Below are 72,089 nucleotides of genomic sequence, written 5' to 3' on the forward strand. Positions count from 1 at the left end.
CATGAAGCATATGCGTGGCAGAGCCTGCTCACCCTCACAAGATGCAAGTAGCTCAAGCTTAACTCAGTAGGCATACAATTTTGATAGCATGTGTCAAAACATCTTTCTTATGCAAGTTACAATTTTTTAAAAGCTTATGGTAGGAATACTTTTTGATAGGAGAAAGTCCATTCCTAAAGCAACCTTGCTTTGCTGGTAAATCAGTGCTCCTGGCCATTAAAGCTTTATAGAGAACAGGTAACCAGACTTCATTTGATTTAAAATAAACATTGACCAATTAGTGCACTTTTCTCTAGACTCGTTCTTAGAAATAGGATTGATTTTTTTCCAACATTAACTGGTATGTGGCAGACACCCAGGATCCAGCAAGGGTGATGAAAAGCCTGGCAGACCTGAACCCGAGTAAAAATGATGTCTAAAAAAGGAAAGCAATAGAGCAAACATAATTGGCAAAAGGTGCAATAAGGACAACTTCTCTCTGGTTTAATAAGAAAGTGTGGTCATCTGTTCAATGACTTAGAAAATCCCAGACACAAACTTAGACGTATTGATCAACGGGTAGGCAGAAAAAGGAAATAGACCATCTAAGAAAGTGATTCCACTCCAAAATTCTACTTATCTGTGAAAAAAGAAAATATGTCAGAATCAAAAAAATTCACTAAAATTTGTTAGTAAAGAACAGATTTTTAGGCTAAGATACTTGCTGCCACACACCTCAATTTTCTTGAAACTTCTTGTAGTTACAAGTCTTTGAAGATTTTAAGAAACCTGGAGTTATCAATAAGTAAAATAAAGTGGGAAACATAAAGAATTACTACAATCTCAGATAATAAAGAAAAAATAATATTGTAGTCATATAATTATCATTGCTTCATGGTGAACAACATATTTACTCAGCTGTATGTTTGCATTTAAGACTATTGTTATCTCTGGTATGCAGGAAGAACAGAAAAAATAACTTTTATACAGTGTATAATTGACAGACCTACAGCAGAGCATAAAAGAAAAACACTTTTCAAATTACTTAGTAAGCAGTTTACAAATGTTTTCTCTTGAGTTCAATTCATCGGTACAAAAATGCATGAATTTTAACTGAGTCTTCATACCATATAACTCTTGACCAATATGAGACAAAACTTCAACATTTAAAGGAAATTGCAATGCATATCACTTCAATCTACCAAAGACATAAGTACAGAATTATGCCAAGAATTAAAAATTCAAAAAGTAATAGTTTTTAGGGAATAGTTTCATAGAGTAGATGTATTTATTTTACTATCCTGTTTCTTTATAATTTGGATGCTTCCGCATAGTTAGTACTAACATCAATTTTGAAAACATGAGACAAAACATCCTGACCACATTTTACAATGATGTTCAGTAATTCAATCCTGAGTTGAGAATAAAATTGTCTCAATGAACGATAGGTTGTTCAAGACTGAAGATACTCTTTAAAAGGAAAGGATACTAAAAGTACTTAATTTACCTTAGAATTTCAAGCAAATATAGGTGCTTTGCTGCATTGCCACTGAACAACAGTGTAGCTGTATTTGGAAGTTTTTGTGTGTTATTAAATGGATACGAATTGCTAAAGAGAAATTATGGAAGAATGCAGAAATTAACTTGAAGATTCAGTACATCGCTAGACCTAAGCCCCCAATTCTCCTAAAAACACACATGCCTCAATTCATGACCAAAGGCCAAAATGTACAAGAACTTCAGAAAAGGAGGCAATATTTTGGTTTAAAGTCACTTTGTGTCACTCCTTAGGTGTTTCCTTTTATGTCCCAATACCCATAAGCTTTGCTTTCTGATATTACAAAAAGTGCCCAGTTATACTGTGTTAAATTTCCTTTTCAAGGGACAGAAAGAAACGTGTGTTGCATCTCAAACACGTAACTATGTTGTGTATTAGAAAAGGCAGGCACTGCACTTTAAGCAAAATATAAGATCAATAATGGTCCGTAACTCTTGATAAAATCTTTCCCCAGTTTGGGAACGGATAGACTCCTGAGAAGTTTCTCTTTCCCTCAGTTTATAACCTGACTGATAGAACACAAGTATCTAACAACAGACAGTGGTGTTAGACATAGTTCAGGAAACACTGAGAAAGAATTTACGTTATTTTTAGAAAAGCAAAAATGCTCCATTTATCATACTTGTTTCAACTTCCAAAAAATTTATGTTTTCCGTGCAATGGTGAAATTCCCTTCTGTTGACTTGGCAAAGAAAGGGTACTTTGAGCAGATTTTGTACATCTGCTACATCAGGAAAAACACCTGCTGAAAAGTTTCAAGAGTTTCCTAGCACATAATTCTATAAAGTGATTCAGCATCTAAATGGCACATAAGGTCCCTTCCAGCCTATGCCATTCTATGATTCTATGATTCATTCTATGATCCTGTAAGTCAGAGTAAACTTGTTTAGTTTGCCTTTTCATGCAAAGATAAAGTCCTTTTAGTATATCAATGCACTGCAGAGGCAACTTAACCTGCCACTCAGTGATTAAAGTGCCAGATAGAGATAAATATTCTGGGGTATTAAGTAGTATTTTTATTCCCTTTGTTATCTGAAATGGCAAAATGAAGGCATAAAAGCATTAGAAGCAAACTATTTAGAGGAACATCTCCTTAGCACATCAGCAGACAGTAACACCGGGCAGGCAATTTATATTAAGTGGGAAAACAGCTACTAACTCTGCTAATGTCTTTGGTACATTGTCAGAAAAAGTGTAGGTTAAGTGTTTAACAGGGGCTAAATCCGGCTGGAGGCCGGTCACCAGTGGGGTTCCCCAGGGCTCAGTGCTGGGTCCAGTTCTGTTTAACATCTTTATCAATGACCTGGATGAGGGGATTGAATGTACCCTCAGTAAATTTGTGGACGACACCAAGCTGGGAGGCTGTGTCGATCTGCTCGAGGGTAGGGAGGCCCTTCAGAGGGGTTTGAACAGACTGGATCATTGGGCTGAGGCCAATGGCATGAACTTTAATAAGGCCAAGTGGAGAGTCCTTCACTTGGGGTATAAAAACCCCAAGCATCGCTACAGGCTCGGGGAGGAGTGGCTGGAGAGCTGCCTGGCGGAGAAGGACCTGGGGATGTTGGTTGACTATCAGCTTGATATGAGCCAGCAGTGTGCCCAGGTGGCCAAAAAGGCCAATGGGATATTGGCGTGTATCAAGAATAGTGTAACCAGCAGGAACAGGGAAGTGATCCTGCCCCTGTACTCATCACTGGTGAGGCCGCACCTGGAATATTGTGTCCAGTTTTGGGCCCCTCGCTTTAAGAGAGATATTGAGCTCCTGGAGCGAGTCCGAAGAAGGGCGACTAAACTGGTCAAGGGGCTGGAAAATAAAACTTATGCGGAGCGGCTAAGGGAGTTGGGGCTGTTTAGCCTGGAGAAGAGGAGGCTGAGGGGAGACCTGATTACAGCCTACAAATACTTGAGAAGGGATGGTGGGGAGGTGGGGGAAGGGCTCTTTACATTAGTGATGGGTGACAGAACAAGAGGAAATGGGTACAAGCTTAGTCAGGGGAGATTCAGGTTGGATGTTAGGAAGTATTTCTTCTCTGAAAGGGTTGTCAGCCACTGGAATAGGCTGCCCAGGGAGTCTGGATGTGTTTAAGAATAGGGTGGATGATCTACTTGAGGATATGGTTTAATGGGGATTAGGGACGGTTGGACTCGATGATCTCTGAGGTCTTTTCCAACCTAGAAAAGTTGGAGTCTATGAATCTATTTTGAATGTCACCGCCTAGAATACTGCAGCACCTGGCTCACACAAAGCAGTTCATGCGACATTTCTCATGACAAGATGAGTAGCTGTCGAAAGCTGACCATTTTAAACTAGCACCAGCGGTTTTCAGCATGTGCCTGCCTCTAACTTCATTTACCAGGCTTCTTCTCTACCACAGTATTCTGTATTTGCACTCCAATTTTCCTGTTACCAAATAAAGCCGTGTACTCCCTCAGAGCAGGAGACTTTCTCCAAGTTGTCTATGGACAAGACAGTTATCAGAACTTAAAGCATTTCAAAGTAGCTTAGAATTATTGCTTTCAACATTTTTTTAGCTCCCTACAAGTGCTCAGTTGCTTTTCTCAGAGCGTATTTCCTTTGCTACACAGCACACACATGCCTGTCTGGAGAAAATCTGTGTTTCTCTGGTCCTGGTAAAGGGGCTTGAAGCCCTAGCTAGGATCTAGGTCATCATTTTTAAAGGTGTTTTTCTTTTTAGTGGGTTTTGGGGTTTTTTTAAAGAGCTAATAGATTTTATTTGGAAAGGAAAGGTAATGGAGTAAACCAGTGTGCTACTTTTTCAGGTTTCCGAATGCCTTCCTCAACCTTCTGGACTGGAGGCCACTGATGTGAAGCTAGAGAGTGCCACCGCGTGGCTAGAGGCTCTCTTGGCTGGCAAACGCGATAGCTGGGCCCTGCAAAAAACGAAGTGTTAAGATTGAATGGATCAGGCTCTAAAAAAAACAGCATAAAGCGGGTTTAACTTCTCTGAGGAGGCCAAAGTTGAAAAAATGGGAACATGAGAAAGCAGTGGAGCTCTTACTCTAGTAAAAAAAATATAATAATGGATACCCAATGATCAAGAATCTTGTGTGCCAGTTTCCACTCCAGAAACTATTTTATGCAGAGATGCTTAGTGCAGGCCTTTTAGAGCATGGATGATGGAGCCTAGCCTTCCTTTACTCCGAAGTGAATTCCTTAGCCATGAGCAGACAGGCTGCACTCCCTCCTACACACACCCAGAGAGCATGCAGAGTTTGGCATGCCTTTTATCTGACCAGGAGAGATTGAGAAGACAGGCCCCTAAGCCTACTGAATAGGATACTCTGTATTTTCCCCTTCGGAAACGTGAATTTCTACAGGATGAGGAAAGCACAAGGATTGAGGTCGCCCCTTTCCCGTAATTAAGTATTCTTTACCATGAACTTTACCATTCTTTACTATTGTTTACCTTTACCTGATTCTTTACCATTCTTTACCTTTTACAAGGGCATGTAGTGATAGGACAAGGGGCAATGGCTTTAAACTGAAAAAGGGCAGATTTAGATTAGATATAAGGAAGAAATTTTTCACTCTGAGAGTGGTGAGGCACTGGAACAGGTTGCCAAGAGAAGTTGTAGATGCCCCATCCCTGGAAGTGTTCAAGGCCAGGTTGGATGAGGCTTTGGGCAACCTGGTGTAGTGGAGGGTTTCCCTGCCCATGGCAGAGGGGTTGGAACTAGATGATCTTTGAGGTCCCTTCCAACCCTAACCATTCTATGATTCTATAGCATCACTACTGTTCCCTTCCCTGTAATCCCATTTTAAAAACAAAGGAGTGATGCTTGGCAATGTATGTCATTCCTGGGTGAGAAACTACCATATCTGGCTCTATATCTGACAGGGTTCTAGACATGTAGCTGCTCATAGGCACCAGTTCGTGCCTTCCTGGTAGCAGAATCTTGTTATTTCAAATCAAGCAGAAATACCTACGGTGTGTCAGTGCCTGCAGAGCTTTTAACAGCTCAGCAGGGCTTTTTTGGCTCATTAAGAATATCAAATTTTTGCTACTGACTAGCTATATAACTAGTTCGAGTTAGAAGGTCTCTGCATCTACATCTGCTTCCTATCTCTTTTTTTCATTTATCATTCAAACATCCCATCCGTCACTGTCTTTCCTAACAAATAGACTCTGCAGAGGTATGCTTTTTGTAGCCTATCTAGGAGGCATCTAGACTCCATGCTGTTCTACCTTTTTGCTTCATTAAACTAGAAGAATGCGCTACGAGTTATCTAGCCAAAATTGATCATTTACATAACAGCTATGGAAAAACAGAGTTTTATAATCTCTCAAATAATCAGACTTCCATTTATAAAGACTTGCACCAGGAAGCACACTAGGTAAGATTCATCTCACCCATCTATAGAATTCTATAGTGTAGACAATTGACCATTCTCTGATGCTAAAGAGAGTAGGGCCATCTGACAGGTGTCTCCTGAATAAAGGATGAATCCTACCAGTCCTGATTGAAGGAAAGAGAACTTAACAGTAAAATCCTTTAGCCCAGATTCAGTTCCTACCAGAATTTGTAAACTCCAGCTTTGCTGTCCAAGTGCATTGCATTTGTCATCATAGAATCATAAAATAATGTTGTGCGTCCTAGAGAAAAAGATACAAAGGTCTAACAGGTTTTGAAGAAGTCTTTTAAAACCTAAAATGCCATTTATACATCTAATAGGAATGCAGTTCTTTGAAATCCTATGTCTATGACTCACTTCAACCACACTGAGTAGGAAAACACAGAATTCCTGTGTCATCAGAGCAAGGAGAGAATTCAGGTACTGCCTTTTCAAAAGCCGGATACATTTTTTTATCTGTTCAACTGGCTTGAAGGGAATGCTCACGAAATTCAGTGTGCTATACGCTTCCCAAGCACAATTTAACATTAAAGAGTGAGTTAATAAAGGACTGGATTGCTGTGAAAGCAAAAATTCTGTGGAATCAGGGCAACAAGATGAAGTAGCAATACAAGAAGGAAGATAGGTCTTATCAGCAGAACTGAATTCTAGATTCAGAAGTGCAGCTTCCCTCCCAGAACACAAAGAGACTGCCTGTCATTACAGCAATCAGAACCAGAAAGAAGTTATAAGTTTATCTAGTCTGAAAGACAAATGAAATGAAAAATAGACTGCCCAGCACTGAAAAGCAAGTTAATGAACAGAGAGCAACATCCACAGTTTTCCCATCTCTGCAGAGATCATACAGGACTTGTTTCCAAGTCAAGACAAGGAAGAGAATATGGGGTAATTAATTTCCTATGCTTAGTGGGGCTGAGTCTGAATCTGAGTATTCAGGGTAAGTTTGTAACACACCTTAACAGTAAAACTTTCAACATTAATGCTTGGTTCAAGTCTGATTGTGAGTGTCCAAAAAAAAATAAATCATGTGCAGAATTGCTTGGAGCAGTATACATATTTCTACAATGAAGACATTAGAGTTCTGATTCACTACCCAACATAAAGCTTTTTTATTTTTTAAAAACAAAGTGCTGAGATATATTTAATGATGCTGCATATTTGCAAGCAAGGCACTATTATGTTCATTATTTTTAGACATCTAATCCTCAGCATGAAACGGAAGATATAGGAGCACTTAATTTCTCTTTACTGTGTCAAAAGAGAAAACAAAATAAAAATGCTTACTGTGCAAGGAGCCTGCCAGAAATAGCAATTACAAAGTGTTTAAGCTCAAAGGTATCGAGCTGAAGCCCCATTTCACTTTCTGGACCTTTGAGCCAAGTGCAGGGCTGCAGAGAGTTACCTTGTCACTTAAGTAGCCAAATCTTCTCTTCAAGGTAATTGACAAGTCATGATTATCATGATAGTGACAACTATCTGTTATATAGACTAGTGCTTACAGTACTCATGGAGGAAGAAGATGCACTTCCCACCTCCCTGGAGGAGTATCCCAAGTGTCAGTCTATCTAGGTTATATAAGTGTCCTCTCTCACTCTAGGGAGAAAGAAGAGAAAAAGCTAATAAATTCACATGGTCAAAAAGTCAGGTACCTGAATGCGTATGTGGAAAGTGCTCAGAGCGCACTGTGAATGACAAATTTTAGGAAAAGAAAGATTCTTAGGCAAAGAACCAAAACAACGAGAGCACATCACTTTATGGACCAGGAAAAAAAAAAAAAACACCAAACCAAAACCCAAAAAACACAGCAAGCAAAAAAGTTGGGGTTTTTTACACCTTACCCCACGTTTGACAATATAAGCAAATAAAATATAATATGTAGCCAACAACTCTAGCTGGTTTCTGAGACTATGTGGGCATCTTCCAAAGACACTTCCATTCTTTGTAAAGTCTTTTAAATATAAAATAAACTAGCAGTTTCTGTATGAAGTTGTTAGAGAATGAAGAGGCATCATTTCAAAATGTATCTGGATATTTAATTGCAAGATTATCAGACTTTAGGACATAGACATTCTTTCTCAAAATATACAGCATGATCTAATATGTCATTTCTACCATATCCTTGGTATGAGAAAGTTTTGAAGCACAAAGATTTAGAATCATCAAAATTAACAGTCTAGAATTTTTGCAACTCAAGTGTGGTAGTACATTTTTCTGAACACAATGTAGTTACATGTAAGACGGTAGGAAATGCTGTAATAAATCACTTTGCACAATACTGACAGTTCCAAAAAGGGCCAGTTAAAAGAAACAGGTAATTTGTTTCTGAAAAGAGGGGAAGAGGGCCTTCACACGACCACTGAAATCCACAAAACTACAGCCTACATATTACTAGAGGCTTCAGTTCTGCAAACCAGTTAATTACATGTTCATAAGTGTTCTCAGGAATTAGAAGATAAATCTTAACTGGTGCCAGTAAGTCCTGCAGTAGATGAATTTGATAGGAAATAAGGGGTGATGTCTGGGGAACTGGATCAAACTAATTCTTAAATACCTGACCTAACATGCTTGTGCACATATTCTTATGACAGCAAGTAAATATAATGGAGCTAGGTCATACAAGGACTAGGTCATGCAGAGAAAGGCACAATTTGCATGGAGTGTTTTTTCTCTATAACACTTTATTAAATATTTTTCCTGTGTCTATGCCTTGATCATTTTCTGGTATCCAGCTAGGCAGAAACAGATAGCAAAGAAAAAAAGTTTAAAAAAAGACTGTTGGGTTTTGGGTTTAGTTCACAGGCTGATCCTTAAGCAATAAGTACAAGACTGTATATCTTGGAGACAACAAAATGTAGTTCACTGTCTATATAAAATGGTAATTTAGTCTGGGATGCTGAGCACTGGTTTACATTACATGCGTATTCAATGAATACATTCTGCATCTTTCTACAAAGCCAGTGCAGTATTTCTCCAAGTACTTCAGTAGTTGTTAGACTGCATTTCCCAAAGATGTTTATGAACTCTTATAACACTGATCAGGAGCTAGATTTATTCTCCTAATGTTCAGCTCTGTTGCAAAGGTTCTTGCCTTTTGATAGAAGAAAAGAGACATTTCCCGATCCACAAGGAAGTTATGGTAGATGATTGCAAGTCTTGTGTAAATCTTCAGTTGAGCTTTTTTATTGCCCAGGTCCATGGCAGCAGCAAGTGCCAAATGATAATAGCCTGCTGCATCAAACGGATCCTGAAATAAGAGACACAAAGATAATACCTCCTGTGGTACAACCAGTGTAAAAGGACACCCAAGCTCAGTTTATTAGGTATCAAACACGAATAATACAGATTCTGAACTTCAGTAGGTTTTCCCACTTTACTATTTACATTCTAAGTACATAAAAACAGAATGTGGTAAAACCTGATGTTATGAAACATTACTCAATGTAACGATTTTCTGCAGCAGTTTTTGGTATTGCTTACCTTAAGGTCATAGAATATTATGTCTCCTAAGATCAAGTATACCTTGACGTAATATAGTGTTTCCTCCTCAAACTCCAGAGGAGAGGAACAGAGGGACAAGGCCTTTAAATAAAAGTGTTCAGCTAGTTCACAGTGACCCAAACGATGATGGATGGCAGCCAGCCGATGGTATGCTATTCGTTCATTGAGCTGATTTCCTAATGAGACAATGTATGAGTCAAGATAAAACCAGAGAAACAAAGTAGTCAAATTGTCTCAAATCAGAATACCTCTAAGCTATTTTTTGTTTTACTTCTATACGGTATTTGCTGATCTTTTATTGAATAGAACTAACCTTGCTCAAGAGATAGATGGCCAAAAGCAGAAAAATCCCACAGAATTCCTGAATTTCCTAGTGTAGAATTTGACAATGTCTGGGATTTTCTTAGGAAATAACTACGTTTATATCTCTCAGGTATAGATATACACACCCTGCACATAGTTACAAAGAATACAAATAGATCCTTTTGAAAGTATAGGAGCTAATGGGATTAAAGACTCCCTTGCCTCTTCCAGTACATACTTTACACCAAAAGTTATGACAAAAAGATGATTTTCAGACGGATTAAAATGACCTGTCTATGCACGTATGGAGGGGTAAGAGGGTTCTTAATCAGTTGAACAGCTCTCAAATTTGAGGAATAGTCATTTTGGAAGCCAGCCCTATCATTTTTGACTACTTTTTCCTAGGTCTGTTCACCAGCAAGGCTATGAGCAAATCCAAAAGAAATATGACACTCAAAAGCCTCTTGGGACAATATTACTCATTAGTATTACAGCTTAGCTGTGAGAAGAATACTCAATTTGGACTTGCAATCCTAGGTTTAATTTTGTGCTCTACCAAAGATTTTCCATATGAGCTTGGAGTTAGAAGAGACAGCAATGAAGTTGCTCATTCTTGAATGGAAGCAAAAATAGCATTACCATTATGAAATTCTGACAAGAAACCTAACTGAATTCAAAGGAAGAAAGCTTTTTAGAATTCTGTCTTATTTTGGAGATAACAGTAATACTTAGCTGTAATTGAAATTGGTCTTACCTAAACTTACACTGAGCATAAGAGATACTCTTGCATATTCCAAACTTTCCTCGTAAGCATTCAGATTCACCAGCAATTCCGCCAGTTTATTGCATAATCTGAGTTCGGTGTTCTTGTTGCCAGTCTTAACAGCAAGTGGAAGAGCCCTGTCCTGAAATACATAACAACAGCTTAGGTACAGCTGAACCCCAAGATGTGCACTGACAGGCTTCCATTTATGTTATGTCAAGCAACTTCTGGTTTTATTTTGCCCTTTGCATAAGGCATATCTTACACACATGAATTGCAACAGGTGGTACCTATTAACACCATGACAAAGTGCTCAGCTGCAATAGGTTACAAACCATTTGCTGAGAGGATCAGCTTTTGGATCAGTATTTGTAGAACACCTGCTGTGATGGGAGGGTACATAACTATCAATGCAGTAGCAAAACTGCACAAACCCTGTAGAAAGTCACTGCTTTCTCCTTTTCCCAAGTACCATTGAAAAATATGTCTCCAGCAGCTTCAAACAATTCCATTCCTAAATTTGGATCTCCTGTGTGAAGAGCAGCATCCTGAGCAACCTAAAAAGAAAACAAGGAATGAGGAAAGAAAATAAAATCTTGGTTAGTTCTTGGTAAAAAATAAAATCATAGATATTAGCAACTGAAAAAAAAAAATCATGTTACGGCCTCTCATTGTAAGATAGGAAAGGCTATATTTTATGACATCATGCTCTGTCTTTTAGGTAGCCTGGTTTTGAGCAGGCCAGCAACAGATGCTGAAGAAGAAACATAAGGACCTGGGCACAAACAGTGTTATAGTCTCCCCTTTTCTGGCGATAGTATCCTGCTACCTTTTTCAGCACAGAGCACTCTAAAATCCAATAGTGCATTTGATAGCTGTAATGTATTAAATTTGAATTAAATCAAACTTATCATAGAAATTGCCAGTTAGATATTGCTACCAGTGCAGATTTAAAAGCCTGTAAAGTGAATTTTGTAAATAAATGCAGCTCTGCTATCCTGTTCTTCTGAAATAAAGACATGCCATGTTAGCAAAAAAGATTCCATGAAAGGCAGCATGCACCCTCCCCAAAGCAAGGATACCGGGATACTCAGTTACTGATAGGATAAGTAGTAATGAGAAAGGGGACTTTCACACGAAAGAAGATGAACCTTGCTTTGACTTTGTGATCTTTAGTTTTCAGATTGCATTCAGTTAATCCAAGTCCAGCTCTCTGCTTAAGCACAAAGGCAGCAATCCTTTTCAGGCCTATTTTGGCTTCAAGCACTTAAGGACTCTATGGCATCACAGTTTTGGAAGTTGCGTTTTACATGCAAGTTAAGATATGATGACTTGCAGAAATTACTGGCACAGCGGTCAACCTTTTAGTGGGCAGATTCCTGCTTTGAGACTTTCCTCACAGAGGCACTGGCTCTCTGCTTTAAACACCAGGTTCCATACATGCACAGTATGGAAATACACATGCATGTCCCTAAGTCACTCCTGCTCTTGAAGGAAGTAAACCAGATGGAGAAAATCATTCCACACACTGATTCGGCTTTTGTATCACCAGGTGACTGACCTGTACGCTATCAGTAAAATAATTCAGAAAAAGAAACAGGCCTACAACACAATCCCTTCCTATAAGCACATTTATTCAGTTTTCCTGGTAAGTATTCAAAAGTGTAACTTAACTGAAAAGAAAGATACCATTAAAGTAGCCCCACATATTTTGTCTCAGTACATTTTAAACATGAAAAAGTTTCTTATATTTTCCTGCTTCTTTGTAGAATTTTTTCAAAAACTCTTAACAGATGTATGATTATTTTATTTAGAAATCATGTTTTGATACCACTCACACACCAGCCAAAACTCAGATCTTACTATATCGTGTTCTTTATACATCCTGCACTACTACAAGGCAGCACTGTCCCTTACAATGAGAGAGAAGTATTTTTAACAAAAGCAAAATCTAATTCCCCAAATACTTCAGTGCATGGCTAGAAGCCATACAGACAAGAGAGTCAAGTCTGGGCTGCAGTGCAGCTCTGAGAGACTGCAGATCATCCATTTTCAGCAGCCACAAGGGCTAGATTCCCATTTCAGATCATCTTTCAGTCTGCGTTAGCACAGCAGTAGAAGCTGCAGCAGGTCCAAGTTGGTTGTGGAGGGTCTGAAGCATGCAAGCCACATGCCTCTGGTCTCACTATTGCAAAGGTGGCAGCAGCTCCAGCTGGCTCGGTGCCGAGCTGTGCTTTAGGTGCTTTGGAAATGCTTCCTGAGAAAGCTACTCTGTTTTCCTTGGGATCTAGCCCACAAGCCAGCATGCTAAGGTGATGATTATCTGTTATCCACCAGCAAGTAGCACACATACATAGTTTAATTGCTGTGGTGCTGTAGAGCTGGTAGACAGTGATGAAAGGCATAGAATTTACAACAGAGCAGGCACTGAGAAAGGTCACTGCCCAAAATCATTGCAGAGTCAAGCAACAGATTGAAATGCAACACCACTGGAAAATGCTGAGACTTTGAGCCATTAAACATTACATAAATGGTGTTACTATATGTTCAGAACATCAGTTAGCAAAATCTCTGGGATCTTTATATTGATTTACTCTCTTACTATGCCACCTGCACCATGTTAACAACACGTGCATGCCTGTAAGTGTTGACAACATACCTGAATATAAAGATCCACAAGCTCATTCTGCCTCAGAACGTAATATATCTTTCCAGCCCGTAGCCAAGCATATGCTTCTTTCTCTTTTTTCTGGAGATCTATAAATATTCCAAGGCTTCTTTTCGTACATTCCAGAGCTGACCTGTAAGCCCTAAAACAGGGGAAAACTGCTAATCACTGAGGGGTTCTTCAGAATTGGGAATGTTTTTCTTCATAATGAAAAATGTTTTATGTAAATGTAAAAACAATCTGTTTCCTCTATTCAATGCACAATTGTAATTTCTCAGCTATATTACACTAGTAACTAGCAAACTCAGTCTTTTTCCGCTTCCTTTTTTTTTGTTCAATCTGTTTCCTGTTAGATTGTTATCACATTATGTTATTTCAGGATAGTTTAGTTTAGATGTGTCCTTCTCCTACCTTGGGCTAGTGACAGGTAGAAAAATCTTTCCTCATCTTTAGCTCTTCTATCATTTATGGATTTTTCTGTCTTGTGATAGACTCCCATCATCTTGACCTGGTACATTTTCCTCCAAGCGCAAGACACAAACATACTAAAATATAACATGAACTGTGCAGTTACAGTGAATCCTTAACACAGTGCATCTTTAGAACAGCCTGCTGAGACTTCCAAAGAGATCCGAAGCAAATCTGAAAGCAATACACTCCCTAGTATTTCAAACTATCAAGATTTCAGTTCTGTCTCAACAAGGTGTCTCATCTGAGGGAAAAAAAAATAGTTTTACCACTTCTTGATTCTTAAAGAAATTGAAGAGACCTGTCACTCCTTTTATACTCATGAGAGAAAGTAACGATCCACTGAACAAGCCTGACAGTTCAGTCTTCTCTTATTTGCTAACAAGCTGCTAACACGAGGAAAGGCAAGACTGTAATTAAAGTAGTACAACTCAGCCCAGTTACTGAATGCTACTTCCATCTCTCCTTCAGAGTTTTTCTTTTTTACAGCAGACAAAAGCGTATAGCAATCCATAACCCAGCACAGCAGCTGGAATTGGTCAGGCTGTGTCCCCTGGTGTGACCACAGTAATTTATTATGGAGGTGGTGACACCAAGGACATCACTGTTTTCACTACTTCCTCATAGACACGTATCCTTATTACTTGGGACTGCTAACTCAAAGAATACTCTGATACTACGGTCTAATATCATATTGAGTATGTGTTATTATCTGGTAGTCTCTTAAGGTTACACAGCTATTATTATTTGGGAGCCAGGCTCCTAGGATACATAAATTCCATGTACTACATGCACACAAAGCAGCAGCTACTTCAACTAGCTAAATCCTTCTGGAAATTCCAGGTAGTTTGAAATCTTAACCAACTACTTTATCTTCAGTCTCTCCAAAGGATTTTCACCAGCTATCTCATTAAACAGAAGTGAACAAAGCAAGATAAATTAGGTGACATATTAGGAACATTAGATGCTTAGACTGCAGTCACTCAAAACTAAAATAAGCATCTACTGTCTTTCCATGACTGAGGATATTTTTTCCATCCTTACTGAGACATGCTTGAAAATATCTGGATCTAAAGTGACTCCCTGAAGTGAGGTACAGTAAGAAAAAAAAAAAAAGGCAAAAAAATAAAAATCAAAGCTGTCTTAAAAACACTTTTTAAATTGTCTAGAGAAACATGTAAGTTTCCTTGGTACCTGTTAGTTAATATAAATTGACCATGCAGTCTGTTTTTTCAATAAAGCAAAGCAAAAAAAATGGTATTCTGAAAACAAGGTCAGTCTCCAGCAGTTTTATACTGCTACTATGCAGTTTTGCAGATAAGTTTTGTGCTTATATAAGTTTTGAAAGAAAAAAAAAACCAAACCATTTCCTCAAAGAAAAACACTTACATAGAGACAATTTGATGTCTGACCTGTTTGAATGTCATTTAGTTTCTAACGGAAAAATTGTCATGTAAAAATCTATCACCGCAGACAAATCACCTGCCAGCAATAATCCTAGAGCTATAGCAGTCATCAAGAGTTGCATAACATAATACTTTTTAAATGTATTTACATAGATTTTAAAAATAATTTGGCTCTTGAAGTGGTGCTAATCCCTGCTGAACATCTTGTCTCCCTTGAGAGATGACAATTACTTTAAAAACCAAGAGAAGTCTCCAACTAGCACTGGACCCTTCAATTTTAATTAAGTGTATTGGCAAAGCAGAGTGGGGAAAAAAAAGAGTCAGTCATCTCCAGCTGTTGCAAAAATTGAGATCCTTTAGCATGACAGAAAAGTTACAATCAGAATAAAAGCAGTGTCATTCAGCAGGTCTTACCTTTCTGTTCCTAGAGACAAATAGAGTTGACTAATGGTTTCCAAAATTTGTCCCTCCAGAACTTTGTTGGACATCTTTCTAGCTAAAGATAGTTGATATTCATTGTAAATGACACACTGAGCCTCATTGGGAACAACTGTACTGTAGAACTGACACAGCAGTTTAATCGCTTGTAGTTGACCTAGGAGAATAGTTTGGAAATGCTAACATGAATCTCTATTTTAACATGACAGTTAAATTAGTTTTAAAATAGTTCATTCTTACTGTTTCACAAATTCAGCATAGTCAATAAATAACAATATAAAAGTCATAAGAAGATTCCACTGCCAATTTCTTCACCCCCGAAGTTAACAAAGAGGTTACTTCAATCTTGATCTCCGAAATAAAATAAATCAGTCGCAATACCTGTATAAGCTGCCTTAATCATGGTAGCAAGAAGAAAATAAAGCATGGGTCTTCTAAATACAACTATTTTATGCAAAAGTAATCCAGATTACTGATTGTTTTCATACCTTTAAACTCAAGGCTGGTGCTGTTTGTACTATCAATGATATCATAATTATTGTAAATATTATTGAATATAGAAATCTCCAGACTTTTTACTAATTAAGTTATTTAGTTTTTTCTTAACATTGCATCTTCTCTATCATTTTCGACAAACCTAAGTACCACCCGAAGAGCAAATCAATATGTATTTATTTCTCTACCATTATGGGATAGAGCAAAGATTTCAGTCACTGATAGCTATCATATAACTGGGCATAAAACATTGTTTCAGGAACAACTATAACATACCTATATAACAAACATTCCCAAACAGGGTACGTTTCCTAGCTTTGAGAGAAAAAAACACATACTTACTTTCCAGATGACTTGTCTCCATTGCAACTAAGAAAGCCCATTCATAATAAACCCTTCCTTTTTCTCTTTGAGTTCCACCAACATAGTAACATCCCAACTGAAGGAGGACTTGGATAAAGTCTTGGCCACAGTCCATACTTGGAAGTTTGGAGAATAGCTTCACTGCCTTGATATAATAATGTTCTGCCAGCTTGCTGGCTGCAGCATGCAGACAGAGTGCCCCAAAATTAGCCAGGGCTATAGCTTGATTATGGGTCATGTTGGTCTCTTCTGAAAGGCGCAGTGCTTTGTAGTAGCTCTTGGCAGCTTCTTTTGTATTGTTTGTTCGTTTCAAAGCAATAGCAAGCATATTATAAGCAATGCCTAGTTGTTGAGGATTGCTCCATGAAGAGTCTACAACAGCATTTAAAATGGCTAAAGCCACATCATATTGCCTGTAAAGAATGTACAACCAAGCAAGTGAAACCAAATAGTTAATAGTTTCCTCTGGCTTCGCAGAAACATCAGAGTGCAGTGCTTTCATCATGTAAAAGATGGCTTTTCCATACTGTTTGTGGTGGCTGTACAGTTTTGCTAAGCTAAGATAGATAGTGCTGCATAGTCCTTGCTCCTCATTAGTAAACACAGAGGAAAGTGCTTGTATGAGGTAAGGTGCAATTTGGGATGGGAGTATTTGTCTGAGTTTTCTCAGGCCATAGAGCTTGGGAGCATTTTTGATGACTAAATCAATCATTTTCAAGGAATCCATTAAAGTACTGGAGCTCTGGGAAGCAGCAACCTTTATGCAACTTAATACAATGTGTGGCAAACACTTTTCATTGTAGGACTCTGCTAGTTTGAAATAGCAGTTGTTTGATAAGTTGTTTTGTAAACCCAAGTCATTAAGCAACAGTTGAAATCTTTCCAAGAATGGTAGTGCCTCTTCATGCTGTTTGCATGCACTGTAATGTTTTGCCAGTAGAAAGCACACCCTTGCCTCTGCATGTTTGTTCTGGCTCAGAATTGTCCTCTTCAGAGCATACTTTAGAATATCTGACTCCAGGTCAGCACTGCAAATGTAGTTGGGAATTCCCATGAGAAGAGATGCAGCCTTGTCAAAAACATGAGCACATTTTTCTTTGTTCTTCTGTGTTAAGTAGACAACTGTTAGATTTGTATAAAGAGCAATTACAAAGTACAAATCACTAAACTCTCCAGCTACTGCTCCCAACGCTTCCTCAAAATACACTCGAGCTTGGGAAAACTTTAGCTTTTTAACACTGAGCCTGCCTAAGAGAAAGCATAGTCTTGCGAGTGCCCGGGACATGCCTGCTTTCTTTGCTGCTTGCCTTGCTAATCTAAAAAAGCTATCCAACTCTTCTTCTTCTGAAAACCCATAAAACATGCTATTGATAAATGGGTAAGAGAAATCATACAGGTTTTTGAAGTTTCTCTCATATTCTTTCCTATTTAAGAAGAGTAACAATGACTCAAACATGTCAGATGCTTGAACTTCATCTTGACATATATTGAAGCAAGGTCCTTCAGGTGGAGGAAAGATTTCTGGATTTGGAGAGCTCACAGAATTCTTTCCTTCAGTATTTGGCTCTTCTGCCTGAGTGGCCTCCAAATTCTTGAAGTTCTTCAGGAATTCTTCTATCTTGCCATTCTTGCTAGTGGATCCTGTGCTAGAACGTGAACATGGAATTTCTGAAATTCAAGAATAAATTACAGATCACTTCATATGTGCATGCACACAAAGATCTTTGATAGACAAACAAAAACATTTATCAGTAGAAGATGCTGCTAGGAAAACATTTTGTAAACATACTGTACTTTCTTAACTTGCCTAGGAGACAAGCCAAAGGTGGAGAAAGAGAGATCAAGAAGGATCAGGGAGGAACAAGTGTGAGAGACTGGAGGAGTGGGGATAAACAGGACTTGCCACATGTGAGCAGGTTGCTGATCAGTACACTTGCCTGGCTGGGCCCTGTGCCTGATCTGACACTAATCCCATTGAAGTCCAACGTTAATTCAGACTGGCTTGTGTATGAGTGTATATTCTCAGTTCTCTCTGTGTTTATGTCAGCAAGAAAGATCTGCCAATGAATTACAATTCAGACTAGCTGGTAAGCAGAAGGCCAGAATCTGGAAGGACCCAAGGTCTGAACTGGAGGCTGGATAAAGGGCCTCCAAGGTCAGGGGATGGGTACTGGATGAACTTAAGGTCTCAGGGAACTGTGAATTTGAGTATGCGTGTCAGTTGAGTAAGGGTACACCTCTGCCCTGATAGAAAGCTAAGGCAGGTTAGCCAGGGGCGCATGAGTGAGGCTGAGATATTTGAGTTGTTGAAGTCTCATGTGGGTGCTGTGAGGGTGCCTGCAAAGGTCCTGTTCTCCTGTCCATGTTATCTCTGTGTGGCCAGCCATGCCTGGGTAACATGTAGTAATACCAACCCTGGTACTCTGCTGGCACAGATTAACTTTCTCAAAATTCCCAAGTTTGTGTTGATTGACATGGTCATTGATCTAAATTATCCTACTACTGAAATTGTTGAATATCTTACAAATAAAATAGACATGCTGTCATTTCTTTAGTTCTCCCACTGTTATCCAGCCAAGGTAACAGGGCAGGGACTAGGGATGCAGTTTGCAGTCATAGTCAATGTAAAGCTTACAACTGCATACCAACAGGAGCTTATTGAAGTTGCAGATTTAGAGCTCAGTTCCCTTAGAATCTCATTTCTGAAACTGTTCAGCAAAACCGTAAATATAGAAATTGGTATTTAGAAAAAAGTAGTACAATACAAGTAATGATAGTGACAGCTTAGCAAATGTCAAAGGGAAACAATTTGCATCCTCATCAAAATATCTCACTTAGGAAATAATTATGGGATGAAGTTTTCTAGCAGATGAAAAATCTGCTGGAATTTAAAGTCAGGACATTCCAGGTGCCCCATAAACAGTATTTTGCTCTGTTAAACAATGGGGGGGGTTTGGGGAGTGGTGTGTGTGTATGTCACAGCAGTAAAAACAAGTCATATAGTTTGCAATTGGATAGCAAGGTCCAAGAAAGACATCTCCTATCAGTGAAAACCTACAATGTCTCACAGCAAAACCTAGTCAGAAGGGCTTGCAGCAAAATCTAGGAAAGCAAACAATGAAAGAATGTTAGAATATGAAGAGACATTAGAAAGAGAAAAGTTGGCAAAGATACCAAAAATACCACACGTTGCATTAATTTTATGTCAAAATTGTATGCATATGAAGTATTACCACATTCATGAGCTTTCTGAAATTCTGTTTCTTCTAATTGGTCTGTAAGAAAGAAAGAAGTCATATTAGTTAAGGTATCTTAACTAATGTGCTTTTTCAGTTTTAAATATCCTAAATAACTTTTTTTTAGTTCAGAATTTTTTACGTCAGAATTTTTTAGAATTGGATATGTCCTGGCAATTTAGAAGAGAATACATTTCTAGGTCTGACCCAAAGCTAACAGATACTAGGGACTGGCCGTCCTGCTGATACAATTCACTGCTTGTCTAGATGGTTACCATCATGCACCTGCCACTGCTCAGTAAGGTGGGGAGACATCTGCATATCACAGTTAGAATGAAAGCCAACCTGCATCGCTGCTGCATTAAAATACAAGAGGGCAGTGTAGATACAATCATTCCCCACAAGTCACCCCTACAATGAGGTAACAAAAAGCCCTTAATGTTACTGAAATAAGTTTTAGCATCACTTCCGGAGTGGAGAGGGCAATAATTATTTAGAGTAATTTGTGTAAATAAGAATGTCAGAATCCTGTGGCCATTCCAATAGATGCAGGGATTTTTCATCTGCATGCATTCTTTTCTTTTAAAAGATTTATTTTGAAATTCTGTAGACATTGCTACTATAGATCTAGTTTTAAATGTTTAACACAGCACATCTGCAGAACATTTAAGAATTACTATTTTGCGTAGAAGGTATTTCTCAAGGTATTTCAGTTGTCATGCTGCATTTCAGGATTATATTCACTGTTTTTCATACACTAGATGCAGTATAAGTGGTACTGAGTGTATGAAGGACATATTTAAAAGCAGGGGCTTACAGAACTGGATCTGTTTAAGCTGATGGGAAGCTATTTTACTAGCCTTGAAGAATGACCTCTCACTGATTGTTTACTTCTGATCTCCTTTCTTTAAATGCTTTCCTGACTTTGGTGCACAAATGCCACAGATGTTTACAATAGTCATAACTTAATACTTTAACTATGTAATTGAGGAAGTGCTCTTAAGTAAATACTTCTCAGTAGGTTGATGTAGGTGGAAGGAATCGAAAACCCATTTATTCAGATCACACACCAAAACATCAAGTGAATATTGAAAATGTTTGCTCTGGGTAAGTCAAGTTATGTTGACCAATCATGCAGTTTAAGATTAAAAAAAGTGATAAAGCTGGTACTCTTAGCTGGTGAAGATGTGAAAAGAACTTGGCACTTGTAAAGATTACAGAGGAGATGAGAGGTGGTAAAAATGTGCAACAGGCAAAAATAGCAGTGTGTCCATTAAGCCCATGAGATTGTTCTAGTACCTAAAAGAGGTCTGAACTTCTGTTCCTAGACTTTTCATTTGAGCAAAGCTGCTGAGATGTGGAGTCATTTTGCAACTCAAGTCTGAGATGCATTAGTTATTAGTTCACACAAACACTGATTTGCAGAATTAAACCAATGCAGTCGAGTCAAACCCACACACCATCTCCTTTGAAATTGGAGCCTACAAGCCTGTCTCTTAGGATGCCACCAATGGAGATAAAACTTTGTTAGATATTTAACAAGCATACACATCGCCACAGAACAGTCTGTGATGGGACAAGAAATTACTACTCCTGTTCAGTTCAGCAACACAATGCTACTCGGGATATGGAGAAGGCTGAGGTTCTCAATGACTTCTTTGCCTCAGTCTTCACTGGCAAGAGCTCCAGCTGCACAGCCCAAGTCACAGAAGGCAAAGGCAGGGACTGTGAGAATGAAGAACCGCTCACTGTAGGAGAAAATCAGGTTCAAGACCATCTAAAGAACCTGAAGGTGGACAAGTCCATGGGACCTGATGAGATGCATCCGCGAGTCCTGAGGGAACTGGCAGATGAAGTTGCTAAGCCACTATCCATCATATTTCAGAAGTCATGGCAGTCTGGTGAAGTTCGCACTGACTGGAAAAGGGGAAACATAGCCCCCATCTTTAAAAAGGGAAAAAAAGACGACCCAGGGAATTACAGGCCAGGCAGTCTCACCTCTGTGCCCGGCAAGATCATGGAGCAGATCTTCCTGGTGACTATGCTAAGGCACATAGAAAATTAAGGAGGTGATTGGTGACAGCCAACATGGCTTCACTAAGGGCAAATCCTGCCTGACTAATTTGGTGGCCTACTATGATGAGGCTACAGCATTGATGCATAAGGGAAGAGCAACTGACATCGTCTACTTGGACTTATCCAAAGCATTTGATACTGTCCCATATGACATCCTTGTCTCTAAACTGGAAAGACATGGTTTTGGTGGATGGACCACTCGGTGGATAAGGAATTGGCTGGATGGTCGCACTCAAAGAATTGTGGTCAATGGTTCAATGTCACTAGCCTCCACTTGGAAAAGTGGTGTTCCTCAGGGGTCAGTACTGGGGCTAGTGCTATTTAACATCTTTGTTGGTGACATGGAGAGGGGGATCGAGCGCACCCTCAGCAAGTTTGCAGATGACACCAAGTTGTGTGGTGTTGTGGACATGCTGGAGGGAAGGGATGCCATCCAGAGGGACCTTGACAGGCTGGAGAGGTGGGCCTGTGACAACCTCATGAAGTTCAACAAGACCAAGTGCAAGGTCCTGCACGTGGGTCAGGGCAATCCCAAACACAAGTACAGGCTGGGTGGAGAATGGATTGAGAGCAGCCCTAAGGAAGAGGACTTGGGAGTACTGGTGGATGAGAAGCTCAACATGAGCCAGCAATGTACGCTGGCAGCCCAGAAAGCCAAGCGTGTCCTGGGCTGCATCAAAAGGAGCGTGGCCAGCAGGTCGAGGGAGGTGATTCTGCCCCTCTACTCTGCTCTGGTGAGACCCCACCTGGAATACTGTGTTCAGCTCTGGAGTCCCCAGCACAAGAAGGACATGGAGCTGCTGGAGCAGGTCCAGAGGAGGGCCATGAAGATGATCCGAGGGCTGGAGCACCTCTCCTCTGAAGACAGGCTGAGATAGTTAGGGCTGTTCAGCCTGGAGAAGAGAAGGCTCTGGGGTGATCTTATTGCAGCCTTCCAGTACTTAAAGGGGGCCTACAGGAAAGCTGGAGAGGGACTTTTTACAAGGGCGTGTAGCGATAGGACAAGGGGCAATGGATTTAAACTGAAAAAGGGCAGATTTAGATTAGATATAAGGAAGAAATTTTTCACTGTGAGGGTGGTGAGGCACTGGAACAGGCTGCCCAGAGAAGTTGTAGATGCCCCATCCCTGGAAGTGTTCAAGGCCAGGCTGGATGAGGCTTTGGGCAACCTGGTGTAGTGGAGGGTGTCCCTGCCCATGGCAGGGGAGTTGGAACTAGATGATCTTTGAGGTCCCTTCCAACCCTAACCATTCTATGATTCTAATTATATTACACTACTTTACTCTAAACCTGCGAAGGTGACCTAAATTATCCCAATTATTTTACGTAAAGCATGAGCACTTGGAGAAATAACAGCTGTATCAGCGATGATGTAGCTAAAAGTATATTTTGTCTTTCTATAAATATGTTTTCCTATTTTCTGTATCTTTGAAAGTTAAATCAAGCACAAAGAGATGTATGTTTGCATTAGCTGTCAATAATTGTTATGCCACCTTTCCTAAGATGAATGAAAAGCCAGCAGTATTTGGGTGAACATACCGCCTCCTATAATGCAGCACTCTGGCATTTGAAAGCTTGAAGATCTGTTCAGCTCAATGACAGTTTTTAAAACCTTGCTGTTAAATTCACTCAAAAAAGGAAGATTTCTAAATGCTCTGCTGGGAGAAGTCTTGCATCAGCAGGAAAGTAGCAAAGATGATATAAAGGATTTTTACACGCCATATCAATGATCAAACTGAATACCAAGATATTTCAAAGTAGGTGTAAAGGCTGGAATCTCATTGAAATAGAAAAGAAAAAAAATCAGTTATAACAGGGATATAGGAACTGCCATGTATCTTTTGCAGTAAAAGATTAAAACTCTTACTTACCTATTCGATACACAGAGCAAACATCTGTGATGGAGGTTTGTTTCAACGAATCTATTGCTTCTTCTAAATTTTTTTCTTTTGAAAAAAAAGATAGCTCTTCTGCTTCAAGAAAATCCAGGTCTTGTGGTCTAACAAAGAAAGGAGCAACTTTGAAGGTGTCTGAAAGCAGATTTGGCTTGAGGAGCTCACTGCATCAGTCGAATTGGAGCTTTTTAGAAAAACTAATACAATCTTTACATTATAGGTCCTGTTGTGGTCAAAATTAGTATCAGTCATATCTATAAACATACCTAAAAACTGATAGCAGCTATGATTGCAGCTAACAGTTTCTGTCATGTCAGACTAAGTTTTGTCTCTGTCTATGTGATAGTATAGCATTTTACAAGGGAATTTATTAAAAGCACAAATATTTAAGGATATTGTGGAATTGGTTTTCTAGTATAAGCTTAAAGTTATACATTAAACGGACCTGTAAACAACATTTAAGAACTCCTTGTTTCAGCATGCAAACAATACAGACATATTAATAGGAGAGGCCTACTTACATGGTGCCAGTGCATGCTGAAATGCATGCTTTTTACAGGTTTCTTTCTGCATTATGAGAAATTATTTTTAAGAGGAGCCACATTTGAAATATGTTAAGGCCTGCAATTAAGGGTACTAGCAAAAACACAACCTTGATGCTTTAACATTGATCTTGAAAGACCAGTAAAAATGGAATTTTCTGCAATAGTAAAACTGCTTGGATCTTGTGATCCAAAGAATACACACTGAACCAAGTCTAACAACTACAGCAACCCCTTTTCCTAGTAAGAAACTTAGGTACAGGCTGATAACCTTTTTACAACACTTAGACTTCATATTCCATTTTTTTTTGCATTTGTTTTGACTAATACACACTGACAATTCTTATTTAAAAAAAGAACCAAGGAAAAATAACCAAACCTGAGTTTAACATTCAGCATTTTAAAGCTCAAGAGACTAATTCTCCTTTTGTTTATACGTTAAATATATTCCACTTACTTATTTTTAGATAAGTCTAGTTTAACGTGACTTGTCTTTACAAAACCTATTTGGCCAGTAAACACATGTCTTCCAAGAAACCATTCCATGCATTCAATGAAGTAGCCAAGGATCTCAATTTTGTCCCCTTCCTGGAAACTCATCTCTTCCAGCACAATACTCTCATAATTCACCACAGCTAGACAGGATCCCATTGCTGTGTAATAGATGATAAATAATATTTTCAGATAAAGTAATTTAACAATACAAATACACTTAATAGAATAGCATCTCAGGAGAAGAACATGTTTAGCAAAAGACTTTCCTGGAACTTGTGAGTTGCACATGTGATGTGGCAAGATTTAAACCATCCAAGCCTAATTGGTTTGCTTTGACCAATTAGAATTGTAACTAACAGCATAAAAATCCTCATTTCCCAGTCATTAGAAAGCAGAGCCTAAAATGTTTTCAAAATTCTAGCAAATTCCAAAGAAATGTGTTATGTTCCTACTTTCCCTCTTATAAAGGGCTCTGAACTTGATCCAGAGTAAAACCTTTTGAACTAACTAATAAAATCCCTATTGAGTAAATATGCAGTTATATACCATTAAGTACAACATTAAAACTGTTACATATGGTAGAAAATAAGCCCTATTTAGTCTCTAATCCCAGACCATCATTATAATTTTTATTTCTCTGGCAGTATTAGATACAGCAGTACACGTGAAAGATCTACAATAATTACCTTGGTGCATTTTCTTGCTTTAAAGTTTGTCATCAAATCTACAGAGGCATCAACTTAATTACTCTTACTCTTAATTACTTTTCACTAATTTATGCATCTACTTAATACAGTATTTAGGAGGAAAAAAGAGAAAGATAAGCCTTTAGGGTTTAACTCATCTTAAGCAGAGATTTATGCTTTCAGTAATTTTACTGCAATGTAATTTTGAAAGCTGTTTTCCCATCCTAATACAAAGGAAAAAAAAAATTGAATCCTTTAGAGTCTGTCCTAACAAAAGCATAGAATAAGTTTGAGGGGGTTTTAATGCTGATGTTTGAATGGAGTTTCTTACCAACTTTCCTGATAGATTTAGATTCGGTTTTGTATGTAAAATCAAAAGGATTAGAATACGCTTTAAGAAACCATCTGAAAGCAGAAGAAGAAATTGAAGTTAGAGTATAAAACACTTCACTAAATGTTATGACAATAACAGTGATATTTTAAATCCATTGAAAACAGATGCACCCCTCCCACAATTATCTTTCAATTTCAGCATTGTCCATACACCTCAGACGAGCTATTTTTTCAGTAATATTAGTAGTAAAAGAGGTGTTTCTTCAGTTGAACAAACTTAACTGAGAAAGTCATGCTATTTCTCCCTGCCCAAGGACAATAGAATAACTCCAGCTTTTTAACTACTAAGAGCATCAAGAAGGAATGATTTTCTGGACATTCCTGAAGTAAGTCTATTGATGTAATTTTGGCTTTATAGCAATTATGAGCTTGGTCATGAACTTGAAACAAACTGCATTTAAGGAGGGGAATGGCTCCTGTCAATAGTGTTGAGTAAAACCACTGTTAGCCTGTTATCATGCACATTTCCAAGCATCACACCTGTTACTGTCCATATTTCCAAGCATCCTGAAAAATGAAAACTCTCACTTTATGTTATTCTAGAAAGAATAGATTTTATTGCTTTTTCCTCAGTCTGAAATATCTAACTCACAAGATGGGAAGCCATCTTTAAATGCTGCTCTGCAGGCATCTGGATTAATTTCAGTTATGCGGTATGGAAGGAAATAGAGCATTTGTTCGCAGTGTTAGTGGAAGATGGGTGTTCCACAATGAGGTACCGTTGTAGAAACGCCTATGTCTAAGCAGACATGTACATATGAAACAGATGCATATGAAATAGGTAGTTAGAGTCAGGTACCTACTGGTGAAAAGGGATCAATGGCTCCAGAGAAGCATTAGACAGCACAGTCATGTCACCATCCACAGATCCACCTGTTACATCTTCAGTTAAAGCCCCAGTCTCAAAATAAGTGTTTATTTCATTGTCTGTAGCCATTATCTTTCTTACCAGATTGTCAGGACATGAAACAAAAAATGCCCCTAAAAAAAAAGCAGTGGAGCTGATGTAATTTTATGTAATGTTTTAGTGTCATACAAGCTTTAAAACACTTCAAGAGCATCAGCAATATTCAGTGAGAGACTCAAAATCTGAGATTTCACAAGAATCTATTGTCTTCAACAGGTAAAGCAGACATCCAATAGTGTCAATGCTTTAAACATATAGGAAAAGCTTGTATGTAACTTGTATGTTTCAATGCTTTGGCATATAAAGCAGCAATGCAGAAGATCAAATTCATATTGTGAGACAGTGAAACTGAAAAACCCTCAGAGACTCCCCTTTGTTTCTGACACACAAAGGCAATCACCTCAAGGAAGAGGTAAGAAGCTGTCTAGGGATTTTCTTACTTTTATCAGTCTTAATATGCCTGTCAGAGTTCAGTGAGCATCTGGATGATGCTCTTAGTCACATGATTGAATTTTAGGTAGTCCTGTGAGGAGCAAGGAGTTGGACTCGATTCTTATGGGCCCCTTCCAACTTCAGATATTCTGTAATTCTACTATTCAAATTTTCTTTCTGATCGTCAGGTATTCATACTTTTCTGTCTAGTTTCTCTTCCAGTAAAAAAAAAAATAATGCCAAGCTGAGGTGTTCAATGAAGTATAGAACCTTCTTCTGCTGCAACGTTTTGCATGTTCCTGTTGCAGTAATCAACGATCCATCTACCCCATCATTCTATCTCTGACAGTGGCAGCAGGTGATGCTACTTAGGAGAAGCACATTAGCCTGGCAACCATCTGTAATCCCTCTCCTGTACATCTCCAGGATCTACAATAATATTAAGCAAGTTGGAATGTACATCCCTCCCTAATCCTTTTGGTACCCATTTATGGACCAGTTGCACATGAATTTCTGTAATCCGCCTATTATCTCACTGAACCCAATCTGTATTCTTTTCTCTTCACTTTCTGCAGCATTGGGAGTGAATAGATTTAAATTTCAACTTCATTAAGTATTTGATTATGTCTTAATATTTGATTTTAGGATTTTAAAGAAAGGTGCTTCTCTAAATTTAGCCTTAGCATATAGTCTTCCTTACCTTCCTGTATTAGCAGGCTTCTATACATCAAATTTAATGATTTTTCATTTATACAGACTTCAATGCCTGTGTCTTCCTCCTCCTGAGAATAGAGCCAGAAAGATTGATCTAGGAATAAATTCTCCATGCAATGATTTATAAAACCTAGAAAAAAAAAACAACACAATTTGTTTTCTTTGCAATTTTACAGTATTATAAAAAAAAAATAACCTTTCAGAAAGTCAGAGACTGGGGTAGGCATTCAAATAACTCCATTATTACTTAGCTCACGATATGCAACTAATTTTACTACATAGTATTGACAAAACTATATCCATTAAGTCACATGCATTAAAGCTGCTTTTAATGCTTAGCTCTTACAAACTACACTGAAAAGGAACATAATTTAGGTGTAGTTTAGGGCTAATCCTGCTGAAAAAGCAGACCATATCCTCCCCTTATGAGGGTTCCCCGTAGTTCAGCTATATTTGAAAGGTTTGAAGTCTGAAAGAGGTCATCACTAGCAAGCTTTGAGCAACAGGTGCTTAGCACCACTCGATAACAGATGACTGGAAATAATCTCAAAAAATAATCTCTATAAATTTCTGTTGCCCGATTCAGCTGTGCCAATTTATGCAGATCCTGTGCCTGGGTATCAAATTGCTGGAATTTCTTTGGGACAGGGACAATGCTGCATACCAGTCATGTAAATCACAAGAGGGTAGTGCTTGATCTCAGAAACTGGGACTCGGTCTATTAGAATGTAGGGCTTTCAAAGCTATATGATCGTTACAGGGAGATCTGGATTGATGTATCCTAATCAGCATGGTATAAGTAACAGATTATTACTTAAAGGGCCAACATTCATACATCAGCAAAAGCTTTTTGCACAAAGTTGTGATGAAGAGAAAAGATGGGCAGAGCAGTGATTAAGGTGCTACTCTGCTCTTTGGAAGATGCTGAATCAACTCCCTGTTAGCCATAGCCTTGCCTAAGAAGAAACTTACTGTTTCAATCCAATTTTGCAGAGAATTTTTTGCTACTTCTCTAAGGAGCATTTTAAAATACAAAATAGCAAGTAAATAGCAAACATGAAATTAAAAATAATTCATTATTTTAAATTAGTCTGATGAAAACAGGCAAATTCAATAGTAATGCACACAAGCTCTCCACATATAGAAGAAAAAAATCAGGTGAACAAAATGGAGACAAAAGTCTGATTCAAATGCTAGTCTTCAGAAAAGACCTGTGAAGTTATAGGATATTAAAAATGGAACTCAAATCAATGGCCTATTGTTACAAAAGGCATGCTCAGATTCAGAAACAAAACTGAAGCACGCAAAGCATACGAAGCAATCTTTGTTTTACTTGGTATTTCCTCTGACACCTTACCAACTCTGTCCAGTTTGCTCACTACTATTCAGGAAAGATGTGGAACAACTAGAAGAGTCCCGTGGGAAGCATGAGCAGAGGTCTAGAAAATACTCTCTGTGAAGAAGGATTATAGAAATTAGGGTTGATTTTCCTAGTGAAAACAACGCTGAGTGAAAGTTCAGGTTATCAGTCCCCATATAGGTACTAGCATGGTGCAAAGAAAGAGGAATAACCTTGACACGTCTATAGTGAGCAGAAAAAGCTGTAAAGGCATTTAAGTTGCAGCACAGGTTAGACTTTAGGACAAAACCATCTGGATTGGAATAGACTGCTTAGAAAGAAGATATGATCTGATTCTGGAGTATCTAATTTAGGCATCTTCCAGGAACGATAGCTGTTACCTGCTTTGGGAAAAAGGCACGTTCTCATGGAGGCTGGAGAGTCTCTACAGCCCTATCACTAGTACCCAGTTCAGGAACACTACTTACTGCTATTAGAAGTTAATATAAAGAATCTCAAAATCCTGTTCAACAAATTCCCAGTCAATCAGAAATTGTGTGCGGAGGACTAAAAAAAGCATATTGAACTGTTGTATGATGAATCAGCTTTACCCAGTGAGTGGTAGGTTAGAAACTTCCATATTTCTTCAAAAGTTTTAAACGTCACCACTATTAGGTCTTGATCACTATGAATAGACAGCAGTCTGGCAGAGAGCTCCTAAAAAAATAAAACCTGATATTTTAGTTTCAATTATACTAGACTCGAGCACAATTTCTCACTACGTAACACTTATGCTAAAATGCTTCGTATTAAGAAGGATTAAAAAATCATCCAGAATTTTACATATATGAGATATCCGTTCTTTAACACTTACATACAACATACAGTGAATCAAGTTTTAATCTGATTTTTTTCTTACCAATTGAACCAACAGTTCCAGTGACATTAATCTACAAAGGAATTGAGAGCTCAGGACTGACCACACAGAGAGAAATTAAAGGTCCATCTGGTTCAGACATGTCTATGTATAGTCGCCAGTATTTTCTAAATAGAGTGTGAAAGCCAGGCAAGCATCTAGTGATACTTTCCAATACCCTCCTCTAGCATAGAGCAATTTACAGTTTGGGAACTGCCTTTGCCAGATGTGTGGGAATTAATATTAAATAGGGGAAAGGGTTCCTTTTTGTTGTTTTTTGTTTGTTCGTTTTGATTTGAGGTTTTTGTTTACTTAAAAATTTCTCTAGGTCACTTGAACCACTGTAATTTTTAGGATCCACAGCATCCTGTTGCAGATGTAGCCTAAAAGCTCTGTACACATGTGAAAACACACCTCTTTTGATGCATCTTTGAACCTGCTACCTGATTGCTTCAGTCTTATTCCAGAGGAGATGTTGAATAGTCATCCCGTAGTTCATTCTTTCCATAGTTAAGAAAATTACTGGAGTGTTATTTTTAAAAGATGCAGTAAGATCCTTTTCTCATTTGTACTGGTTCATGTTACTAGAGTGGCATTAAATTGTGCATTTAACAAAGATAAGCAATGACTGTTGTAAATGATAATGACGGATTTTATAAGACATTTCAGAAATGCTAAAAGGGACAACTACGTAAACCTTCAAAAAAGGGAAAGAAATATTCATTTTGATGGATTCTAGCCAAAGAGAGATAATATACAGTCTGGTTGCATTTCAGTTAGTAGCTTAAAAACAGTGGTCTCCAACGATGCTGGTGGGAAATACAAATAAGCGCGTCAATTTATGAGACAAGTATCTGAACCAATGTCTCAGAATAAATCAGATGCAAAGCTGACAGATATAATGCTACTGTATAATTTCCCAGTATTGTACCCTTGTTCCTGTCACATCAAAATTGAAATTCATCTTAAAACAATTTAAGGACTGATCAAGAAACTGATTCTAACTCGGGGCGGGGGGGGAAAGGGAATGGAGCTGATCCCCTGTTTTTATGACTTTTATGATTTTAAAAGATCTCTGAATTTATTCTGTTTAACTTCCATATTTTCAATTCACACAACATGAACAGATTAAAATAATAATTCCTTTTTGAAAACAAAAGTCCAACTTAAGCCTCTTCAACAGGCATGCCTCATCACTGCTGTGATCTTCTGCATGCCCCTTTCTACACTAGATTAAATATTAACAAGAGCCTGAAATCTATTAATAAATTGCCAACACATGCTAAAGTATCTCAGCCTCAAGGGCTTTATGCAATGCTGAATATCAAAACAACATTCTAAGGAAACTTATCGTTATAAATCTTGCTTCCTTCAAAGTTCTTTTCCCAGTCTGTTTCTAATAAGGCCACAAATTTAGTCTATTTGTGCGCTGTTTTCGTTCTCCTCCTGATCCCTTCTCCTTTTCTCCATCTTCCCCTAAACAAAAGCCAGAGCAGAGCAGGAGTACAGACTGTTTTCATAGCCACAAAATCAGCAGGCTGGTGATGGAGAGTTCACAACACATGAAAGGAAAGTAATGTAGAAGTACATGTGTCTGAGACTGTCTAAAGCCATAACTAATTAAGATTTCAGTGTTTGGCTTGTTAGTGAAGGAGGCTGGAACTCATAGCTCAGACAAAAGAGGGACACCAGAGGTCAAATGGCATCATCCTGCTTTTTCATCAAGAGAAGAGAGGAGACTTTAAATTATATTTGTAACAAAACTTATTAGTTGTAGAGGATGGGTTTCCTATATACAAACAAATTAAAGACAGTAATAAAAATATGCCAAAGCTTCTTGTGTGCTATTTAAAGCTATGGCCATCTAGCCCTAGGAAGTACAATATTTACGCTATTCTCCTTCAGATTTCCTCTTTGGCTTAGCAGTGGGCTTCCTAGGTAACCTGCGTGTCAAATGACTCCAAGCGACTGGAAACTGAAGTGAAGAGTCAATATGAGGGCAAATGAAAAAAAAAAAAAAAAAAAAATCAGAAACTCCATTCTGCTTTGATTAACATCAAAGGAAATAACTATTTAAAGTAAAACCCTTCAGTGCCTTATTTAGCTGGATTTATTTACTTTACATCAATTTGGTGTGCCAGTCTTTTTCCCAAGCAATTGACTTACACTGAAAACTGCCATCACCTCCTTGCTGTCATTTTCCAGAAGACGGAGCTGCCCTCTGAGCTGTCTTTGGAGTCCAGGATCAGGACATCCACTCTTTCGTCTTACCATCGTTAACTTCAGGGAGATATCTGGAGAAAGATATCCATTTACAGTGCTACAAGTTTTGTGAATCAGCTTTGGGGAACCACGAAATTCCTCAAAATCAGAGAACCCACATTAAGACTATTTTTTCAAGTTCAGAGACAGACACACAGAAATTTGACCTACTGCATATTTCTTTTTCATTTTTATTATCTAGTAAAGATAATAGCCTAGCATGAAACACAAGATTTTCAGTTGCATAATGAAGGCCACAGCTATACAAAGGAGAGGGACATGAAAGTCTGTAGAAATTGTGGGAGACAACTGACATACTTGGGAATGGAGAAGAGAGAAGAGGAAAAAAGCAAGCAGACTAATTTGTCAAATTAGACAGCTCTACAGCCATTGAGAACATGACCAGATTTCCAAATATCCCATGCTATTTCAAAAATCAAGACAAACAGATACTGGAATTGCGAAAAAAAAAAAAGGCAACAAAACCCATAGATAGTTCAGCATGTTACAACAACTCTTTATGTTAATCTTAAATTCATGATTATCTGAAATGTCACCACCCCACTTCAGAAGGCTCCTATGAATTGAATATTGAAAAAGCTGTTTGTCAGCTAAGCTGGTTGAGCAGTACCAACCAAGACAAATGGTCCAATCAAAAGCTCACTAACATGATTTCCCCAGTACATCCAAAGGAAGGTAGATACTGTTCTTAGATCTTGAGATCTGTTTACCAGAAGCTTTTACTACAGCTAAGGGTGCAGTTTCCGCTAGCTTCTCTGACATAAAGAGGAACCTTGATAAACCTGCTTTCATTCTGTATGTCTGTTAATTTAACTCAATAACAGTAAATCATATGTGTAAGTTTTCGGATACCCAGATGGGCACATATAAGGCAATAATATCCACTCAGGAAGAATTCCAATTGCAAGTGTTTAAACAGGTCACACTTCCAGCTATAAATGCAATTGTTGTACATCCTAAAATATTCCAGCTCCTCTTAGTTTCACCTTTTAATCAGGTAAAATAGATCTTTTTCACATTCTAGTCTTACATGCTGCATTTTAGTCTGTTTTCAGAGGGCTTCCTATGTATGCCTCTGGGATTTTTACGATGACTTGCACCTAAATTACTCATTACTTTAAGGTCAAGAAGGGTGACTTCAGAAATATAAAGCAGTGTTACTGAATTACAAGACCTCTCTGTTTAAGTTGTGGTCATATTGTCGATTGTTAGTACAGAGAATACAAACTAGTCTTTGAATGTTACTCAGATCACTGTTAGGTAACAGTATTGCTGACCTTTTCGTTTTACCTAAAGTCATAAAAGATACTGGCACAAGAGAAGACTACTACTTAAAAATTTAAATTTTTGTTTTACATAATCAAATTGACTCCAAGTTGAATTGTGTTTCTACAGTCACATATTTAAGTCTTGTATAAAGTTAGTATTACTGAAATAACAATTACATTGAATTAAAACAACTGAAATATGTCTGTTTCTGCCAAAAGAACTATTAATAATGCCTTATGGAAATGAGTCATGATCCAAAACCCTATTACACCTATGGTATTCTTCCTATCTGCTTCTGTGAGCTCTGATCCAGTTAAGAACCACCCAAATTCTGTTTGGAGTGAGCCAAACAGGTACATAAGCACAAATAATTTAACTACAAAGAACCATATGTCTGGGGGAGACTGTCTACCACTGATGTGATTTGCCAGGTCAAGCCAGAAAGCAGAGTGCATCCCAGTGTTGTTTTTTGATAGTTATTTCTCTTCCTCTACAAGCAAGAGAAGGGAAACATGGTTAGACTCTCAAGGCACAGAGCAGGCCATGAGCCCTCCAGAAGGGATGCATGCTGTACCTACTTACTGAGGAACTGCACTCAATTGCAACTCCATTAAAAATACAGCATTAAAAAAAAAAAAAAAATTAAGACTTGGAAAGGCCACAAACTTAAAAAATAAGACATTTGAAGAATTGAAACCTGTACATAAAATAAGCAATTAAAGTTTTACTTGCCTTTTTTTTTTTTTTTTTCTATTAGCCATTACAATATAGTCCATACACTGTTTCTGGCTTTTATAGCAGTTAATAAGTTATGTCTCTCTTTTTATGAGAAATTCACAATGAATCTTAGGTAGAAGTTGGACACTTCGCAGGTACCATGAAGTATGCTGTAAAATTACAGGAGTGATGACTGCAAATGTTGTTGATGTAGTTGTCTCAATGTAAAAATGTAAACAATGAGAAAAGCATCATATTTATAAGATGTGATGGAAGAAAATGTCTTACCAGTTGGAAAATTCTCTGCTTGGCTAGGAAGTGTCCTTGAATTGACATTCATGCATTTTTCACTTTGAGAACATTCTATTATGATAAATGAAAGGAATGGTTAAGTGCATTTTCTAAGTCCATATAAATCACACTGACGAAAAAAAACCAACCAGCAAACCAACCAAAATTCCCCTCACTTTCAAAGTGTTTGATACATTGTATAATTACTAAAAGAACTATATTTTTTTCCCCTTCCGGCTACGTAATTCCCAAAACCCACAAAAAGTATCTGAAGACGATTTCTCGCCTACTGGGGAGGAAGATAAATCTTGATTTCATCATTTTGATGCGAAGCTTCAGGATGATGGAGAAGTGGTAGAAAAATAGCTTCTCAGGAAACTGAAGTCCCATTTGGGAAGGGGCAATAGTCAGACTTCATTTTCCCTTCCCTTGTATCTATACTAAAAAGTGGCCTCCACTGAAGCTTCAGTGGTATAAATTGGCAACAATGTGAGTGCCTTGTACCAATTCATAGAGAGAAATAATCTCTCTTTGTTATTTTACAAGCTCAATACTTGGGAGAGGGTAATGTAAAAACAAGTTATTTGAAATTCTAGAAAAATAACACAAAATAAGTATATTTTATGTTAATAGTAATAATCTGCTTTTTTCTTTTTTGATCCATATGTATTTCAGTCCTTTTGGAAATGATACATTTTGATGCTAAAGAAACACCCACTCCAACCAATTCCATTTTCTCAATGTTCCCTTGACAAAAATCAGTGAAGACAAGGCTTGATACTTCTAAGAATAAAAGTGGGAGAAATAGATCTTTAATTTTTAAAAGAAAACATCTGAGGCAATTTTCGTGTATCCTGAGACATTTTCCTCTGCAGCTCTGCTTTTAAGAAAAGGCTTGTAATACAGTAGGACATAATAATTTCTAAGTCTTCTGCATTTTCCCTTGAGTGTATCTGTTGATGTTACATGAGCAAAATCACACACAAACAAGGATACATAAACAGAATTTTCCTCCTTCAGAAAACAGGCAGTAAGCAGTAAAAATATCATCTTTAAGCCAATTATTAGTGTATACTAGAATGAGAAATTTCAGTTCCCAAGCACTTTGATTTTGTTGGGTATTTGACAGGGGCATTGAATATTTTTTTTTTTTTAATCTGGACTCAACAATATTGTTTTTTAAAATAGAAATTTGATAGTAAGCTCACTGCAGTGCAGGCTGACTGTATTTAAGGAACTTTATAAATGTAAGTCCCCCACAATTTCTAGGACTATACTTAGTCATAGTTCTGCTTTTTCTTTTTTTAGTCAGAAATACAGACAGAGCCATTGTTGAAATTTTGACAACATATTACCGATTGCTTTGATTGTCTTTTAACAGTTGATATGGACAATTAATTAGCATATGGTTTTGGTATGTGAACTTGCTGTTACTATTATTTTGATATTACATTACCAGACATGGACTTCCCTTGAAAGGTATTTATTGAGACATGAATATCAAGCGGGTAATATTTTATTTAAAAATGAAACCTAATTTCTGTAACTTTCAGGAGAAAGCAAAATCTATGAGCAAGCATTTTATTACCCATGAGAGTTTAATTACAAGTAATAGCTTGCTATTAAATTTGCACAAAAGTTTAAGAGTTACTGTAAATACCTTTTAAACATTGAGACTGTTTAAAGTGCTATAATTAGATTCAGAGACTTAACATGAACTCCATGCTCCATTCCTAATTAATGAGATGACTTGCATACTTCTTGGCAAGCTGAAGAGAGACTTTTTACTGCCCTGGGATGCTTGTACCCTGTATGCTTTGATGTCAACAGAGTTGCAGTTGTGAACAGAGAGACATTGTCTAAGCCATAGAACATGTAATTTAAAATGAAACAGTTTTTCCATGATAGCTTGAAGTATTTTCACATTCAGAAAGCTCTTGGATCTACTATAAAGTAAGAGCCTGGCCAGTTTCTGAGACCCAGCCACCCATTCCACTCCACCCTTCCATCCAAAAAGTGTTTCCAACTTGCATGTTTTTACTGCATGAAGTATGTTTTCTTTTGCAGAAAAATAAAGATAGTATTACATTTTTGATGAAAAACAGAAATCTAGGAATTTTATTAAAATAGAAACACGCGGTCTAACTCACCTTTGCTTCTGAATCTTAGAGATTATAGCAAAAAGTGCTAGACAAAGAACTTATATTTCAGAATTATGGCCCTTGGGTTCTGATAATTTTAATCTCAGTTTATTTTAACTAACTGATAATCCATTTGTCTGCCCGAAGTGAATTTCGGTATAGATCATTTAATAGTCCAATCTATGCAGCATTGTCATGGCAGAAAGACGGCTGTTTGTTTTGTTGCATTTAATAGTTGCAGGTGTATTTAAAAAAAAGCTCAGCTGAAAAACACATGACAGTTCTCAGCTTGTGCACAGCAAGCAATGTTTAAAGAACTCGCCAATTTAAATGCAAGGAAAAGTCAAGAGGAGAGTGACCAGGACATATTAATTGAGGTCTTACCCATTTGTTCTTGCAATGTGTCCATCCTGACTCCATCCCTGACAGTGCTGATGGCAACATTGGCCTCCACATGTTTACAGTCCGACGTGCACCTTCTCTGCTCTGTTTCTTTCCTCTCCAAGTTCCTGTCTTGCTTTCCCTCTAGGCCAGGGATGGTGGCCTTAGTGCTGAGAACAGATGCGCTGCCTCCTGCTGCTGAACGCTCCATAATTCGTGATTCCTCACAGTGATGCAATTGACATTACCAACAATCTGAGGGAAAATTCAATAATATATTTTTTAAAACTGTCAGAATACATGCACATATTTAAGAGCTGTCTCACTCCTGCAGAAGTTATTTTTTCATTGTAATACACATTGAAGTGTTTGCTTTAGACTTCTTTGAGAGGAATTGTTGTGTAACACCCAAATTCATTCCAGAAAAAGCTCCTGCAATCAGGTGGCAAAACTGCTTCAGCAACAAAGCAATAGATTTGACTAATAGCAACAATCCAAAGCCTGAAGTGAAACGTACTTGTGCCCACTGCTAATTATTCATTCTTGGCCAGCTTTAATGCAGAGCCTACATCATCCACATTAACTGAGGCACTGCAGGAGAAAAACATCATTTTCTAAAGGTGATGAGAATGGAACAGGTACTGCATGCTTAATTCAAACAAGCAGGAAAGTTTTTATAAATCCAGCTTTTTTATAAATCAGCCAATACATCTGCAAAAGACATGGCCCATGTAGCCAGCACATGCTCCACTGATATTTAGACCCTTTTCCTCAGTGGGCTCTCACGTGCCTATTTCATGGATTTTATAAAGCCACTGAATAGATTTTGCTTTAGTCATGTCACTTGGACTTAATCCAAATTCTTATGTGCTTACTCCAGCCATGCTCATTAACAAGCTGCATTCATTAGGAGTATACAAACTTATAATCTTTATGAAATTTCTTCTCTTATTTTATTTCCAGCAGAAATTGGTTAAAACTGAAGCTGTTGATGGAAGATTACTTTTCCTCTGCCAAAACTTCAGCCTACTGCCTGGTCACCCGGTATCCCCTTATGAGTAGCATCCAGACTAGTCTGGAAATTTCTCCCTTCTCTGTTCCCCATGCAATGCAGTATCCCAAAGCACGTTGTTCTGGCTTGCTTCTTCACATAACGTGCCTGCCAATGCTTCTCATCATCCAGTCTTCCTGTCATCGATCCTTAAACCTGAGCAAATTGAGTGCCAACAGGAACAAGAGCAGCAGCTCCCAGCCATCTGCCATGGAGGGCAGGTACACAGCACAAGCGAGTGATTTCTCTACACAACTTTCACTCTCTTTTGCAGTTAGTGAGACCTTTAGCCCATGAAGCACTCGAATAAGCAGTAAACTATATATAGACAGAAGCATATTATGCAATTAGAAAAGAATTAATGAGGTATACATACAGGTGGTATTACCAGCTACGAGAATTAAACCATAACTATATCTACACGTACACATAAGTTAATGAAGTATGAAGAAATCTAGGCTGGATATTGTTTTAATGTTTTTATTGCCCCGCTTAGCCGTTTATTTGAAAGTGCCTAATTGGAGTGGTGAGGGCGATTTTCAAAAGATGCTTTGTAGTGTAGCAGTGCAGTTCTCCATATAAAGTTTGTGTATAACTTTATATATACCTATGAAACACAGATAGTAACTCTAATACAAGTGATTTTGATGTCTTTTCTCAGAAAAGAGTATTTCCACTAAGATATTTAGTTAACGTTGTAGTTCTGACTTCAGATCTCAATTTCTCTTACTAACTTCCCTGAAAAACTGCCTATCAGACTCAGCTTAGTTATAAACAATTGAAAATAAAGGCCTGCCAGAGACCAAACTCACTTTTCTAGAGATATGCTTTTCCATTTATATAGCTGATCTTTTCCTTAAAGTAATGACAGTAGCTAACACCATTCTTTTCAGTACTGTACCAGGATTATATGTAATGCATTGTAATTTTCACACTTAAGAACTAAACACTCTTCTGCATATATTTTGTAAATACTGGTATCTCCTGTTGATGTGAAATGTAAATATTGTGATATTAAGGATAATTAAATTCCAAATGTGGTTGCTTAAATTACATTGTTCTATGAATCCAAAGCCAGTTGTTTTTTAGATCAGAATTATCCCTAATACCAGAAAAGAAATTAAGTGTTCAGAATATTATTTTTTTTCCATCAGCTCTTACCTACAAGCAGAAACATCATCCTCAACAAACTTTAGGAAAACAAATATACTGTGACTTGGATTCTTAGAATTCAGTTGAGTTCGAGAAGAGGTATTAACTTTTCATGTCTTCTGCATCAGTGCATATTGATACAGGTAATGTATATAAAACAGGGTTGCGAATAAACCTATAAAGCATGGTGGTGGGAGAGCAAGTAGGACATCTGAATGAATCAAAATGGATATGATCTGTTTAAGAAGATTCAGTCATAGTATCCCAGAAACTAAGTCAAGGGAAAAAAAATTCAGAATTAGTGAAAGAAAAGCAAAAGTAGTATGTTCTTATCAATGTTTTCTCTTGGCTGTTCCAAGATATATAGAATGAAAATTAAAATTTTAAAAACATTTTTAACAGTCTCCTCTACAGATTCCGTTCCCATCTTTAATGTTTGCCTTAACTATCAAATGTCAACTCATGCAGCTCTGTATATGCACTGAGAACAAGATAGTAAACAACTTTCCTCTAGCTAGGCACCTAGTCTACCTAGGCCCTTTTGAACGTTTCTTCAGCATCTAAATGTATCCTAAGTGATACAAACTTGGTCCCAAACGACAAAGATTTCACAGAACTTCACATCTCTGTCCTTCTACTATTCACCTTTGAGTATCACATAAGTACCCCAAGGAGCAAAACTGTAACACTCAAGCAATGCTATGATCACCATATTTATTACACTGATGCTCTCGTGAATTATTGAACCATTTTAGTACAAATTAAAACAGATTCAGAGGCATCAAACCACAGAATAACATTCCACTACGAAACAGATTTAGAGAATATTCAACTTCAGTGCTTGAGTCATTCTCATCATTAGAGATTTTTCATAAACCTATAATACTAACTTACCATTATACTTACTAGCAACTAGCCATTTGTTGATAGCAACAAGTACAAGATGATGAAATGGATTAAAGATCTATCACCCACCTTGTAAAGCAAGTTTGTCTTCTATAACTGGTTCTTACAATCTACATTTACATGCACTGACAAAGCCTTTTATTTATAATTTAGACAAAATGATTTTATCTCATGCTCTTTAAGGCTTGACCAACAAATTCATATTTGGTGCGGGACATTGGCCATAAAACTTAATGACCTTCCCATTTTTCCAAACCAGGAGCCAACCTCTATTGAAAAGCCACGCAGGTAAGAGGTGGCACTCCCCTCTGATCTAGGAGAAGCCTCACTTTAAGGCAAGCACTTGCAGTGGGGATGAGCAGTGCAAGAGGGGAGACAGATGCTGGACGGCTCAACAACTCCTACAAGAGTGCCACCAGGTTCACTGGTGTCATCTCTCCCAATAGTCTGAGCTCCCTGGACATGCTGCCCTGCACAGAGCCATTGTTAGCACCTGTTCAGGCTTGTGAGGCTCAGACTTCCTCTTGCGTTCTCACAGGGCACAGCACGCTGGAAAGGTCTGTATTCAACAGCTGTTGACCATAAGGTGGAAATACAACACTTTTTTCCTACTGAAAGTTCAATAGAACTCTTATCATACTTTTCCCTCTGTTGCTGCTTCCTTTCCATTCAGTGCTCGTATTTCTGTTTTCAAAACACAGCTAACCAGAAGAAAAAAATCCAACATATAGCCTGACATTTTCCATTTCCCTAACTATGCAGGTTGAGTGCTGTTGTTTTTTTCCCCTGCCTTTTATTGTTGTTTTAAGAGGAGTTATAGATGACAGGAACACTTTCTCTCCCCTCAACTCCTTCCCATTCAAGGGGGCTGAAGAAGAAAACTAAAAACATCCACTGAACAGGTTCTGTCTCTCTTTAAATATGTATTTCTAAGTATGAGAATAGGACCTCATATATAAAAATGGGTTATATTTGAACTAATTGCCTAAAACCTGCATGCAATACCATATTTCTCCTTCATTCATCATCTTCCTCTAGGAGGCTCAGGACAACTTATTAACACCTAGCTTCAAGTTATCAGTGGCAACTATAATTATTCTACTTTTACAATGATGGAAATTGAAACAAAGTTTATTTGCGGTCATACAGGAATGCTACAGAAGTACTAGAGAAATAGCCAAAGAGCCCAGAGGTGAATGTAAAGCTGAATTAATTTATCCCAAGAGGATTATTCATACATAATGGAAACCTCCTGGATTGTACAAGGTTACTACCATTGCTCCTCTAGGCATCAATTCCTATCTCATCCAAAGAAAATGAGCACCAGCTACTGTTGGTTTCTCTCTTCATCTCACCTCACCTGAGTCCCCTTCTAAATTTAAAATCTCCAGACTCTTCTAATCACTGCTGCTGTACCCGAGACAACAGAATTATGGTAGCCCCCAAACTTTTATTCATCTCATGTAATGGGTTGCGTTGCTCCAGGACTCCAAACCGGGCAAGAGAGCTAGTGAAGCCTGCATTGCCTTCATTTAAAGGACATTTGACTATGTGCACACCCTTGATCTTCTGCTCTGCTTCATCTCCTCTACATCCCACATGTCATACAACACCTCAGTCTTGCAACAGTACTCCCCTAAGTTAATCTAGATCATTTCCCCAAACTGATGCAAGAGTAGTTATTTTATTATTCCTTCTCCTCAGTTTCAACTCACATTTGTTTCACATCTTCTGTATTAGGCTACAAACATCTTACAGCCAAGTCCATTATCAACTCTGTCTTCAGAGAGAATAAATTGCAGCCTTGATTTATAAGAAATTCAGTCACAGGCATGAATTAAAAAAAATACATACTATGTGCTGTAGAGGAAACACTTAATTTTTTTTCCTCCAGTGCTGCTATGTATCACATAGAAAAGTAAAGCAAATCTGTAATCAGGGTAAATGGACTTAGGAATCTGACTACTCTCCAAAAATGGAAGATTGACTCCTTTATCACTGAAGTAACTTTAGTTTAGTTAGCAATTCTTAGTAAACTATGTTGCAAGCAGTATCATTGTTCATGGCTGGTCTACAAACAAAAAAGCCCTAGTAAGCTTCAAAGATGCAATAGATACCTTTAGAATTTTTAACCCTCTCTTCTGAGTAATTTTCTTCATACCTCAGTAGTACTGAAATGTACTTTCCACCCTCAGTACAGCTCTGAAAGCACCATAGGTCCAAAATTTCCAAGTTTAGACAATGAAAATTGCAGACTAAAATCCACAGTTTCATATCTGCTTAAAAATAAGCATAAACTCTATGAGTGCTTTAAAAAAAATCAGATCACTGCGAGAAAACTATAAAAGGCATCTGTGAATCTGAATACTTCATTTTGAGTGCTAGATTTGACAGAGTTTGGCCTGTGGCAGCTCATGCAGAGCAATAAAGTAGGAGATATGCTTTTTGTACTGAACAGCAGCTCAGTTCACACAACACTTCCTAGAAGAGGGAACAGAGAGCAGCATAGGAACTCCCAGCATGTTCCCATAGCCATGGCAGATCACAGTTACACGTTTTCCAGTTATTTCATTATTGGCACACCACTACTGAAATTATGCCCCTCTGGGTGCAATTCTAACACCCTGACAATAAAATACAACAAGTACTTAAAATACAGCAAAAGATGGACACACAGATACAGAGCACAGGAATTTTCCTACCTTTTCCAAGTCCGATTTGCTATAACATACTGGTAAAGAGCAGACAGATCCGTGCCTTCCTCAACTCTGCTCAAAACTGACTCCAGCACAGCTCTTCCTGTTTGACCTTCTTATCTTTCCTGTTGATTGCACAGCCTGGCTTGGATGTGGCAAGTACAAAAAGTTGTCTATTAACTGATACTGTTAATTCAAAAGCTACTTTTTTTAGAAAAAAAAAAAAACACAAACAAGAAGACTCAAAACACATACATTCACGAGCATAGAGTCAAGCTACTAAAACTCATTAGGCAAAGCAGAAATGTATCAAGTGTACTGGCAGGTTCATTCACACTCTCCTGCTTTTCAAAGCAATAATTCATGTTGGCATTTTGCATTCGTGGCTAAAAGGCTCCATGGGACACATCCAGGTCATTGTGCTAAGCGAGCATTGTTCAGACAAAGTAACAAATAGTCCTTCAGATGGAGTACCAGGCTTTGTTGTCCCATAGCTTTTGATCACAGAATTAGATTTCTTGCTATCATTCCAGCTACAAAAAGCCTGATGAAGAATTGACAGTGAATTCACTCGGATAAACTTGATTTTATGTTGCAGAAGCATAGAGTTTTACCCATCTATCATGCACTATGCAGCCATGCAGCATTAGATATCAGTTTAGGGAGTTAAGTGAGTTTGCTGTGGATTACATGCAGAGCATATTTTCTGTATCACAAAACTTCATCACTGATCCAGATGCCACATCCTAAATGACCCACAAAGGCACGGATGAAAGAAACCACAAAGAATCCATCCTATTTCAAATCTGCTTGCTTTTTGTCCTCCACACCTTGAGGTGTTTTTGTATTCTTTTCCTCCCTAACATCCTGAAAATTTCACATAGAGTTAACCGCAGTTATGCTACTCTTCTTATAGGTAAGCACCAAGTACCCTGTATGCCATTGGTGCAGGCTGTATTGCAGCAGGTGTTACGAGAGAATATGAAAAAAATACACAGTGTCCACCCCAAAGACTGTACATCTCTTATCTCAGACATCTCTAGTTGAAAATAGCCCAACATTTGAGATATCAGGCCATTGACCAGTTGTGTGTGTTTTGGCAGGGTGGACATTGTCCTGAGATACATCAAACAGTTTCAGAGAGGCTGTGGGACTGAGCAGCACCTGGAGAAGGTGGTTTGAGGTGATGGGTTGTCCCACACAGCACTGCTGCCCTCCTACAGCTCTTGCTGGGGGGATAGAAAAAAATGACCCTTCAGATGCCTTCAAGATCTTAGTTCTGGCTCCTGCTAATCTGTCTCAAGGAATATGAACTTAAAATTTGTTTTTAAATTTTATAAACTAGAGAAATTACAAATCATATTCTCATTTACCTTAGTTTATCCCATCACACCATGTCAATGGGAATTATAAATGCTACTTCACACTGATCAGCCAATCTGTTCCTGCAGTATGCTTGGGAACTCTCTATCTTTCCAGAATTTATGAAGTTGGAAGGTATTCAAGTAATTGTATAAATCACAACTAACCAATTATCCCATAGGGCTCTCCTCCCACTGGGATTATTTGATATTGCACTATAATACAGTATACAAAGCATGCTGCTTTAGGTTTAATTTATGTAGTAGATACGCCAACAGCACAAAATACCACATTTCTGTCACTATTTTACTGACTAGTTTTATATGAGTTTCATAAGTATCTAAATTTTTCATCACATTTATTTTATTTGTATATTTAAGGATAATCTTCAGTCACATTTTATAACTTAGGTTCTTCACTGGTGTTCCTATCACCTCTTCTTTTATGTGTACTCAAGGTAGTTTTGAAAAAAAAAATAAATCACCTAACCCTATATTTTTCCCAGTGAATACCAACCTTCCATCCTCTATTTCTATAGCCCAATCATTGTAGAATCTAATACTGATTAGCATGTCCCTAAAATCTCAAAAAATACAACCAATTTTTATTTCAGAGAAGTGAAATTAGGAGGAATGCAACTCACTTATGGAAACAAGTAACAAAAGAGCAACAACTGAACACCAGGCTCTTCAGCTGTCCTCTATGAGTTTACCCCAAAGTGTTTTTCATCACACCATGCATGGTACTTCAACTCTTGGACGTTTCTATTGACACGTAGTTTAAGTGGAAACAGCAAAAACAAAGTTTTCAGCTTCAGGGTAATGACAACAAAAGTTGGCCCTGGACTTCCTGTTGTCTTATTAAAACAGTACCAACCTGAACTCCAGAAATGTAAGTGAATAATGTTATTGAAGGTGTGAACAGCTGCTCTCATGAAATAACTCCAGAGACCATTATATTGGAGCAAACAGAAAAAACAAAGGCAGCACAGAGTGGCTTCCATTTTAGTAATTGTAACCCTTGTACTACATTTTAATCACTAGAAATTATGCTACCAGTTCAGGTTTCCTTATGCTGAAAAACAGCATATGCTGAGAATACTTATTCTTTAAGTATTAAAATTACATGAAGACTTGATGACCCTGTTTATGTTTGGTTATCCCTAATCTTTTCAGGATTATTAAAAGAAGCTGCCAGGAGGCTGAGGAGGACACTGTATGTTGAAACAAGACACTTCCTCTAATTGTCTCTCTCCGACATTGCTTTTCATCATCCTGTTTGTCTGCCCTTCTGCAGCTGCATGTTTGTCTGACTGCTTTTCACCACGGTGGCTTATTTTAGGAAAACCAACACATTTTAATATTGAGACCAAGTTATACCTTTTAGTATAACTATTACTCCATCACAGCTGGGGACATACCTATGAAGGAATATTCTGCTGCCAAAGGGAGTAACTTTAACATGTAAGCACATTGAAGTGTAACTTGTTTGACTATTTACTGATAACTGATAGCAAATACCAGATTTAAGCAAGAAGAGGTTTTTTTACCTGCTTTAAACTTCTGTCTGATCTCTTTCATCTCAGGTCCATTAAATGTTACAAAGCTTATTTCCTCTTGCTGAACCCTATCATTAAAAGATCCTCTTTGCTTCATGTTTTGCTGAAATTAGCATTCTTCACTATTTACAGCTGGCATGACAAATTTGAAATCACACAAGATACTGCCTTCTTAGGGAAATTAGTCTCTATCGGTTCCTACTTCATCCAGTGGTTATAGTATACTCAAAAAAAAAATGCAGTGTAATGCAGTCTGAACTACAAACTTCACAGAGATGTATCAACTGAGCACGTGGATGTGAGATCTATACATCTTGAAGTGTGAACCCACAGTGGCAACTGTTTGCTTAGCACACGTATCTACATAATGACATTGTTTTTAGTAGGATTAGCAGTGTGCATGGATATTAGTTGTATTACCGTGTTCACACTAGGCTTGCAAAAAACTTCCACAGAAATAGATTTAGCCATGTGTTTCCTTTTGATTAGCATCTTATCTCTCCACAGTAACTGCATATAGAGTTAGCTAAAAAGTTGAAGTGTTTTCTCATGGAGTCCTGTCATCTTTTCGTCTGCCCAGTTAGAACCCAGATAGCTTTACTTCCCCCAGGCCTTGAAAAAAACACCACCCCAGCTCCACAGTCTGGTTCAGAAAGGAAAAACAGAAAACATGCAAAGAAAAATATACTCCCATCCATCTGTACGGAAATGCTGTCGCCTTGTAGTCTGCAGGAAAATGCTGAGTCAAAACATCCAGCTGTTACACCACTTCAACAGTTCCTAAGCTATTTACTCAGCTCACTAAATAATAGCTAAGTTTACTTACAATTACTAAAAGTTAATAATAGATGTTACTAAGCTTGTTGTTCCTCAGCACAAGCCGTAACACAGTGCACACCTGACAAAGCTTCCTGCTAAGTTTAGCGGCTTCCAAAAACCACTGTTACTCATTGGAGGATGTTTTTACCCAAGGACCAAAACCTCAACACGCTCCTACCAAGGAAATTATTTGGGCTCATATCCAAATCCCTGCAGGCAAGAAGGCTGCGATAGGATTCCCTGTACTCTGTCAGCCATGACATGGACCATAGACCTCCATGTATTTGAGAAAGAGAAACCTTCTAAAACAGTTGCATCAGCTTGTAAGAAAAATTGATGATTAGCACTTACCAGTGAGAAGATTAACCATCCCCTTCCTTTACTCTCTGGGTCACCAGGATTTCTTTTCTGCCCCACAGGGATAACAACCTCCCCTAATTAGTAACAAACTTTTGAGCCACACATGGCATGGAAAGCTTTTACTTCTCCATGATCCCAAACCAAAAACATTCAGAGAGCTTGTATTCACAAACTCCAGTATAGGGACAAGCTTTCTCTATTTTTTTTTCTTTTCATTTTGAAAGTGAAATTGATTTCCTTATATCTTGTCTGGTCTACTTGGATTAACAAACCACCTGGTAAATAAGGCATCTAAAACATCTTACAACGCCTCAAAAATTTAGGTAACACATGTTGATATGGAAGTAACAATCCTGTTTTTCTACAAACCTCCAACTATTAAAAGGAGGAAAAAAACAACATCTACATGTAATTCAATTTATACTTGAACACCCATAGAATACTTACATTTTTTTTAAAAAAAATATTTTTTCACTTTCTTCAGGCTAAAACCTCACCTTTTATAACATTGCAGGTACTTTAAAGGAAAACGGGTACTTCTTTTTATAATCAGGTGAATTGATTCTTCATTAAATGTCAACTTTTATCAGCTGCTTGAAGTTTGCAGGTAGAAATAAGTGTTTATTCTTAAGTAAAGATTTGTAACCTTCTTATAGATAGCCAGGGAATGCTTACTTATGTAATGATATTTTGATTTGAGATTATTTATTTTGTTGTTTGAATGGATTTGGTATCTCTTTTCTTTCTGAGAAGTCTTTTGTTATCCTTGTTAGGCATTCAGAAAAGGGTACTAATGGAGGCTTTTTCCTGAGTGAGATTTGTGTCACAGTTTTCCTGCTAGCTTTTAAACTGGAGAAAACTATGTCAGTATACCTGAAACTGTTTATTGTGAGGACTGGAGTAGAAAGCCATGGCTCTGTGATTTTAAAAAAAAGAAGTAGCAGCAATGAATATTTAGCTCTGCTTCAATTCCTTCTTCCTTCTAAAGATTTGCATAAATGTATACTATTTGAAGTATATTTTTATATTTCTATATACATATTCACGCTCTTTTTTTTTACTAGGGTGCTAAAGCACTTCTGGGATGGATAAAAAGACTTTCAACAGAAAAGTACTTACAATCCTTAGCTGTACACTAAAATACTTAATTTGCAGTACTGAAATTTTACCCATCTGCTTGGTGATTCTGCTTAGCGCTAGAAAATGCAAGGCAAGGGAATTTTATTTGTGGGAGCTTGAATATACATGGAATACAGCTATCTCCTGAGCTAACTTTGATATTGAGGAAGTAAATTTTGACTTGGGCATCCAAAGGGAAGGGAAGATATTTCAATATGGATTCAATGGAACGGAAGACTCACTTCTGCCTTTGCTGATGCTCTGTGCAAAGACATGTCTGAAGGAATACTTGGAGGACTCAAAATGATAGATAGCCACCAGGCTAGAAATGATCATAGAACTGCGATTTATCATCCTATAATCTTTGTGCCACTCGTGAGGTGCAACACAGTTTAGCATCAGTAGCTTCTGTGCACAACAGAAGAATGTTGGTGGTAGGCATGCCACATGAGGGTTTCCCCTTTGATCAAGGTAGCACAAAATACAATCTTCTTATACTTTGGGATGAACATCTCCAGCCACCAAAAAGTCTGCAGTATAGAAAATCCTTGACTGATAATTTTGACTTTAACAAATAACTGTAAAAGTTTGCATCCCTGTAAAACTAGCAAAGCAATCAGGATTTTTCCAAATTACTGCTGCCCTCTAGTTGAGACCTGAAGAAGGGCTCACGTGTGCACAGTGGTGTCCATTTTTTGCAGCTTTATCTGTAGTTCGAATTTACAACTTCCAGTAACATCTTTCCTCTTACATGTATCTTTTTAGACCACTCGGCCACAGACACCACAACGAAGTATATAAAAGGATGGTAATAAACATAACAAGCACAACGCTTTCTGCTTCTTAAATATCGAGCCCTGGCATGCTTGATGCAATATTTCTTAGAAGAAGAATAAAGTCTTTGAAAGGCATAGTGTAATCAATGCTCTTGAGAAATTTCTCTATTTCATAGAGACGATCTGAGGCACAGGAGAGCTTTTGTTAATACGGATCTGAAAATTGTCAAAACTCTAGATGCTTCCAATTTAAATTTTGGCCTTCGAGCTGTCTTACAATTCCATTTCTGGACTTTCAATTAAGTGAAATACACTTTCTCTTGCCATCACAGACAATAACGATGTTAAGGTGTGAGTGTGTGGGGATATGCTATAAAAAGATTCTTAATACATTTAAGAGTATGCAACTAAAAAGAAAAATTATAACAAGCATTAACACATTCTCGGTTCAATCCATTAAATGCACAGTATGTGTCATATCCATTCATTTTATTCAGTAATATTTTTTCCATTTTTCTCATGTTTTGAAAAAAACATTGTTTCCATTCCTCCTTACTTTCTAGTTGACATCTGTGCATATGTTATCCACAAACCTCACCTAAAACCTGGGCCCAGAGAGTGGTGGTGAGTGGAGTTAAGTCTAGCCGGTCACCAGTGGTGTTCCACAGGGCTCAGTGTTGGGGCCTGTTCTCTTTAACATCTTTATCGATGATCTGGATGAGGGGATTGAGTGCACCCTCAGCAAGTTTGCAGATGACACTAAATTGGGAGGTAGTGTTGATCTGCCTGAGGGTCGGGAGGCTCTGCAGAGGGACCCAGACAGACTGGATCGATGGGCCAAGGCCAACTGTATGAAATTCAACAAGACCAAGTGCCGGGTCCTGCACTTGGGCCACAACAACCCCCTGCAGCGTTACAGGCTTGGGGAAGCGTGACTGGAAAGCTGCACAGCAGAGAAGGACCTGGGGGTTCTGGTCAACAGCCGATTGAACACGAGCCAGCAGTGTGCCCAAGAAGCCAAGAAAGCCAACGGAATCCTGGCATGTATCAGCAACAGTGTGGCCAGCAGGAGCAGGGAAGTGATTGTCCCCCTATACTCAGCACTGGTGAGGCCACACCTTGAGTACTGTGTCCAGCTTTGGGCCCCTCACTTCAAGCAGGACATTGAGGTGCTGGAGCTGGTTCAGAGAAGGGCAACAAAACTAGTGAAGGGTTTAGAGAACTTGTCCTAGGAGGAGCGGCTGAGGGAGCTGGGACTGTTTAGTCTGGAGAAGAGGAGGCTCAGGGGGCACCTTATGACTCTCTACAATTACCTGAAAGGAAGTTGTAGGGAGACCGGGGTCGGTCTTTTCTCCCACGTCATGAATGACAGGACAAGAGGGAATGGCCTCAAGTTACACCAGGGGAAATTTAGGTTAGATATCAGGAAAAATTTCTTTCCAGAGAGGTTTGTGAAGTATTGGAACAGGCTGCCCAGGGAAGTGGTGGAGTCCCCATCCCTGGAGGTGTTTAAAAATCGTGTAGATTTGGTGTTGAGCGATATGGTTTAGGGACCCTGACAGTGCAGGGTGAATGGTTGGACTCGATGATCTTGAAGGTCTCTTCCAACCAGACGATTCTATGATTCTATGTTTTGGCCCAAGCCATTACATACAGACTGGGACCTTCACCTTGTATCATTAAGGCTGGAAAGAAATACTGACAGTACAAGGCAGCTTTAATGCAGCTGGGGACATAGACAGGAGCATTCAGTCACAGCTGTGTTTTTCTAGGGACTGATGTTCCCAAGCCCAGGTATGTTCTGCAGCAGAGTGTGCCGAAAGCTTCTGTAAACTGTCATGCATCTTACCAGGCAAAGCCTTACTTGCAGATGGTGCTATGTGAGAATTTTATCACCCACAAAGAGTCCAAACTCTGCTGGCATGATACTGTGGGGCTTTTTTTACAAAAGAACAGAGTTAGCAATGCACTATAGGGTAAGCAACAGGAAATCAGCATCCTTCAGCCTGTACTGCAAAACAGAGTTAAATTGACTCAGGGCCAATGGATGGTAATGTCATCTACTCGAAGTGAGAAGATGTAGCTTCACATAAAGAGCAACTTTGCAAGGAACCACATTTTCAAGAGATCACAATATGCTTAATAGGCATTAACCTCTCTGCAACAGGCACAAAAGGGACAGTATTATAGTTCTTGCTTGTTTACTACAGAAAGCACAGCATTATTTACATGTTTACAGTCAGGAGTACTGATATCACCGGCTACACAGCCTGTGTAACATTGCACTGAAGTCCTTGCAAGCTTCATCTGCTGTTCTCAAATTAAAATTAAAGTTTTGCCAATGTTTTCGCAAGTGTAGTGACTTTTATATTATTCATACTTTCTCTTGGCTTTTCCCCAAACCAGCTTTTGCATTTGTATTTCTGCACATTTCATTGCTGTAACCTGGGTGATTGTCGCTTTTGTGTATAAATTATATACTGATGCTAATCGTTTCCTGCTAAACTTCCTGTCACACGCAGCAGTCTGCAATGTTAAAATTTATTTGTTCTGACCAACTTTCCAAAAGCTGACTGCTGACACGAGAGAACAGTCCTTGATTGTCTCACTGTAACAAAGATTTCTTTCATCTTCAGCCATTGTTTCCTTTGATGTTATTTCATTCTTTCTGTTTTCGAAGTTTGCCTGGGAGTTTTATTTGACCTACTGATCATAATGCATTTAGGTTCGTAATGGGTAATCGATGTCTAAGTTATAAGTGCTAATGTAATATTTATATTCTGCCTACCGTGTGAGAGGAGCTTTGCATAAAAGTTTTTACAGACATCTGGATATTGCAATGCAGACAACTCAATATAGTGCTACCTTATTATTTCGTTACAGCTGCTTCACGCCAATTCATTATTTATAAACATGTGTACTTCTGGCTCAGTGAATACTTGGCAATTTATTTCCATACCCAGAACCTCATTTTCAGATCCCGGCCTGTTATTCTTCTGAAACTTCAGATTTGACTTATATTTTACTTACTATCAATGTCATATCAGTACGACAAACACAGTAAGGTGCAAGACAGGTAACTACTATCACAGGCAAAAACAGGTTACAAACACAAGCATGGCTTATTTTGGCAACTGTCTCTGAAGCAGTAATTCCCTGATATGGTAGCTTTAATGCCAAAATGTCATAACTTAGATTTGAGATTAGACATAGAATTAGACTAGTTCAGATCTAGTTACAGGACTGTAACCCAGGCAAAGCAGTCCAGCCTTGAATTCCTGAGATGATATTATTTTATGATACCAAAAAAAAAAAGTAGAAATGTTTTTAACACACAGATTTTTAGGGAGGTTTCTTCACACAAAAGAGAATCAGTAAAGAGCAAAAGAGGGGTCATGACAGCATGTCATGCCAAGTTCTTAGTCTTCTGTGACAGAAAAGAATTACTGGTTTTTGAACTAATAGGAAAATGACACATTTCTGCAAATTTATGGAACACATTTGAGGGACAATTTGTCATTTAAAACATAAGCACTTCAAAATAAGTTACTATAAATTGTAAGATTACTTTTTGTCTTCCAGAAGATGTAATAGTTGTCAAGAGACAGGAATTTGGAGTGAATATGAGCCTAATAATTAGATTTCAGGTTGAAAAGTAAAGAAATACTAAAGTTTCTTAGAAGCTTAAGATCAGTTTTCAGGATTACCTAATAGAATTTAGAGACACAAAATACAGCTATGCACAGTAGGATTTACAAAAGGAAATCTAATTTACGTGGATTTTTTCTGATATTTTTTTTTTCCATGAGATAGCCATTTAGGACATTTTTAGAAGGATTTGCACAACTAATATTATAGCTGGCCCAAACTAACTAATTGTTCTTTTAAGTTTCGCTCCAAGTTGCTATTTGACCCGAATATCTTGTGATACCGTGTCAGCTTTGAACATGAAGCCAAAGGCCAACTTCTTTTCCTTCATCAGGTTAAACAGCTACTTGAATTTGTGCTCTTCTATATTCTGGATTAGCATGTAAATGACTTCTGGCAACTGGCTGGATGATATTTTTTCCACAAGTATTTTATTTTTGCTGACAAGACAAAGGTTCTGCTTCATTTCCAGTGCAGAAGTTCTAGTTCCTCTTCCTCTTGCTGGACCCTCTATCATTGAAATACTTTTAAAGTATGACCCCTTTCATACTCAATTGGCAAAGACCTAAAAAGCTTGGCAGACAAACAATCAAATAAAAGTAATAATTTTATTGTGCTGGAAGCCATGGCCTCCCCATTGTTGAAAAGTTCAAAAATATTAAAAAAAATTCTTTTTGCTTGCTTCAGCTGGACTTTTTCAAGAAAAGCACTAAATAAAAATACTGTATACTTTCACAGTTTCACTGTGAAACTGGATTATAAAATATCAGTATTATTAAATTAATATATCCCAGTTGAATTATCTGAATTTTAAAGGTAATAAAAGAAATACTTTTTAATGTGGTTAACTTCACTTAAATACACAGGGGAAAAAAACCCAAACTTGAGCTAAAACTCAAACTTGGCTGCTTGAGCTAAACCAGCTTCTGCAAGAATATATATTTTGTCAATCCATAAATCTGCAATATATTTAACATCTAGAAGCACCCTGTCAAGTGTAATTCTAATCTCTATTAATGAATATATGCTATATTGATCGTTCTGTTTTAAAGTATTCACTTCTTTTATCTTTACATGAAGCTATGCATAATTCCAAGTTAATCATAGCAGGAAACCACAGAATTTAGGCAGAACTTGCCTTAGAGTAAGAACTAGTCTATACCCATCTGTTTCCTGGATATAGAAAAAGGAAATGTGAGATATATTCCCTTACTTGTTGAGGATGCACTTCAGATAACTGGGGTGGTTGGCAAGCCAACAGAGAGTGAAGATTTTTTCCCCAACAGAGCTAATGTAGTAGAACAAAGTGCATGAATGTACTCAAGAAACAGGTAGAGTTTAAATACACAGGGACAGTAAAATGCAATTTAAGTTCTTCCATTACATTGTCCAAATAACATTAGCGGAGAAATGTTAGAAAAATATTGTATACTGTAAACTTTTTGGTGTTGCATAGAGTTTTCTAAGCTTTTCCGAGAAATAGTGATGCTCTTAAAAGAATTCTGGACGACATTGAGAATGTGGAGGAAGAAGCAGGATCATGAGGACTGCCAAGCGCCAATTCAATTTCCAGTACTGACAGAAGCAGTGCAAAGTGCTGACAGTGTACAAGCTGACTTTTCAGCCTTTTTTGCAGTGGCTGGACAAGCTGACTGCTATAAAAAAATGAAAATCAAGAGATGACTGCCTACTGGCCTGAGATTTGGATTGGTAACATGAGACTGAATCTTACAGTGCCTCGATAAGTGTGTCTGCCCATTCTCACGATGGATCGTTGACCTGAAAATCTCAGCTCTTTTGTCTCTAAGACTGGATACCCAATGTAAATCATTTAGCGTAAACCTTCTTGACAGCTCTTTCTGGATGGTTTCATTTTCACTGTGAAGCCAACAACTCCACCACGTTTTTCCCATCCACATCATCAAAGTCAACTTCCTTAGCAAAAGAGACAATGCCTGGAGAGCAAGGATAACATCAAATCCAACAGAGTTCAGAGTAAGCTCTGGCAACTATTTTTACCATAGACCATTTACACACTGAATTGTGACCTCATTCCAAGTAATGCTAATGTTATCAATGCCATCCATGATATTAAACTACCTCTAAAATTAATTCAGGCAAGGCTTTTCCTTACCTATGCCTCCTGGATAAGCTTGGAGAAGTAGACAGTAGGCCTTGAAAGTGGTGATTTCTCTCTGGTTCACTGGTTGGAGTAATGGGGTCTAACCAGTGGCACAAATGGGGTCTTACCAGTGCCACAATATGACTTTTCCATTGGGTCTCCTAATTAAACTTCTGGCAGGTGGCATTGTCCTAAACAAGGAGGATGTTGAAGTCCATGACCTGTTTCTTACAGTGTTCCCTAAAGTCTGGCACCATGTAGGCACTTTGAGCGTTTGTGTAGTAGCCTGAGCCTTTCAGTTGTTTTCATGACTAGTAGAGAGAACTTCCAAAATCCTATTGTAGCCCTGGGGTTCTCAATGCAATGAATAAGCAAAGGCTTTAGCATGCAGCTTCCTTCCGCACTGCTGCCCAGCAGAAGGGTCAAACTATCTTTTAGCAGCCCTAAAGCCCGAAGCATTTTCCTGTTCAATACATCCAATATGGATTGCACACCCACCACCTTCAATACAAGTTATGTCTAATTTAGCTTTTATGACAACACTTCTGCATAGCCACAGCCTCACTAGCATCACTCGAAGATTTCCTTGAACTCATGATGGTTATACACATGGATATTCATGCATCATCTGTGTCTCGATGAAGTTCTACAAGGCCAACTGCAACTCAGCCGGCATGCTTCAGTACAGCTGGGTGGCTCAGGAGAGCTTTCAATGGAAAATGGGTGGTTGAAGATTGCAGGATGGAAAACAGGTAATAAAAGTGCTTAACAAAACATGGTGTTAAACAATCAATGACGCAACACCAAAACAAATGACAGAATGTGACAGAGAGCAGCGTGGTACTGAAGGTACAAGTCGCCAGTTTCAAGGAATGACTAAGTAGGAGTGAAGGGTGGAATCTGATAGAGCAGGATAAATTCATAAGTGACGAAGGAAAGTGAATAGGGAATGATATGTTTGCAATCTCTTCTGCTACAAGAATGAGCAGACATCAAATAAAGATAGCAAATAGCAGGTTCAAAACAAAAGCAGGTGGTTCTTCACTGCACACAGTTCACCTGTGAAATCCCTTGCACAGAATGCTGTAGTTGCTTGAAGCGTGCATGGGTTCAAACAGCCAAATGAGATAATGGAGGAAAATCCATGGAAGGTTCTTCAATACAAAGAACACATATCTGGCTCAGGAAGTCCTCTCAGCAAATATCCACTGCTGGTGACTGTCAGAACTGGGAAACTGGGTTGCATTGCCTGATCCTGTATGGCTGCACTGAGTGCAGGTCCACATCCTCCTCGATGGCAGCGATTGTCTCCGGGGGCTCTCATTTCATGTCAGCCAAACAGCAGGACTCACATGGACCTGAAGGCCACGATTCTATATCACACGGTGACACGTAAACACTGCTACAGAGTTATCTTACTTCAGTTACTGGTGTAGGATGGAAAAGTTGTGTAGGATTTTATGGTTACAACTACGAGTTAAGTTTTAACTTTTAGATAACTGTTGGTGGAAAAGAGCATGATAAACATGCTGGTATAAACGCAGAGCAAGCCTTCACACCCCGATTTCCTCATGCCAGTACTGTAACTCCAAGCTGCTGAGGATGCAGTCTGAAGTCAGCATCAGAGGAGCTATGCAACACAGCGCACTTGTGCAACTACAGCTGCCTCCTTCTGGGTTCGCTAAAATAAATGATTTGGGTTTTTTTTAAAACATTATTTCTTCCAGAACTATAGTAGATTTTCAGACTGATGAAATACTGAATAAGCTGGCTTAAATAAAACATTGTTTGCCGTACTCTCAAATATGAAGGACCAGTGAGAGTTCACCTGCTCCAGAAAGCACTGCCTTCTCCTCCTGAGCAACTGGACTTGCTGCCAAGCATCTGTGCGGTGCAGCTCTGCCTGGAGGCTGGGCTGGGCCGAGGAACAACGCAAACATCCTCATCGGCATTCCCTGGGCGTTTTGGGGACACGCTAAAGCACCTCTGCACCGATTTGCTTTGCTCGGGCATCATACAAACCGAGCGCAGGCAGGGCAGGATCATGCAGACCTCACCCGCAGAGCACGGCGGGGCTGGATGGAGAGCGGGCGGGCACGCAGGTGACAGCGGGCTGCGGCTCTCGCCGAGGCGGCGGCGAAGTTTCTGCTGGTGTTGGGGGGGGTGAAGCGGGGGGGGGGGGGCGTGTTTCCGCATCAGCTGTGCCCGCAGAGGCGGCGGGGCCGGAGCCTGCCCCCGGGCTGCAGCAAGGCACGGAGGGGGATGTAGTCCGCGGGCGGCGGCGCGGGGCAGCGCGGAGCTGCCTACACTTCCCAAGGTGCCCGCCGTGCCGCGCCGCGCCGCGCCGGGGCTGTGGGTGCGCGGCACCTGCCGGCGGGGGCGGAGCGCGGCGCCGCCTGCCCCGCTGCGGGCTGCGCGGCGGCGGCGGCGGGCGGGGATGGTGCCGCCCGCGGGGGCGCGGTGACGGGCGGCGGGGAGCGGCGGCGAGGAGCGGCGGCGGGCGCGGCCCCTCCTGCGCGCCATGAGCACCGGCACAGGTAGGCGGGCGCGGGGGGCAGCCGAGCCCCCCTCCTCTCCCCTCCCCTCCCCGCTTGTGTTTTGGAAGGGGACGTTGCCGCCGCCCCGCCGGGGTCCGTCACGTTGCGGTGCGGCTGCTGTCGGGGATGGGGGCAGGGGGAGCCGGCTGAAAATCGCTAACGCCGGGAAAAAGCCGAAAATACGTGTGTGTGTTTGTGTGCGTATCGCGGAGGGGACCTGCCGCTGCCGCAGCCGCGGGCGCTGCCGGGCGGGAGGAGCTGCGGCTGCCGCCGCCGCGGTGCCGGGGCGGCGGGACCCCGTGCGGGGGCTCCGGTGGTGCCGCCCCCGCTGCGGACGTCGCCCGCACCCCCGGCGGGGAGCCCCGCGGGGTGGGCTTGGCCGGCCGCGGCGGGAGGCGCCCCGGGTCGGTGTGCCCCACCGCCGGTACCCCGCGGCACGGCTCGGGGCGGGGTGTGTCGCCCCGGCCCCGCGGCCGGCATGTGGGTGAGGGCGGCTGGCAGGTTGCGTCCCCCCACCCCGGCACCCCGGGGGGTGGGAGCTACGCGGGTGTTTGGGTGAAAAGCTCGGCCTTTTCTGCTGGCCGAGATATCGTGGTGATAGAGAAGGTGAAAATCAAGGCGGTTTCATGGAGCCTTAGCTAGGATTGCTACCCGGAGGGATCCACTCGCCTGGGGCAATGCAAAAGTAATCTATCCTGTGATGTATGCAGAATTCGAGAACTGGCTTGGAATTGTATTTTCCAGCCATTCAATTCGTCTGCGTGTGTGGCAGTGGGGGGTGGTTACTTCAGAGTGCAGCTGATCGAAATATTACAGTCTTTAAGGCAAATACAGGGTTGTGCATAGGGGAAAGGGGGAGGCTTTGAGAGTTGATTGTGTATTTTGTTTGCGAGGGTAACTGTAGCTGCTAAATATACCCTTTGCCACAACAACAGGGAGACGTCGGATAGCTACAATTACGTGGCGACTCTGTATGTCAACACACTTAATCATATCACATCCTCACAGCGAGCCAAATGAGAGGCTAGTGCAAACAAAGAGGAAAATGAGCTCCCCATTAGAACAGTGTGAGACCTGGGGTCAGACACCTGCCAGAGACTTCATCTAAAATGTAGTTTGGCGTTTCCTCATGGCTGTTGGAAATGTAGATATTTCCATATGGACCTGTCATCCATGTTCCTGCCTGGTCTGTGGGTGAAAGATGCCCTGCCCGTGTGCTGGTCCTCTCTGAGGAAGTGCCCAGGCCAAGGCAGGTGTCCAGGAATGCAGGTGAGAGCAGCGTTTCAGGGTTAATTGGATCGTGTGCTAGAAATCCTGAATCTGTCTTCTGTTTCTAAAGGGAATCAAGATAGCTAACGCAGATGGTGACATCTGCATTGGAGATGATTAAACTCCAGCACAGAATCCTATCCTTGGTTACTTGTCTGTAAATTCAAGCAGAAGAGTGTATTTTAATTCTGTAGCAGTGGAACTGAAGCTGATAGAGCAATATTAAAGTCCAAAGTTGTATCTCTGTAATATTTAAAATGCCAATTAAATAGATTGTAGTTATTAACCCAGTAGTAAAGTTTGTGCATAACAGTCTAGTGCAGAGGAGACTTGACACAATTCTATCTCAGTAATTGCACCAAACATGGTGTAAATGAAATAGCAAAAATGAATGGTGCCAAGATAAAAATAACATCCTGGGAAAAAAGAGAGTGGAAAAAACCCCTGAGAGTTCTTAGCTCTCATTTTAAAGTATAAGTGGCAGTTTTAGGAGTATTGGTTTTAAGTATAGGTTTAGTTTTGATGTTTCCAAATTTTGATTTTGCATGTCTATGTGGACTATGTAAACAATTTGCAATCAGTTTTTATGATAAATTAAATGTGAGGAGCCCACACCTACTCTGCATAATTGTTGGAAATTTTCCACTGACATCAATGGGACAAGTATTGTACAGCGAATTTAATGCCACAATTTAACTAAAATTACTGTTTCCAAAATGTTTTCACCAAAATTACTGTGGAAAGGCTGTAATTCAAAGTTTTGTGTTTACTGTAACAGAAAGACGTTTCTGGTTCTGCAAAGAAAACCAGCCCCACATAAGGTTCAAGGAGTTGCTGCACTGTTTGGCAATCCAGGAGGAATCCCCAGTCTTCCCGTTACTGCTGAGGTGGAGTAAACTGTTGTGGATCTGCACTTGTTACTCCAGAAACTTTCACTCAGTCTGTGTCCCCTCTTGTGCTCATGCAACGTGTCATTAGCTATCTGTATCAAGAGGGTTTCAGGCAACGCTGTGACCCTGCCTTGCTGTTTTAATCAGAAGATTTGGCTTTATTTACAGAAATGTGTATATTTGGTAAACATGATTTAGTTGTTGATATACAGAGACAGACAATATCATGTAAAGTGACCCAATAATACATTGAAAATCAGTCTGTATTAATGGACTACGGATTCATGGTATAATTTTAAATCCAGAAAGCATATGTGGTGTAGTAAAACACAGCTCAAATGCATTATTGCGTATATTGTAATCAGATTTTTTTCACATGTAATTCTCCTCCCTATACCTACCATTGATCTTAGCTGAAACTATTTCTAAGAAAGAGTCTGTTCCCTGCTTTTTATACCCAGGAGACTTACATGGCATGACTGTGCTTTTAGAATTCAAAATGTGCTTCTATCAGCCTAATATTTCAGTTCTTTGCCATCTTGAAGTTATAGCAAGAAGAACAGAGTAGGTTAAAAATTTGAAATTGAGAAAATTAGGTTCCCATCAATTCTCAGAAATAGGGTAACATGGTGTCTATTATTTAAGTGCAAAAAAAAAAAAAAAGGAATTACAGAGCTAATTACATACTAGGTGAATTATCTTAGATTAGATTAAATTAAATGTCATGGCACAAATTCACATGGCTACTTAGTCTTTAAACTATTATATTAGAGGGAAAATTTGATTGCGTGGATCAGAGAACAGCTAATGGAGTGTCACAGCCCAAATGGAGCAGAAACATAGTGATTCTGGTTCCAAAAGAGGTTACGCAGGTTGATCCTGCTCTCCTTGAGAGATGCTTAATTCCTTTTCAAAGTTCACATGCAAATATGCCAATAGGAATCCTCTCTGGAGACAATAGTACCACTGTTGCAGACTGTGCTATATTTTATAGTTAGATACAGTGTTTTACTTTCAACCCTTCATTTTGAGCACTAGTAGAAGAGAGTGTTGAATTACTAGATAGGAGTGGCAAGAGGTTGACTTGCTTTGGAGTGCTCAAACTAATGAACGTGTGCAAGTTATAATGTGCAATCCTCCAAGTTTAGTCATTAAACAGAAGTAGAACTACTTCATTTCATTGCCCTTTTAGCTATGTTTCCCTGAAAAAATAAGCAATGATACTTATTTCCTGATGATATTTTCTTCCTCTGGAGTTGAATTACATAGAATGTGTATAATTTCTTCAATTGTAAAAAGTAGGAAGCCATATCTTAGGATTCTTTAAGGTTTTTGGTTGAAGGCTCTTCTTTACAGGTCTTCAGAAAAGGATTTCAGCTCAGTGTCTGACATCTGTTAAATGGCATCATGTTCTTGGACTGTAAGAACATACAGTGCAGTTATGAGAGGATGAAATAGGTCAGAAGAGAGATTAGCAGGTGATGGTACATCAGCTGGTAACCGCTGTCTGCAGGACATCCTGACTGCCACGGGCTTTCATGTGCTGCCTCAGCGCTGCAAAAGATCTCTGGAAAGGTGGCTAGTTCTGCTTTAAAAAAACCAGCTGCTTGGCTTTCTGAGCGAGGTCTGTTTCTTGCCAGTTTGCCTGTTTGCAGTGCAGCATCTGTGCCGTAAGGAGCATCGTCCATGGGTGGTATCGTGTACATCTGACTGCCATTTCAATACAGTGTTAAAGTCAGTACACTTTTGGGTTTGCTTTTCAGGACATTAATGGCTTATGTATGTAGTGCTCAATAATCAACTTGTCATAAAAACATAGAGGGCTAAGAAATATAAGGAAAATTGAAATATGGATTAAAGCATGGCTATTGAGATAACCTTTTCCCTCTCTTACCATCTCTCTTGACTATTGTTAACATTAAGCTTACCGTTGCACTTTCCAGTCCTGCTAGGGAATTGCTGGTGCCATTAACTCAGCTTTGGACCTTACTTCTCAAACTGGGCACCCGGCACTCACAGTAATGAGTGAGACATATTTCTGTGGAAATGGGCTGTGGTGCTTGGGGCTTTTCGAAGCAGAGCTCTGTAGCCACCCGGATGAGAGTGAGCACAGCCAGTGGAGCTGTGTCTCTGCAAGAGCCCGGTGTCGGATGCCGGGGAGTGGATGGACCTCTGAGATCATTGGACAATTTGCTGGCTCACTGTCTGCATCCTTAAATATAACCTTAAGGCAAATATTTCTGAATTCAGATTATTCTCCATGTCAAGATCCATTAGCAGTGTGTCAAGGTCCTTAACTGTTACTGTCTGAAATGTTGGAATGTTTTTTTCACAGCTTATTAGTTGATGTTCGTGCTCTGAAATCTAGATGGAGTATTGTTCTGCACGAAGCACAGTTATTTGTTTTTCCATTTCAGAAAAGGAATGTGAGAGGAATATAAACTCCATTCAGTGAATATTTCCTTTTGCTTTAGGAGCTGTTTTTCTCCCTTTCTCTGTAAACGCAAATTGTTCTTCTACTGACATTAGTCAAATTAATCAATAAGTCTATTTTGGAGATTCTTCTTGTCCTATAGGACAAGTTGCTTGATCTGTAGTTGAAAGACAACAAAGTCTAAATGCAGTTGGCCATGAAAAATAAACATTGGTGAGTTGTAAGATATCACCAGTGATAATTTAAGAACACTTTAATGTTCTTGTAATATGGATTTTTTTGCTATTTAGAATTAAGTAATACTGTCATTGTAAAGCAGTAACAGGCTGCAGTTGCTCCTCATGGTGGATATGAGGAACATGTGTGGTATCTCAGTTGGTACTGTATAGTAGCTGCTCACAAATACAACATCCAGTTCCTTGGCAGTTTTCAAGTACCTCTTTTATAATTTCATTTCTATTACGGGGCATATTTCATGGAATGAAATATGATTGTCCCATCTTCTTCCTCTTCCCTATTGTCTTCTTCCCCTATAAGGGGGGAAAAAATTAATTAAATTTCTCACCCATACTGGTTTATGGAGTGAAATAACTGGATATAGTATAAATGTGGAGCACTAAATATGCAGTAGTTGGTGTTCCTTCAAGTCTGTTTCAGAGGATTACAAAGTAAAATTGAACCTCTGTGACATTGTTTGTGTGTTGAAATCGGTGAATAAGAAGGAGTTAAAGTTTGATACATATCATATGGAGAAGAAGCCACAGAACCTGTCATGCAAGAGCTTTTGTCACTTTAGAAAATAGGTCAAATACCTCCTTCCCTTCACAGGTATGTGACTTGAGGATTCATGGGTAGCAGGGAATTTCAGAAGTTATACATAAGGCAGTTTACTGGTTGATGTCTAAATACATACTGGGATCTTCTCTGCTGAGCAACACCAAGTGAGACTAAGTGAATAGGCAGCCTTATATGCAGTGATTAATTTTGAGAGTTCTTGATCACAGACCACTTCAGTTTTTGCTTGTCTTATTTTTACCTCTGTCAAGAGAGTTTATTGAGGTGTATTTGTAAATTCCAGATTGCTGCAAATATTGTTGTTTAAAAGGATGTGAATGCTCTAGAAGTCATGAAAAATATTTTTACAGCTTCGTCTTTATTTTCATCTCGGTCACTTTCACTTGCTTTGCTCTGTTGACAAATTCTTTACCTCTCATTTCCTGTTGATGTTCTCAGTATTGCAAACTTCGCTGGGATCTGCCAGTCAGACAGGTATTTCTGTTCTTTATCTTGTAACAGACCGGTGAGGATTTTTGATAAGAGTTCAGCTGACAAGAGCCTTGCAGGGTTTGCCTTGCTCCGGTGTTTCTTTCATCTTTGCAATACCAGCAGCACTAAAGCAATCAGTGGGTTACATTTTTAGATGCAACACAGATACACAGGATGCGATATTTAAGGTTGCCCTAATTGTGTAGGGCACAGAGATCAAGGGAAACCATAGGAGCAGGCCATGTTGCCACTATTACCCTTGATGACAGGAAGACAGGAATGGAAAAGAGTTTACAGCCAAATCCCGTCACTGGGATAGAAGGCAACCAGGAACAGCTGGGGCTGCGTATGTCGGCCCCACGAGTTGTAGCAAGCGTCTGGCAGTGACTCCAGCACCTCACCCCTGTGACTCGCACATATGCTCTCCGTTCTGCTGTCTGTTCACCTGGCTGTAAGTCAGGCTCAGAGAGTGCCAATTGTAGGGTTTGTGTTTGTGGTCTGAGCGCCGCTGTGCTCAGCAGCTCCTGCCCTGCTCAGATGGAATAAAACCCCGCGCTCTGCCGTTGACTTTGGAGCAGGGACAGAAGGGTGCCTGCACACGGGTGGCAGGTAAATACCAGTGATAAGAGAGCAGTGGTGGTTTGCGTGCCATCTTGAACCTCTTCATGACTTGTACTGTACACTTAGGTACAGCGTTCCCACCCACTTGGTCAACAGAGTCCAACCCCAAATCCACCAGGGTTTGTGCAGCAAGCGTGATGAGAGGAGCTGCTGTGCGCATCCCTCGAGTGTGTGGTGTGCAAGGAGATGTGGAGAGATCTGCTTTTGTTCCACCTGGGGGAGAGAAGTCCAAGGGGAATTGGAATTGCGGTCTTCAATCCCCTAATGAGGGGCTAGAGGGAAGATGGAGCCAAGCTCCTCTCGCAGGCGCATGGAAAAAGGATGAGAAGGAACAGTGTGGAGGTATAGCAAGGGAGGTTCCTGCTGGTTGAAAGGAAAAGAAAAATTGCAATGAGAGTACCTGAACCCTGGAGGAGGGTGCCCAGAGAAATCTCCAGCCTCAGAAATTTTAAAAATTTAATTGGCAAAGGCCTGAACAACCTGACCTACCTTTGAAGATTGCCCTGCTATGAGTTGGACCTCTGGGCACCTGGTCCAAAATGTTCTGTGGATATCCAAAGCCATCGTTAAGCATGGCTGCAGAGCTCCCGTTGAGCTGCGGCAGAGATCTACAGGCAGATTAATCTCAAATGTTTTGCGTGGCCATTTACCAACTACTGTCCTGGCTGTGTTTTGAAAATTGGAGAAAAACTAGCGTCAGCTTTGTGTATGAACATTTGTAAGCTCTCCTGCACCAGGCCCTGTGGAGAAATGGAGTTATGTACCACAAATCTGTTGAACATTTGCCCGAAAGATGCAGACCTTTCCCATGGGTTATGTATGTGCTTCTGTCCTTATGAACCATAAGACGATTAGTAATAAGTGTTTGTGTTTCAGTTTGCTGTATGCCACATTTATTGTCATTATTTAAGATCATAATACTGTCTATACCAGCTCAGATTAAACATCTGTGTGTCCCAGCAGCCTGTGGCCGGCTGTGCCCATCATCCTGACCTGGGAACCACCAATAGCAGTGGCTGGTTGTGTCGATATTGATCTTGAATTATTTTCAAGGTGATACTGAGTGATGCATCACCTCAAATACTGAGTTTTAGCTCATTTTTGGTAGTGTGGCCAAAATTTCATTGTCTGCAGAAAGCCAGCACAACAATAAACTTATATTTATATCTTAACAGCGCTTAATATCTTCATAGAGCTACCCAGTTACACTGCTGTCGATTTGATTGTGCCTGTATTATTAATTGGATTTGACCTAAGACTGAAACCTAGGTTGTGCTGAGGACCCTTAACTCTCATTATTACTAAACTTTGGGGTTAAATAATCTTTCTGGACTGATATGCTACATTTTCAGGAAAACTGCTGAAGCGATAGGCACCCATTTCGCATTTCTTTCCATAAATCTGTAATTTTAACCTGTGATATGCCTGAGCTTTTTTTCTAAGGTCAAGGCTCATTTTCCATGGGAACAGTATGATCTGTGTCCTGTAAAGAATACGAGATTGGCATTAGGGTGACGCTGCCGGCTCTGAAGAAATGCTCGACTGGGCTTTCTGCATCTTGTCTTTGAAGCACATAAGGTCTGCATAGATCTAGAAGTGTGCCATAGTCATGCCTATTTTAGAAAGCAGCAAACAGCACGAGCTGCAAATTTAAGTTGGCAGAAGAAGCCTGGCTGTTAAGCTAAAGCTGTCAGAAACTGCCAGAACGTTGGTTGGGTACTTGCTTGGTTTACCCGCTCTGTTATGAATTAGAAAAAGGCAGCTTTTCTAAATACAAAGGTACTTAATATTTTTGGAAATATATAGAAATGCTATATGTTGGAGACAGTCCAGGCTTCAGTCCTGGAGTGGTTTCAATCTCATACAAGTGTTTGCTGGGTGCTGTAATGATGTGTGTAAGAGAGTGATGGATGCTTTCAGTATAGCTGTTTGCGCTGTGGACGTCAAACAGCTCACCAATTTCAGTTCTGACATTCGCCTTTAGTTCTAGTTACTTGTCTAAACTATTTTTATGACGTTGTCTAGGTTATAGATCAAATTCAGTTGCTAAACTGTCTAATAGAATCATAGAATGGTTAGGGTTGGAAGGGACCTCAAAGATCATCTAGTTCCAAGCCCCCTGCCATGGGCAGGGAAACCCTCCATTACACCAGGTTGCCCAAAGCCTCATCCAGCCTGGCCTTGAACACTTCCAGGGCTGGGGCATCTACAACTTCTCTGGGCAATCTGTTCCAGTACCTCATCACCCTCACAGTGAAAAATTTCTTCCTTATATCTAATCTAAATCTGCCCTCTTTCAATTTAAAGCCATTTCCCCTTGTCCTATCACTACATGCCCTTGTAAAAAGTCCCTCTCCAGCTTTCCTGTAGGCCCCCTTTAAGTACTGGAATCTACTACTTCTCTGCACTACTGGTTATTTTCACTCTTATATCCCAATACTGAGTTGTTTGCAAAAGCAGAGCTGTCTTCCCTCAAGACAACAAAAGATTATGAACTTACCACTTCTCCTGATAGTCCATTTCTGTACTAATTACTCTGCTTGCTTAGAAAATCCTATACTGGTTTATATTTAATAATAAAAAAAAATTGCCATTTTTCTCTGATTGAACCTATTTTCCATAAGTGAACCTGCAAATGTATTTTAAGGAGTTGTGCATCCGGTGTTGCTTACAGAGACCTTAGCAGTGGGTGAGTAGCAAACCTTAGTGTGTTAAGGAAAGCTTCCTGCTCCTTGCCTGCCCTGCAGCTCTATGCTGTGGATCTGGGAGGCAGGTGATGACTCTTGTGCTGGAAAGCAGAGGACTGAAGTTTAACAAGTAGCCCCTATGAATTTTCTAGGGAAATTATGGTAATTACGCTATGGAAAAAGAAAAAATATATGGAAAGTATTTCCACTGCATTGATATCATGGTACTATGAAGAATTAACAGTTACCAAAGAACCTGTACTGGTCATAGGCTATTTGGCATTTCAGCTTGAGAGCTATGTATAGCACTTGAGCGGGAGGGAGGGAGGACTTTAGATGGACAGTGAGAGCTATGCACCCAGGAGAGCTATTGTCCTGACCTGTAAACAAGTCACCCTATGTCTTTCACTCCAGTTTGTCTCTAGACATCTACCGGATGACCATTGCATCTCACTGTCAGTGTTGAAGTCTGTATTTATCAATTTATTTAGACTTTTGTTGCATACTTCTCTGTAAGCATCCTAAAATGTTATGCCCGAAAGAAATTGTTAATGCAGTAAAAAATCGGAAAACTCTTTTAAATACAAATGATGTAATTAATAGGGTAATTGCTGTTGTATTAATATTCCTGGTATTTCATCTGCAGTTTATGTTGTTTGTAAACTTTTGGGAAGAGACACTGTCTCTGATTTTGTGTACATAAGCATCTATAATACTTTTAGTCCTAAGGTGAAAGATAACATCATCTCTTTAGGAAAATTCTGCCATATTTGCAGGAGCTCTGCCCTTTTCTGATGGAATATGTCACTCTTTATGTTTATATTCCCTGATGTCAGGGTTTCTTTCTGGTAGAATTTCATTGTGGTAGTGTTGATGCTGTGTATTTTTATAAACGTATTTAGCTTTTTAGTAGTATTTTTGGTCAATTAACTGCAAACCTCTCAAAAGAGAAGGGCATTTGCTTGTACACAAAGGAGAACTGAGAAGAGATTTGTGACTTGTGCTTGGTAGGATTAGTCAAGAGGAAAAGAATCTGAAATTCCAAAGTCTGAATTAAATGTTGCATGCATTAGGTCATTCCGACTTCATATATATAAAGCTTAGTACATTTTGGGCTTTTTTTGACATTGACATGAGCGGCTGACATTTTTCTGCTGAAGTAAGAAAGGAAAACAAAAGCTTAATTTGTTTGCCATCTTCCACTACATTTTGAAAAATAGTATCTGGTCCTTAGCTTGTCCAACGGCTCAAGGAGGGAAGGAGGGAGGAAAGAGTTGGGCTTGCGAAGAGCAACTGCAACAAAGCCAGTTTCCTGCTGTTAACTCTATGCCCCAGGCAACCTAAATATTCCCCGCCTTGCTTTTTGTTTCTCTCTGGATCATATCCACAAAGAGATTTCATTCCAAAAAGAAATCAAGATCGTGACTCATGTCACCCATCAGAAAAGACAGCACATGTGAAATACTTAACAAAAATTTAAAAAAAAAACAACCCACAAGAACCTGATTCTGGCAAATGTGAGAGTTTTTTTGTTTCTACATGGTAGGAAAAGGCTGCACGTACTGGCACCCGAGCTGCAAGCGTGCAGCCCCACCAAGGAATCTGTGCGGCCCATGGTGACGCCTGTCCCAGCGGACCCCTGCCAGCAGCTGCCACTGTCACTTGACAGTTCTTTTAAGCTCTTTAAAGGTGACGTAACGTGGCAAGGAGGTAACATGCAGCTCTTTCCTCTAGAAGCAAGCTTAAGTTAGTATTCCCCCAAAGGCCAGTATTACAGATACGTGCAGAAAAGTGGGAAAGCCCCTGCTCTTCTCTCTGCTCGCCTGTCTCCCTTTCCCAGCTGAGCAGGGAGGCTGGGATGGAGGCAACTTTCCAGTTTTTCTGCGTCTTTCATCAGTCACGATCACCTGAATAGATAATTTGGAAGATATTTGTGATCCCTTCCAGATCAGGTCAATAACACCTGTCAGCTTTTGTATCCCCTGGTGACCTGAAAGCTTAGTTATTGAGGTGGAGATTATTTTGGTCCTGAGGGCTTGTACTGAGTCAAGCTTGTTTACTGGATGTGTTTGTCTAGATAAAGTGGACCTACTCCAAGCCACACATAGCACTTCTGTTCAAAAGACATCAGAACAACCAAGTTCATCTTAAGACTGAAGTGCACCACACTGATTGTCCCCTAACACGCTCCAGATGGCTGCATCAGGTTCCTCTGTTCATGTGTTTGTCATCAGGTTTTGATCATTGCATCGTTCCAGAAGAGTGGTACAATTTCATACTGAGGGAAAGAGCATCTGCATAACGAGAACCATTCAAATGAGATGTGGAGCAGACAGGTCGCACCAGGAGGTGTCCACTGGGGACCGATGTAGCACAGAGTGGTTATGAAGAACTGCGTTGGTGACCAAGCTTATTCCAGCTTTTGTGTTGTTTGAAGCTCTGAGTTCCAGAGATGGCTCACAACAGGTTGTGCCTGCACCTCTCGTACGTATGGGTTGTTGCAGTTTTGTTAGTGAGGAGTGGTTGTTTAACCACCAAGTTGAATGGGCCTGGTGTGAATCAAAATGCAGACAAGTATTTCTTTGCAGGAAATCCTCAATATTGTACCTTAATGGGCTTTAACTGGGTTTCAGACCACAGAAGCGTTTGTTTCAGAAGCTGTGTTTTGAAAAGCGTACTCCAAAATTTGTTCAAATTTATAGGTTATTTTAAGAAGTTCATGAGGGTTATTTTCAGAGCTGTTGACAATGAAGCTGCTGACAAAACAGCAGCCAGCCCTGAAGCCTACAGCCCCCATAGAGAATGCCTGTCAAAGTGCGCCGTGGCAGAGCATCAGGGTTAGGCGCTGGCAAGTTAAATTTGTCTTATGCGTGTCCAGAGAGTCTGGAGAAGCCAGAAGTGCTAATGCGAGCGATGCTGACTTATCAGAGGAGTGCAGCTACATGCAAGAGGATTAATTTTACTAATACATGGTTATAATTCGTCAAGCTAATAAGGCTCTGCAACATCAGATGCAAATCCACAAAAGAGTTAAATTTAGTAGGCATTATGTTGCGCCTTTAGTTTGAAATGGATGTTATTCATGCTTACGACTTGGAATTCCTCATTCGTAGTGCTCATCATAATGTTTTAAAAGTTTTTCTAAAATTGATTCCTTAAATGTTTTTGAGATGAGTAATTTCTGAATTCAAGACTAGATACGTTCTTTGTCACGTGTGCTCCCATTGATGCATAAGGAACTACATACTCATATAAAAAATAAAACTTCATGCTGCAGGTATTAAAAGCTGCCCCTTACCTTAGAATTGAAAATTTGAAGAATCTTTTTTTTTTAAAAAGATTGATTCAAATAAGAATACTTTAGATTCAGACATTTTTATTGATAATATTACACCAATTCCAAATATAGCTTTGGTCAGCTTTCTAGTGCAGACATAGATACTAAAATGTTATTCCTTAAAGTTGAACCCCCAGAGCCCCCTCATCTATGAACTATTGTGCTGCAAATTATTAATGGAATACGTTATTCTGGAAGTTCACATTTGGTTTATGTCATTTAATGCAAATGAACTGTAGATAAAATATGCTGGGACATTAAATGTTTATTTGAGATAATAGTCCTGTTTATTCAGCCTGAGGAAACTAAAGGTGAAATTAAGAGTGCACTTAAAAAAACATAGGTAGGAAGCAAGAAAACAGGTTTTAATTATGATTTAAAATAAAATCAATAGGCAAATATGTCTAGAATAAAATTATAAAAGATTGCTGTTGGTTGCTGCAGTGGTACATTAACATACTAAACTATTTGGAGTGTGACACATTTTCCACATCAGAATTAAACAAATAGCAGCTTAATGCGTTAAGTCATTCCAGTGACATCTGCTCTGTCAGTTGCCTACGGGCTGGAAAATCAAGTATTATGGCAAAAGAGACACAGATGGATCCAGCAGCTCAGGATTTGCTCCAAGTGGTGGAGAGCTGGGAGCCAGTTTTGGGTCCCTTGGTACCAGTCACATTGGTGAGATGCTGTTGGCCCCTGCCTTGGTTTGGTAGGAGATGCTCAGCTGCGGTCGTTTTCAGCGCTATCCTATTTCCCCCACCACTGCAGTAAAATCGGTGAGTGGAATGAAGGGGCCATTTCTGATGTTTCCGAGAGGACTATCTCTTACTGTGGGAGTATTTTTTTCTTTTTTTTCCCCTAATATTTTTCCCTGTCATTGGGGCTACACCGGTGAGTGGAACTGCCCCACTTGCTTTGTCTGCTCTACCCAGCACCCTGGGAAGGCGGGTTCACAGCAAAACTTGTGTGATTGACGTTCTTGCTCCAAAGCAAGGTATTGTAGTGTATCTCTGTAACTTTAAAGGAACTTTATACTACATTTTTTAAAAAAATTGCTGTAGTAACATCAATATACCAGATATTATACAGGCAGAAGCAAGACCTTTATGCATATCCCTGAGATCTATCAATTAGACCATGTACACACACAAGAAAATTGAGAGAAATCATAAGCATTAGCATCTATATTCATAAACCAGAATCATAGAATCATAAAAATATAGAATGGTTTGGATTGGAAGAGACATTAAAGATCATCTAGTTCCAACCCTAGGGACACCTTCCACTGGACCAGGTTGCTTAAAGCCTCATCCAACCTGGCCTAGAACACTTCCAGGGATGGGGCAGCCACAACTTCTCTGGGCAACTTGTTCCAGTGTTTCACCACCCTCATTGTAAAAAATTTCTTCTTTATATCTAATCTAAATCTATGTTATTCAGTTTAAAGCCATTGCCCCTTGTCCTATCACTACTTGGAGCCTCTTTTTTACCATTTGGATTTTGTTTATGTTGTTCATAAAGGAAAGGAATGAGGAGTCTTTAAAAAAAAGTTAAAAGCCTTTGACCTTTTTCTGCATCTGTGACAGCTAGAACCAAATTAAAATAATAAAAAAATAAAGAACAGATTGCTGCATAATCGCTTATCTCCCAGTGATGGTACTTAATTTAAAACATCAAGTATTTCAAGGATGTGATAAAATTGGGAGACTTAACAATGCTTCTTATATTGCAGTCAAAACTCCCAGAGCTCCCATATCAGACAGTCAGCCAAAATTCGAAATGCAGCCAGATTAGCAGCGTTAATCACGTTGCTTGTTCTTTAAATTGCAAGGAACCGGTGCAGGGTGTAGAGGCTGGAAACGAATACCAATGCAGTAATGCCTGGGACCCATAGGATATGTGGTTAAGTGGGATTGCTATTTACTATCACAACAAAACCCCTACTTCTAAGGCAATTTCAATGTCAAATGTGTAACTTTGTAAGCCGCGTTGGTTTCTTTGTATGTTTGGTGTATGGATAGATTTAAAAAGGCAGCTTGGCTTCTCTGCTTCATTGTGACTTTTTGGTGGTGGGGTCACCGAGGTCATTGAATGTTTGGTTTGTTGGATTGTAATGAAATTCCTCCTGAATTCTCAGGATCAGTCCTTGGGCCAGGCTGCTGCAAATCGGAAGGCAGGCACTGTAAATGGAAATAGGTGTATTTGTCATGATTGATAGCACTATGGGACAAGAAATTTATTCTGACATTTCTATCTGGGAAGAAAAAAAGTCATTCATTTAGCCATTTTTACATGAATGTGCCTAAAATTAGCTTCTATTCTGTTAGAATCCAGTGGTCTAAACCTACATGTTCAGGTCAGAAATACTGACCCCTCAGGACATCCCAAGTTCCTTGTGGCAGATCCAGAGAGAAAAGTTTTACCTTATTACTTATGATATGTGCTACGA

At 39.4% G+C, this 72,089-nt stretch overlaps 1 protein-coding gene across 3 annotated transcripts; it reads right to left on the reverse strand.

Moving 5' to 3' along the window:
- Positions 1 to 8,925: 8,925 nt before the first annotated feature.
- On the reverse strand, positions 8,926 to 37,238 carry SH3TC1 (SH3 domain and tetratricopeptide repeats 1). Of its 3 annotated transcripts, XM_086612346.1 has the most exons (18): positions 37,031 to 37,238; positions 34,503 to 34,577; positions 32,939 to 32,956; positions 32,112 to 32,239; positions 29,641 to 29,746; positions 27,677 to 27,820; positions 26,441 to 26,618; positions 25,576 to 25,649; positions 24,521 to 24,716; positions 23,498 to 23,625; positions 19,548 to 19,589; positions 16,294 to 17,982; positions 15,433 to 15,613; positions 13,136 to 13,286; positions 10,911 to 11,033; positions 10,468 to 10,618; positions 9,390 to 9,586; positions 8,926 to 9,156 (listed from the first exon to the last, which is right to left on the reverse strand). In XM_086612346.1, exons 1-18 carry the CDS (start codon positions 37,236 to 37,238, stop codon positions 8,926 to 8,928), a joined length of 4,020 nt encoding a protein of 1,339 aa, XP_086468472.1. The 3 variants fall into 3 exon arrangements, with proteins under 3 accessions (XP_086468472.1, XP_086468475.1, XP_086468474.1); XM_086612349.1 differs by lacking the exon at positions 32,939 to 32,956 and having other exon boundaries at positions 24,521 to 24,720; positions 25,550 to 25,649; positions 37,031 to 37,070; XM_086612348.1 differs by lacking the exon at positions 32,939 to 32,956 and having other exon boundaries at positions 37,031 to 37,055.
- Positions 37,239 to 72,089: the final 34,851 nt, after the last annotated feature.

The sequence above is a fragment of the Tauraco erythrolophus genome, chromosome 5, assembly GCF_009769465.1.
Source record: "Tauraco erythrolophus isolate bTauEry1 chromosome 5, bTauEry1.pri, whole genome shotgun sequence".
Classification (NCBI taxonomy): Eukaryota; Metazoa; Chordata; class Aves; order Musophagiformes; family Musophagidae; genus Tauraco; species Tauraco erythrolophus.

Excerpts from the sequence above, each read along its gene's own strand:
- SH3TC1 (XM_086612346.1), bottom strand. The coding sequence starts at position 37,238 with ATGGAGCGTTCAGCAGCAGGAGGCAGCGCATCTGTTCTCAGCACTAAG. Across the intron at positions 34,578-37,030 it reads CACATTGCAAGAACAAATGG|AATGTTCTCAAAGTGAAAAA; the intron begins GTAAGACCTCAA and ends TTATCATAATAG. Across the intron at positions 10,619-10,910 it reads AAGCAGTGACTTTCTACAGG|GACAGGGCTCTTCCACTTGC; the intron begins GTTTGTGCAGTT and ends TATGTATTTCAG.